The 72089-nt window shown below is 42.5% G+C and overlaps 3 protein-coding genes across 3 annotated transcripts in view; all 3 read right to left on the reverse strand.

Annotated features, from left to right (window-relative positions):
- Positions 1 to 29767: 29767 nt before the first annotated feature.
- On the reverse strand, positions 29768 to 40468 carry LOC130069969 (tripartite motif-containing protein 16-like). The gene is made up of 6 exons (XM_056234191.1): positions 39859 to 40468; positions 35558 to 35653; positions 34383 to 34613; positions 32395 to 32548; positions 32197 to 32244; positions 29768 to 30444 (listed from the first exon to the last, which is right to left on the reverse strand). The coding sequence occupies exons 1-6, from the start codon at positions 40429 to 40431 to the stop codon at positions 29864 to 29866; spliced, it is 1683 nt and encodes a 560-aa protein (XP_056090166.1). The 5' UTR covers positions 40432 to 40468; the 3' UTR covers positions 29768 to 29863.
- Positions 40469 to 62753: 22285 nt separating this feature from the next.
- On the reverse strand, positions 62754 to 63293 carry LOC130070154 (E3 ubiquitin/ISG15 ligase TRIM25-like). Its single transcript, XM_056234452.1, has one exon. The coding sequence runs from the start codon at positions 63291 to 63293 to the stop codon at positions 62754 to 62756; it is 540 nt and encodes a 179-aa protein (XP_056090427.1).
- A 2358-nt stretch (positions 63294 to 65651) lies between these two features.
- arfgap3 (ADP-ribosylation factor GTPase activating protein 3) overlaps positions 65652 to 72089 on the reverse strand; it is an 8863-nt gene continuing 2425 nt past the window's right edge. Inside the window, exons 6-16 of the mRNA XM_056234463.1 lie at positions 71257 to 71343; positions 71107 to 71224; positions 70973 to 71025; positions 70570 to 70706; positions 69760 to 69897; positions 67742 to 67858; positions 67594 to 67662; positions 67378 to 67495; positions 67211 to 67298; positions 66287 to 66417; positions 65652 to 66208 (exon numbers count right to left, since the gene is read on the reverse strand). Coding sequence (XP_056090438.1) covers positions 66191 to 66208; positions 66287 to 66417; positions 67211 to 67298; positions 67378 to 67495; positions 67594 to 67662; positions 67742 to 67858; positions 69760 to 69897; positions 70570 to 70706; positions 70973 to 71025; positions 71107 to 71224; positions 71257 to 71343 — 1074 coding nt within the window. The 3' untranslated portion in view covers positions 65652 to 66190. The remainder of the gene's footprint in view (positions 66209 to 66286; positions 66418 to 67210; positions 67299 to 67377; positions 67496 to 67593; positions 67663 to 67741; positions 67859 to 69759; positions 69898 to 70569; positions 70707 to 70972; positions 71026 to 71106; positions 71225 to 71256; positions 71344 to 72089) is intronic.

Genomic DNA, 72089 nt, shown 5'->3' on the forward strand with positions numbered 1-72089 from the left:
TTGGGACATACTACTTCGTCATCTTTAACGGACAGCTCTGTCCTGTGCATCCTGTCACCGTAAACTGCCCTGTCAATCATCTTGTCACAGTTAAAATCCTCCATTCAATCTAATTTAATTTCTTACTGTTTCGGAGAGAAATGTAGTAGCACATTCATCTGCCAGTCATGAGTCTTTCAGGTGGAGACTCTCCTCATGTGTTTGGAATTTGAATATAATAATGCATTTAAAAGTTAATGGCTAAACGTATCTTTGCAAAAGTTCACAATGCTGCTGCAGATGCAATATAATGTGGACAACATTGAATAAATACATTTTCGTCAGGTTAGATACTGATAATTAATCACTCAAACCCCTTTATCTAAACCTCTCTACATGACCGTCGGACTCGCGCGTCCTCCATGTCTGTAGTTTTTGAACACTTTTCATTCGTGTTTGTAGTTCTAACCGAATCCTCGTCCAACGCGCGATGGGTTGTGGGCAATATCAGCCGTTAGAGTGCGCATCGATCTGCACTTCGGATTCTGACCGGATATAGTAGACCATCCGGGTCTCTTTGGGACACTCATTTCAACATACTACGATTTGGGACGTACTAATTCTATTTTCGAATACTATTTAGGACGGATAGTATGCGAATTGGGACGCAGGGGGTGTCTTTGTTATGTTGGGCCATGTGCTCTTGTCATTGTTTGATCCCTCCCCCTCGTTACCTGATTAGTGTTTGAGTTCTTCCACCTGTTCCCTCTTGATTTGTTCCCTATTTGAGTCTCTTCTTGTTTGCTGTCTTGGTCGGATCTTTGTCTTATGTTACCCCTGTTCCTTGTGATGGTCTTCGTGTTCTTGGTCAGTGTTTGTCATTCTAGTTCAGTTCTGTTTTTGTTTTCATTTGTTAATAAATATCCTTTTACTGCACTTGAGTAGTGATGGCAAGATGAGGCTTCCTGAACCACTGAGACCTCGCAGGCCATTGCTTCACCCAAAGGTTCATTACTCGAAGCTTCATTCAGCATTGCTCACTAGTGACACCTAGCTACTGTGCAAAGAAATAGCAGACAAATTAATTCATTCTGAACCAATGACCCGCCCCCCTCCCGCTCTGTTTTATTTATTTATCTTCTTCTCACTGTTAATTTCTCTGTAACCTTTCATTTGCAATAATAAAGAGATCTGTGCAAACATTTGTCCATTGCCTGGGTATGAAATAAAACGTGTATCTTTCTCTGTCTGCATTTACTTGTACAGAGACAACTGTCACACACACAATTAATTAATTATTCAGAAAAAATTTGGATAGTGACAGTATGAACAACAAAAGTGACTGTGTTGAGTGCAGTGCTTATGGTGGAGGGACTCGAGGGAGTGTAATAAAGTAAACTGCAGTAAACACTGCAGTTTGGGGTGGATGAAGGAAGGATTACAAATTTGTATTGAGAAAATAAATTTTTTGAAGTGTGTTGGGGTTTAGACAATTCCTTTTCTTGGACAAAACCTGTCCAGCCTTGGAAAAATGGAGTTTGGGCCATGCAAATTACGGGAGTTTCCCGGGAGAAATAACAAACCGGGAGGGGTCCGGGAGATAGGGCTAAAAAACGGGAGAAACCCGGGAAAAACGGGAGTGTTGACAGGTATGACTATAACTGCTTCTACTACTCCTGAAACAGCCACAAGGTGGCGCGAGTTTCGAACCCCCTTTATCCGGAAGCGACACTCAGACCGAACCGATGACGTTTTCACACAAACCGAGGCCTCGTTTGTCATCAGTCACGTGATTTTCACGTTAACAACACAAACCGAGGCCTCGTTTGTCATCAGTCACGTGATTTTCACGTTAACAACACAAGCCTCGAATCGCGGCTTCATCTGGCACGCCCATTTTTTCTCGACACAAGCTCCGACGCCTCGGTTCAAATGTCACATCACTACACCTGAGTCCTCTTCTCCACTTTTGGTAAATTGTATCGTGACAGTTTCAACTTGATAAGCATCACTCATGACGTTTAAAAATTACTTTTAAAATACTTGATAATTTAACATCTTATTTCAAATAATATGAACTATTATTCACTAATTTATGTTTTATTTATGTATGTAAGGCGGTATTTCGTGGTGGATTAGATTAAAATGCTTAAACATGATAAATGAACATCTTATTTCAAATAGTATAAACTATTATTCACTATTTTATGTTTTATTTAACTGGTTAAGAAAGTATATTGTGAATAATTTATCATCTTATTTCAAATACTATGAACTATTATTCGCTATTTTATGTTTATTTAACTGTGTAAGATAGTATGGGGTGTCCGCAAGACCCTATATCGCGGATGTATTAGATTAAAATGCTTATACTTGATAATTTCACATCTTATTTCAAATAATATAAACTATTCACTATTTTATATGTTTTATTTAACCGCAATACTATTTCTTTAAAAACTCATTTGTGACATTTCATCTGCTTAGAAAGATTTAACTCTCTGGGGTCTAGGGGTGGCACGGTACATGAAAAAACACCCGAACCGTTCGGTTCGCTTGTCTCGGTCACGGTTCACACGGTTCGACGCATGCGCAATGTAGCCTCGTGCTCAGACAGTTTCGCGCGAACATACAAAGACACAGTAAAAGTGTGCTGCAGAAATGGCAAGTGGAGGAGATAATGAAGGCTGCCCGGAGTTGGCTGATGTGCCCGCGTCGTTCAAATCCGTTGTGTGGGAACATTTTGGATTTCCTATTACTTACGATGACAACGGAAATAAAACAGTGGATAGAACTGCGACTGTGTGCAAGCATTGCGCAAAATACATTCAATATGCTAATGGCAACACTTCTAATATGACAGTTCATTTGAGAAGACATCACGCCAATGTGTCGGTAAGCATAAACAGGAGAGAGCCGGTTAGGAAACAACTTCTACTGTCCACAGCATTTAGGCAACCTCTGAGTGATAAGTCGGACAGGACAATAGCCATAAGTAAAGCATTGGGGATGTTTATAGCAAAAGATATGCAACCGTACAGCGTGATTGAGTGTGAAGGATTTCGTCAGCTGATGAATGTACTCGAGCCGCGGTATAATATTCCCTCCCGCCGACACTTCGGCACCACTATAATTTCAAAACTGTATGACGAGACACGAGGAGAAATTGAAAAAGAATTGTCCGAAACAGCCCACGTAGCTCTCACTACAGATGGATGGACCTCCAGGGCCACTGAAAGTTTCCTCAAGGTGACCGCTCACTATATTACTTCGGAGTGGGAGATGAGAAGCTGCGTTTTGCAAACACGCCCCATTTATGAAAGTCATACCAGTGAGCATCTCTCTGAAATGTTGACAGACGCAGTGGCGGAATGGAAACTGGAGAGGGTAAATAGCATAATTCCTGTTACTACAGATAATGCAAAAAATATAGTGAATGCTATCAATTTAGCAGCGGGACTTGGGCCACAGATCGGGTGCTTCGCACACACAGTTAACCTTGCAGCCAAGAGTGCAATCTCACTAAACCAAGTATCCCGACTCTTGGGAAAGGTTAGGAAGGTGGTTAGCTTCTTTCACCGAAGCACAACAGCTGCCCATGCTCTGAAAACCAAGCAGGATATGCTGGAATTGCCCGTTCACAAACTAATTCACGACGTAACAACTCGTTGGAACTCCACATATGACATGTTAGAACGTTATGTGGAACAACAGGCTGCCATCTACTCTGCCGTGATGGACAAGGATATGAAGAAGAAAGTCAAGGACATTGCCTTGTTAACTGAAAGTGAGACAAAACTGGCAGAGGGTCTCATTAATATTCTCAAACCTCTGAAGAATGTAATCACCCTCATGAGCACAGAAACATCACCCTCAGTTTCAATGATTATCCCACTGCAGAAGATGATACTGAAATCCATGACATCAAGTGCAGAGGACAGTACCACCATCAAAGAAGCTAAGGCAGCCATCACTAAAGACCTTAAAGGCAGATACAATGACCCTGGGGCCTCATGTACAAAGACTTGCGTTGAATTCATACTAAAACATTGCGTACGGACAAAGCTGTAAATGTGCGTACGCACAAAAAAAAGCAGATGTATGAATCTCTGCGTACGAAGGATCCCACGCATATTCTCTTTGTACATCCCAATTAACGTAAAATTGAGCGCACATGCACGAGCACAACGCCCCACCCAGTCTCCTCCCCCAATTAAATTAATTTAAATATGGTAATTAGTCCAATTTGGCAAAATAAACCTGCAAGAACATGGCTAAAGCAAGCAAGAAACGAAATTTCACTGAAAATGTATTCTGTGTGAAAGTGTAATTTATTCCTGTGATCAAAGCTGAATTTTCAGCATCATTTCTCCAGTCTTCAGTGTCACATGATCCTTCAGAAATCACTCTAATATGATGATTTGATGATCAAGAAACATTTTTGAGTATTATCAGTGTTGAAAACAGGTGTGCTTCTGCTTCATATTTTCGTGGAAACCGTGATATAGTATTTTCAGGATTCTTTAATGAATAAAAACTTAAATCAAACAGATATAGAAATCTTATAATCTTTTGTAACATTATAAATGCATTACTCTCACTTTTAAACAAATTCAATGTGTCCTTGCTGAATAAAAATAGGCTATTACTTTCTTTTTTATCTTTACTGAATGAATTAATGAAGTTTATTTTTTATTCCTAGTTAAGCCAACGCTGCCATTGCTAGACGGGTTGTATTAATTTGCACATGCTTTATATATGTTCTTAATTGCATAATATAATATTTTAATAAGACTCGTGTGACAATAATATGTCAAATAATTTATCAATTACAATTTATAAGCAATATCTGACAGCTGGTGGTGCAATAGAACAATTCGTACTGTAATGTTTGCCACTTCACTTTATTGCCTCTATGAGTCGCCAACGGACAAAAATCACGACAAATATACGTACGCCAGACATGAAGTTTACTTGGAGGAACGCACATTATTGACTAGGTGCACGGGCGTGACGTGTTTCTATTTCCGCTTTATTGAGTGTACGCTTGTAAACTTCCGGTCCCGGGCCGAGATACAAGAGACGATAGGAAGGATGGCGCTGTTTTACTCAAGATGCCTCCAAGACCTACCGAAGATTACGATCAGCGATGTACACCGGCTAGTACAAGCGGCAAGCTCAGCCCCGAGGAGCAAGAGGGAAAAAGGGTTCAAGATGTATATATCTAGTTACATCGACAACTATGAAGGTAAGTTATACAACAGCTAGCTGCCTGACTGGAAAGCTAGCTAACGTCAGCTCTAGTTTACATTACTGTCTTACTTTGACAACTTGACAGGCTATTTGATCCAGTGTAGTGTTTTGATGATGTACGATTAATTGTATGCATAACATGAATGATGTCCAATTCCCCACAGTTTCAAACAAAGATTCATCAGGGAGAGTGAGCGTCAGGGCTGCCTGTTACAGGTCGATGAGAAAGAGCGAGAAGCCTCACGACCTCAGAGTAGGGAGTAGAAATAAGAAGTGTTCATCAGTTCAAAGCCTCAATCAGGTTAATGTTCTGTGGTTTTGATGTGGCTAGTGGAGGTAACCAGTGTTTTAGGATAGCTAGCTGATGTGAAAGGGCTAAGTTATATATTTATTTTCGTTTTGCAACCCTGTGTTGAAAATGACAAATTAATTACCTACACCTAGCTTTCATGGAAACCCCAGAAACTGGTTTTGACGGCTGCGGTTCTTTACTGTATGTTCAATGTTCACTGTTTTTCTAACACTATATGAAAGTGAGTAAATTGAGACGGGTGATAAAGGCTTATCTATTTGGATGTCCTTAAATTACAGTTTTGTATATGAAGCCATTGATAACCTGACATTATTTAGCCTATTCCCTATACCTACTACTTACCTGATCAGCCTGTTCTCATCTTTCTCATTTTTTGTGTTGTTTTGAAGTGTCCTAAATGTGAAATGACAGACATTTTGTTTTAATGTGTAGATTGTCTTTGAGGACTGCTCACCAGTGGACATTTCATTGGCAGAGTGTTCCTGTGTAGCTGGAACAGCACTCTGCAACCACAATGTTGCACTGCTGTTCCAGACCGCACACTACTCCACACTGAACCCGGCTGCTGTACCCCTGTCCTGAGCGGCACTGAAACAGAGCAGCGCTGGCACAAGCCAAGAACCATGGTAAGTATGTGTTCACAACCACATGAAAAAATACTATAGTAAATTGTATTATACTGTATATATAATATATATTATAGTTTTTCCAACACTTTGTTAATGAATGCTACAGCATACTGTAGTGTTAGCTATAGTGAACAAATAAACTAATAAATACTGTAGTATACTTTAGTTTTTACTACATTAAACTGTAGTGTATTGTAGTATAATATACCCTATAGTTGTAGAAAACTTAGTACAGTAAAAAAAAAAACTTAGTACAGTATCGGGTAAAGTAATTTTTTTATATTACTATAGTTATATTACCACAACAAATTAATTCAATTACTTTACTATAGTAGTTTTTCATGTGTGAAGAGCTGATCTAGTATGTTGCATCAACAACCATTTAAATTAATTTGATAATTATTTTGTGTACTTAATAGGGTGTGAAACCAGGCAGAGTGAGTGACATGGTGTTCATTTCCACTAAGCCGAAGCAGTTCACGATTGCTGACGGTGTAAGGTAATATCTATTGTCCTATGTAATTGTACAGCCTACTATACAATATAACTTTGTGATTGTTGTTTGAGTGTAAAATTGTTATTAAAGTCCTAATTGTGAAATTAAATTATTCACAGGAGTACAAGTTACAAGGCAGTGCGAGGGGAGCTGCCAGATCCAGATGTCCTCAAAGTTGACGAGGTGTACAAAGACTTCTTGCCAGACATTGCTCCACTCATCACCACCATGGCGATAAATGCGGACGTCCCACTGGTTGACTCTGCTTTTGGTAAAGTCCAGGAAGGTAGTCCCCTGTCCTACCAGCATCCATTACCAGTGAGCCGGGTTGTAGTACGCCACCCAGATGCGCCTCCACCACCACCTTTACCTGTTGATGGCTATAGGCTGGAGCCTACCAGCTGTCAGTTTGTCTGCAGTCACCAACAACACCTCCATCTACAGTCACTTGTCACTACAGTAGACATGGCAAGGAAAATAGAAGTTGCCACCAGGGAGCAGAGCAACACTGTGGAGTGGCACCGTGTCAGGAGGCCAAGAATAACTTCTTCCCGATTCAGGGAAATATGCCATGTCAGAGGTCAGAGTTCTGCTGAAAACTTGGCACAAAGAATAAAAAAGGGAGTGGTTCAAACAGCTGCAATGAAGAGGGGACTGGCACTGGAACCGGTTGCCATCCAGGAGTACTGCAGAGTAAAAAACACAAATTACTGGCCTTGTGGGTTCATCATCCACCCAGACGCCCCCTGGTTAGGGTCATCTCCTGACGGTCTGGTGTTTGACCCAACTGAGAGCCCACCCTTCGGACTACTGGAAATTAAATGCCCCAACGCAAAGAGCTATGTGGACTGTAGCTACTTGAAAATGCAGAGTGGCACATTGAAACTAAAGCAGACTCACAGCTACTACTGGCAGGTGCAAGGCCAGCTTCTACTTTCAGGGATGGAGTGGTGTGATTTTGTTGTTTTTACAGAGGAGGATATTCTCATACAACGCATCTACAGAGACTGCGAGGTGGCTAAAACCATCAGGGAGAAGGGAGATTATTTTTATTTTTACTTTTACATGTAGTTTGAACGGGGTTCTCTGCCACTTTTTTGCATTTAGAGTTGCCTTTGATATGCACTACATTTTTTCTTTGAACAACCACTATACAAATTGCATCATTATTTATACTATTATTTATTAAGGATCACTGCTGTTATGTATAATAATAAATATTACCTTAAATGTGCTTTTATGTGTGGTCTCCTCTTAATGCTATCATGCTGTGAGCCAGGTGTGTAAAACAATGCAGAACTCTAAACTTTCTTTAGTCATAAAGTGTAACTGCCCATCTCATCACACGTTGTGAAGGAGGGGGTTTAAAGAGTTCATATACATATTACAGGTATACAGTATTTATTTTTAAATAATTTCCTTTTTATTAATGTAAAAGCTATGTCAACAAAAGGCTGTTTAATGAATCAATTCTGGTAAGTAAATGTTTAACAAAACTATAAAACATTCATTAGAAATTTTACAAAAAAACTATTAGAATTAAAATACAATCATTAGAAAACTATTAATAAGAAAAAAGTGAGTTATTTATCGTCGAGTCGCCCATGCCTTTACCAGTGGTCCGTACTGGTAGTTGACCAGGAAGCAAGCCACATTGAATAACTCCTCAATGCTTCCACATACAGAAAGTGGTATTTCTCTGTCAAAAAGTTTGTTCTCTTTCACCCTTCTGATGCACCTCTCCACATGGACCCTCAGACGTGGAATGGATTGAGTCTGCATGACATCCTCTCATTTGGGTGTTTCTTGAGAGAAAGGCAGGCCGGTAAACTTTGCACGGAGCCAGATTGTCCACAAGGAATCCTTTGTCAACCATTATTGCCATGTCTGGTGTGAGTAGGTTTGCGATGCCAGACAGCTTGAAGATCTCACGGTCACTCATGGATCCTGCATACAGACCAGACACGAATGTAATGGCACCATGGGGCGCCATACCGATCATGGCCTTGAATGTAGCATGAGACTTGTATGTAGAAAACACCTCACTCTGCAACAGGAGAGAGGATGGAGTCTGGCAGAATATTTCAGTGCAGTCAAGCACCACTTGTGTGTCAGGGAAAGCTGAAAACTCTGGTGGAAGGTGAGCTCTGACAGTTTCACGTGGGATCCACAGACGTTGGCTTCCAAGGAGGTTGTATAGGAAGTGTGTCCAGGTGGTAATAATCCTGCTGGCTGTGGTACGGTGAATGTCAAACCGTTCTGCGAGATCCCTGAGAGGCAGGCCCACTGACAGATGCATGAGGAACAGCAGCAGCTCATCTATGGGTTGAAGTTTCTGTAAAAAAAAAAAAAAAAGTGTTAGGCCTAGATACTGTTATACACAGTGGTGGAATGTAACTCGGTAAATTTACTTCATGGTTAACAGTATTTTTACATTGTGGTATTAGTACTTTTAATAAAGTAAAAGATCTGAATTATAATCATTGTACACATGCATACCGTAGCTGGTTGAGAGAACTCAGAGCTGCTGGCAGATGCAGCCTTGGCGTTGGTGATCCGCACCATCTTGGTGTTGACTGCAGGCTCCACTAGTCTCCAAAAGGCTTGGAAATGTTTGTAGGAGGCAAATCTAAGAATGTAATGTTGTTCAAGTTAGGTTTTTATTTATTTATTTTTATTAGCTTCCTCAAAATTAAACATAACTCATACATGGGTCAAATATGAGACATGTAGATTTGGTGTCCAAATGCCATTCATTTAACATAAAAAGATAAATGTGTAAATATAATATTAAATCACTTAACTCTTACCCTTCTTTTGACCCAGAAATATTTGTGTTGCAAACTATTAAATTAAGGGAGTTACTGAGCTCTAAAGTGTCAACTTGTTATTATCAAATCACAATAAAAATTAATTATTGGCTTTATTCTCGGATATAACTAATATAAGGGCATAAGTGACACTCCAATGAACATTAAAAAAAGCCTTTTAGGGGATAATAATTGCCGTTTTATTTTTTGCTACTTTGAAAACCTTATACTTGACCCACATAACACATTGATTAACAAGTTATAAACCAACCTGGTGTAAAAACGAATGTGATCGTCCGACCCTGCGAAGCGTTGTATGCCGAAACGGGTTCGCAGCTGTAACACTTCCAGTTGGTGTTGGAGATAACTAATTTTCCGATGCAAGGCTTCATTCTCGTTGGCCATCTCATTTGCCATCCCTGCCGTCGCTGGAGTCACACAGTAATCATGATCAGAGGCTGCTGTTTCCATCTCGGACTCCGAGTTTGCAGTCAAGACCGGGGAAAGACTCTCTGCCCTCGGCTTACGCTCCCAAACATTAGGTCTTGGTGTGGGTAGAGCGTACTCATTCCAAGAAAAGAGAACCGGTGTAGCTCCTTTTTGTAATCTCCTTAGCCCCCCTGCTCTCACTACAAAGTTTCGCGGCTGAAAATGCCTGCTACACACACGAGTGGTTTTCTGTCCCTACGGATCTTGATTAGCCACTGAGCCCGTACCTCAGTATCTACGGGAAACGAGTGAAAACTTATCTCCGAGTTATAGCGTGACGAATTACTACAAAGAGGCACACAACAATGTAATGCCGACTTTTTCACCCGTTGGAAGGCCAATCGCCTTTCTTTAATCTTGAATCCACTCATTCTTACTTACTAGTGTCGATGTCAAATCTCTCATTAGCAGTGCGGGAAAGCTTAAACCGGAAGTACTGACGCGTACTCTCATATAGCGGAAGTTGATAGGCGCCATCTTGTGCACGGAGCGAATTAAGTTAATTTCACTGTTAGTACATCTGGCCGTGAACGTGAAAGCTGGCGTACGCCGTGTTTTTGTGCGTACGCAGTGTTGATACATGAGGCCCCAGGTGTTCAGGATTATCTGCACAGAGCCACAGCACTTGATCCAAGATTCAAGTCCCTGCCTTACCTGGAAGAAGCCTGTGTTCAGAAAATCTACGACGATCTAACTATGGACATTGTGGACATTGAAAAGCAGGTATTGTTTTTTTGTGTGTTTTTTTATCTAACTTAATTTTGATTTATTTTATATATTATTTTTTTGTTTTTTATCCTAATGATAATTGCTGTTTTATTTTTATTTTTTACTAAACCAAGCCTATTTAATCTATTTGTGCCTTTGTAATATTTTTCTATTCCCCACTGCCCAGTAGAGAATAACTTTTTGCTGCCATGAGAGCTATTTGTTGTTATTAACATTTCCAAAATGTTTATTTTGTCATATACTCATCAGGGTCAAAGCAGTGAAGGCCAAACGGCCAGTTCATCCTCAGGAGCGGAGCCAGGGCCATCAGAGACCTCTCCTCCCCAGAAAAAATCTGCCATGGCAATGGTATTTGCAGATTTGTTTAAAACAGAGGAAAGAAGAACAAAGCCTTTGTCAGACATCATTCATGAAGAGGTCACCTCATACAAGGCCCCAGGCTGCATCTCTGTGGATGAAGACCCACTCGCATGGTGGAAGAGCAATGAGCACAAGTATCTTCACATTGCTCACAAGTTAGCCCAACGCAACCTCGCTGTCCAAGGTACATCTGTGCCAAGTGAACGTGTTTTCTCAACGGCTGGGGACATAGTCACTGCCAGTAGGTCTCGCCTCTTGGCAGAAAATGTGGACAAACTGATATTCTTGCAGAAGAATATGAAAATTAAGTGAACAGAGGAGTGTTTTTTTATGCAACATTTTATAGCCATTTTGATAGCCAGCATTTTTGTTTTTAATATTTAAATACATACAGTGGCACTTTAATCTCTAGTTTCCAAATACTGCACTTTAATTTCAAGTGAAAGAAATGTATCCTCACTCTCAGGGAATAGAAGCATTGTTTATACTGTTTTTGTGTTAAGCTGGTTAAAATTATGCTTGACTTTATGATTATGGCCTTTGCTAGTTATAGCCTCATTATATTATGTTATTGCATTATATTATATATATTTATGTTTAAAGTATTTTTTGACTTGTTTTAAAGACAGAGCTTTAATAGTTCCTCTCTTTTTCTTTTAAAATATTGTTTTTTGTAAGAGCTACACTGAAGTTGGCAGTTTGATAATTGATAAATGCAAGTTAATCTTTGTGTGCTAAAAAGGCACAAGTTCCTGTAGAGATAACAATACACATTCTCCTATTGTTTTGCCAAATAAACAAAAAGAATGTAATCATCAATGTCTTCTCTTTTGCTGTATCAAAATCTCACCTAGCTGTTACTCAGAGATGGTCCCAATCAGGGGCGCTGCTAAGGATTTTGGGCCCCATGAAAAAAATCTTGACAGGGCCCCCAACACAGCGGAGACTTTTTTCATATTAATTTACATAAAATCATGCGCTTTTATGGTATTTTGACTATCATTCTCATTTATTTAAGTCAATCAGACAATTGAACTCCATGTCCACACCCGTAATTTGTCCTCTGTAATACAAAGCCGTGCACCCTCTGCACCCTGCTCTATCGAAACGTGCTAACTTGTCGAAAAATGCTAGAGACCTAGGGCCTGATGTATAAACGTTGCGTACGCACAAAATGGGCATAGAAATATGCGTACGCATTTAAAAAGGTATGTGTGTATATAACACATAATGGATGCTCTTGCGCTGTTAGAAGACCTTGCTAATGACGCTCTACGGAGGGAGCGTGTTTTCAGAGACCGTGAAGATTTCCTTGCTCATGATGATGATTGGCTCATGAGCCGAATTCGATTCCCAAGAGCCATCCTCTTGGAATTGTGTTCTGAATTACGGCCAGTAACATGAAATCATTACTGAGAAGTTACAACATTTTTATATTCAATAAATATAAATATTTGTTGTGGATGTGATGCTTTTGAACACTTTTCCTCTGGCATGCTGTCTGTGTTTTAATGTGTTAACTACATAGATAATTGCTTATCATGATAGCAGATTGTCTGAGAAAAAGGTTTCGTGCAAATAATGCACAACAAGGTCTATCTGTTTCCATTAAAAATATAAATCAATTAAAATACTATTTGGCCAGTGGTCTGAAATGCATTTTGCACTATTTTATTTAATTTATTTAAAAAACAAGGGAAGGATGGGCTACTAAATTATTTTTATTAATGTAATGTGACGGCACATCCGTATTTCATATTTTCCTAATGTCTTGTAGCGTTAAACATGTTATCATGTGGATGAATAATCATATGCAAATGATATGCAGATGAGGATATGCATAGTAAAACTAGGCGTTGTAAGCTCCATATATGGTTATTTCGGGGAGGAGACGCAAGTGCGCACAATCTTCCGCTGACTGGGATTTGTAAAGTGAATTCTCCGCAGGTTCTGGCGTACGCACGGTTTTATAAGTCAGAATATTTTTTTGCGTACGACATTTTTGGCTTTCGGGCGCACCGCACGTACACTTTTAGTAAGGATTCTACGCACAGTTTTATAAATGAGGCCCCTGGAGCCTCAAAGCGTGCGTAGGCCTACGCCATAGCTGTCAACATTGAACAATGAAAATAAGGGAGATTTCCCGGAATCCAAAAGGGATTTTTTTTTTCACACGATTCTTAACCACAAACTTTACAAATAAAGCACTAATCATTAAAAGTCTAAAGAGTTTATAACTAGCCTACATTTGTGTGAGAGAGAAATAGACAATGTGTGTGTGTGTGTGTGTGTATGTGTATGAGAGAAAGAGACAGTGTGTCATTTTAAAAAAAAATTATCATAGAGAATGTTTAAATACTAATATCAGCTTACGAGGTAAACAGAGGCGAAGTTAGTTGGAGCTTCGATGAGATGATTGGGAGAGGTCCGTGCATCTTTACCGATCAGAGCGCGCGCTGACACTTGTTTATTCTCGAGGCGTCGCACGAGCGCGGCAAAAGTGACAAGTTCGGTGCGCAAGACCTCATTTCGCTTAGCTGTGTGCAGCTTTTTTATAACAGCGCGCGCGGCAACGCATCCGAGGATGAACGACTTCAAGCCGAATCTGTCCGAGCGTGTAACTTACGTCTCACACAATCAGAGCGTAAAAATACGTTGCCTGGATACAATTTGGGCGGACTGAACCATTTTATGATAATCGAGAGGGGGAGAGGGGCCCACGGACGTTTGTGTTTCCCAATAATGTGCTTAAACTAAAGTCAAGTCAAATTCATAGTGCATGATTACATAATGATAATACATATAAAAAAATGTATACTGTATTCTAAATTGTGGATAATTAAGCTAATAAGCTATATATCATATGCTGAAGGAAATTTCTGGAGTGTTAAAGATTAAAAGAAAAAATACCAACAAGAACCGTACAGAACCGAAAACCGTGACCCTAAAACCGTGATACGAACCGAACCGAACCGTGGGTTTTGTGAACCGTGCCACCCCTACTGGGGTCTGAGGTGTTTTCTGGGCCCTGGAGGTGTTCTGACATGCTCTGACATTTGTGTTTATTTCTGTTACTTGTGACATTTTCATGGCTAAAGTCTTATTGCACTGTATTCAGCACAAACTCGAATACAGCAATATGTCAGCAGCATGTATGAAAAAGTTTTTAGTTTTGAGATAATGACGTTTATGCGTGGTTTGTGAAAAAAAAACAAAAAAAAACATTGTCACTGAAATAAGGTCATGAAACCCATACTGATTATTTCTTCAGAAGACTTTTGAAAATTGTATCACATAGCCTAGAATATTTGCTCCAAAACTATGTAAAAATCATCCTGATTACGCATTCATATAAGTCAATAAAGTCTTTTAAAACTTGTATGATGTGTTTTGTGTAAGAAAGCTTAATGCGGGGAGATGTTACCCATCCCTTAATATCGCTGGGTTTGACACCTGAGAAAGACAAAGACCCTCCCCTAATGGGCCTATCAGGCCCTATCATTAGGAGCCTTGCACAAAGAATGAGATTTAAAAAAGAATGGCTTTTAGATTGTTTGGATTTATTTACAACACAACATAATCCAAAGATACACAACAAAGGACAATCTAAAGACAGAGGCTTGAACAGTCACACAACTTTGTGCCATTCCTGAAACATAGTACATACCTGTCATTTCCAAGGTGTTTGATTTTTCACTTAACCATGTTCATGTACAGAGTCTCATGTGTATGTTGACGTCAGCAGGACTCATCAGTGGGGCATCTGGTCCCTGTAAAAAATAAAATAAAAAATAAACACATGTGAACATGCTGATATCAAGAGAAACTATAGGGCTGCACGATTTTGGGAATACATTTTAGATTTTTCTGGTTAAAATTATTATTAAATAAATATATATAAAAACATCCAGTTTATTGTGCATTGTTATAGCCTATGTATAAGGCTGCATAAAATAATAACAGATGGATAGCAGGCAGCCTATATATCGTTAAAAAGGAATACTTCAGTAACACTACACTAGACAAAAATATATGGATTATCATGTTACTTCAAACGTTTACATTCGTTATGAAATGAGAATGGAGTAAAAACATGAAGTCTAATGTTTGGTGCGTTTTGCTTTTCAAACCCACAGCGCGAGTGACTCAAACTCAGCGTGTGCAGAGGACATTATTTACTGAAGCGATCGAGCCGCTCCAAACTAGAGCCCGAAGCCATTTGTTTTGAGAATAATGGCTGGCTGATGAAGTTATTGGCTGGCTAGCCGGCTCAGCCAAAACCTAAATGGCTGCTGCAGCCGCCAAACTTTTCATAGCTGTAGGCTAAATGGCTGAAGCAGGTCATTTTGAGAAAACGGGCTTTAAAGATTTATCATCAGCCAATGAGATCGCGCATTCAGTCTTTTTACTTTCACGATTGGTTGCTGATAAAAAGGAAATGACCATATTTGGATCCAACAGGATTGTACAGAAGAGAGAGAGCTTCCTAATGGTGCGTTCACACCGGACGCGAATAGCGCGTCAGGCGCGAGTGATTTCAATGTTAAGTCAATGCAAAGACGCGTTACGCGCGTAAAAAATTCCTGCGGCGCGAATGAGGCGTAGAGCGCGGCGCGGTAGACGCGAATACGCCTCATTCGCGCGTCAAGTTCGCGCGAATGGCGCGAATTGAGCGTCTGGCGCGTTAAGCGCGTTACGCGCGAATGATTTAGTTAGTGCTATTTGTGCATTCACGCGTTTGACGCGAATTCGCGTCTGCCGCCCGAGTTGAAAAATCTGAACTTCTGCGTCAATTCGCGCCGCGTTAACCAATCAGGAGCCTAGCTGCTTGCTGCTGTCACGTGGTGAAGTATCTGGATGCTTCAATAAATTATTTTGTAATATATGACTGTGGTTCTAATGCACAACAAAGCAAATATTTTATCACATAAAACTTGATTTCAATATATGAGACATATTCATTTTGCATTGAATGCTATTTATTCCATATCTAGATTATATGAAATATTATTATAATGTAAAGACAACCAACATATAAGTTCGTGTCTGGACAGTGATGTGTGAGAGAGAGAGAAAAATCACAGGACAGATTAATCACTTTTGGAGGCTGGCTTCATTTATTATCAAAACAAAAATAAATGACAGATTAGGTGGATGCGGGCGAGGGTGAACCTCGCGCCGGGCTGTAGAGCGAGGGCTCGACAGGCATAGACCACTCGAGGCCGAGGGCTTATACGGCCTACGCTGTCCTCGTCAGCGTCCTCACCATTAGGTCCACCAAACCTAGCTCCTGGAGCAAATTGTGAAACTCCTGAAACCCTCCGGAGGTTCTGGTGGACCCGAGTACAGCGACGATGTCCCCTACGGAGCTGCTTCTGCTCTCCAGAGCATATACGAGCGGTGACTCTCTCGAATAATGCTAATGCTAATGCTCGATAAACATCTAAAAAGATGGCCGCCAACGGGTTTCGAAACTTTCGCCTCCGGATTTCGTCTCTGACGCGCGTAAATTTCGCTTCAAACTTTTGTTTTTACGCGCGTCAATTTCGCCATTGACACGCGAATTAACACAAAGTGGTCAAGCGTCAAACTAGACGCGGTAGACGCGAATTTGACGCGCTATTCGCGTCCGGTGTGAACGCACAGTAACGGTGTATGTGAAGAGACGGTGACGGCAGAGATCGCGGAGAAGTATGTTGATTAAGAACGCAAACTTTTGTTGAATTTATGAGAAATCTACAGACGCAAACAGACGAAGTGTAGTAAAATAAAGACCTAAATGTCTATTTCTGACTTTTTTTCACCACAAGTCTGAAAGAAGACATGTTATTAAAGACAAATATCCAAAAATCTCAAAATTGACCAGTAAAAAAACCCCGATGTTTTTGCCTGCCGTGTCTCGCCTTAATATAAACAGTACACACACTGTTATCAGTATTATTTTGGACAAAGTTTTGCACATTTCACTTCAATACACTGAAGCATGCGTCGTGAATTAGCAATGTGGAAACGGTGGTTTGTTACTGCAGTAATATCACGTTCAGTGCTATGAGTCTGTGTATCGTAGCAACGAGCACAATTCCCAGTGGGAAAATAGATCTCGTGTATTGTTTATATATTTCGTGTGTGTATGTCTCTATGTGATAGAATTATTATTTGATGCAAATAATTCTAGCTGGCTCAGCCAAACTTTATCAGATGGCGGCTCAATTTGGCTTATGAAATTATTGGCTGGCGGCGGCTGAAATTCTAAATGGCGCAAATGGCGCAAATGGCGGCGGCTTCGGGGTCTACTCCGAACTATGAAACATTATTGTTGTTACATTATACATATCTACGTTTGAGCAGATATCCACAAACACAGTATTTAACAGTAAACACGGGTCTAAACATTATAATATTCACCATGAAGAATAAGCATACTTTATATCATGCTGTGTTTAATTATCGAAGATAAAAACATTCTTGTGTGTACATGTATATTCACTCCAATCTCATTTCATAACATTTTAGTCTGGAACCAGTTTAACTAGTAGCTACAATGTAAAGTATATACAAGACGCTTATTAGCCTATGTGTCTTACCTTAAAAATCGTTCTCATAATCAAATCGTGTTCTTCTAATTCTTCTGAGGCAAATCCAAGGTGCACAGACCAAACACTTCCAAACGCGACGAAAAGCAGAACAGGACTGAAGTCGCGATTCTTTGTTTAGAGGTGATGAGGGCGTTGCGTTCCTTCACGTGGATCATTTGAATTTGAACAGCACTCGCACGTGTGTGGGCGTGGTCACATTAGAGTCAATGAGCTCGGGCTGAAGATACTGTACATGTCTTTGCTTTCATACGGATTACTTAAACAGAGAATATTTGTTTTTGGTATTATTTACATAATTTAAAAATGGAGACTTAAAGCTTTGTAAAGACATAACTCTCACGTGTGGGTGGCAAGTATTTGCTGAGTTAAAGATCATTTTCTGTCGTGTTTCAGAATGAACTTCACATTGAGAGAGACGACAGAACGCGCATCATGTTTATTTTCTTTATTTTACGAAAAACACAACATTTTGTTTTCATTATTAGTGTACACAAATAAAAGTAGACATTTAACAGTTTTGAATGATGTATAACACTTGCCTGTATCACAAAAATCGACAGAGTTATTTGAGTCTCTTTTGCACTGATAAGAAAAAAAGAGAGACAATCGCGCCGGCGCGACAGCCGACCCCAGGGGGCTAAGAATCTGTGACTTTAACCAGTACTTAAACTTACTTTAAAATACTTAATTATCATCTTATTTCATATATCTGTTATTTTATATTATTTTATTTGGCTTCAATGCTATTTCTTTAAACTCATTTGTTTCATTCTCACCCGCAGACATTAGGGACTCATCAGTGGAATCTGAAAATCATATCCAATGATCCTCTGTTCATCATTTCATTGTTTTTGTGAACATTATCCTGCTATAAAATAAAATCATCCATGAAAAAACAATCCCCCTAGTCACACAAAGCAGATTGCTGGCAAAATCATCAGAACTGTCCTCCCGGAGATCTCATCTGTGTACTAGGGATGTGCATCTCCATAGCTGAGGCCGATGCGATACGCATCTCGATGCATAGCCAACGATACGATACATTAAAGATACATATAAGCAGCTAACGATGCGATGCAATACGATTCACTACTCTTACGATGCGGTGCGATCCGATTCAACGCGATGCGATTCAATGTAATACCATCCAATGGAGAAAAATATGTTGCTATGCAATTCAATATGGTATAGATAGTTAACTTTTATTTATTTTATTCAGACATACAGCAAATCATAAATTAGCTTAAGTGCCATCTGACTTTTAACGCATATTCTTTAATATTTCTTCACAAAACCAAAAGATTAAATAAAAGCAGGTGCTGTTTTAACAAAGAATAAACATAAATAAATAAAAAACTTTCACAAACAGGTCTTTCATAACTGTATTCAGATGTAAAAATATACATCTATGAAAAACTATTATTTGCAGTCACAGGCTTCTGTAAACCAGATTAACTTAATGTCCTACTTTAAGGTTTAAAGGTGACTCTCAGGACACGCCTCGCACTCCGTAGTGTTGTGAATACGTCATATTCATGTAGCAGCTGCAGCAGTCATGATGAGAGAACGCGCTTGAGAAACAGTTCAGAAAGGAGAAATCAATCTAGTCGAACTGGACGCGCAAATGAGGCGAAATCGTGTCCAGTGCACCGCGCTAAACGCATCTCGCGCCGCAGGACCTCCAGACCCGCGTCAACGCGTCTTTACATTGACTTAACATGGAAATCACTCGCTACAGACGCTCTATCCGCGTTCGGTGTGAACGCAGCAGTTACATAAAAAAATATTGGTCACAAATGATTGGTCACTTTCTAAATAGTAAAAGTATAGCGCATATACTAATAATTATATATGAATAAATCGGTTTTTACCGATGCAGATGTTAGAAACGATGCATCGCGATACAAATGCCAACTTGTATCCGATGCACACTTATTTAAACCGATGCATCGCATCGTTAGCTTTTATGCCGATGCACCGATGCGAATCGGTGAATCTTACCATCCCTACTGTGTATTCCTCCTGCTGTCTGCATAGGGCACACAACATTATGAGAGATCGGTTCCATCCAGCACACGGCTTGTTCTGCCTGCTACCATCGGGCAGGAGGTACAGGTCTCTTCAAGCCAGAACCACCAGAATGGCCAACAGCCTCTACCCCCAGGCAGTTAGACTGCTGAATAAGCACCATTCCTGGCTACCTCCTCCTCTCACTTAATCCACTCAGTTAACACTACTTAACAATACCCAACAACTACAATAACTGTGAACTGGACTTTGCATTGTTGCAGCACACACAATTATACACATTTTCTGGTTAATAGTGATTATTCATCTCATATGCCCTTTCCTTGTTTGCTATATGTCGCTTTGCCCTGTTTCTGTGCTATTGTTGGTCTCACTTAATCTGTCTATTATGCATATTATCCAACAACTACAATAACTGTGACCGGACTTTGCATCGCTGCAGCACATACGACATGAGACGGGGGCGTAGACCACCTTGTCGGTTGATGTACGCAATGGTCGCAGTGTTGTCCGTACGGACCAGCACGTCCCTGCCCTGTAGCGGCCTTTTCAAGCGGCTCAGAGCGAGATGTACTGCTAGCAACTCGAGGCAATTGATGTGCCAATGCAGTTGGGGGTCCATCCACACTTCTGACACTGCATGCCCGCATCTCGGGACTCGGGCGTGAAGCCAGTGCTGAAGCGGTCTCATATGAAGCAGGCCGAGCGGGGTTACCGCTGCTGCCGCTGCCATATGCCCCAGGAGGCTCTGAAAGAACGTGTTCAAGCAGTTCAGAACCAACTGAGCATGCTGCTCTGTGAGGCACGCTGAGCACGCAGGCTTCGACCTGTGGCGATCCGCCTTAACCTTGGTGTGCGCCCCCACCTGGAGCAGAGTCTCACAGGCTCTGTTCCAGGTGTGGCGGCACCTCTGGACGAAGGCGTGAGTGGAGGGGACCGCGACTTCGGATTCCATACTGGGAAAAACTGGTGGCTGGTAGCCTAAACTACATTCAAACGGAGATAGGCCCGTGGTAGATACTGGTAACGAATTGTGGGCGTACTCCACTATCGAGAGTTGTTAACTCCAGGAGGAAGGATTCTTGGACGATTCTTAGCACGTCAATGATGAGTGCCTGGAAGTCCGCTGGGGAGTTGGACAGCCCGAACAACATGACCAAGTATTCAAAGTGCCCACTGGGGGTATTGAACGCGGTCTTCCATTCATCCCCTTTCCTTATGCGAACCAAATGATAAGCGTTACGTAAATCCAATTTTGTGAAGATGGATGCTCCCTGTAATCGCTCGAAGGCTGAAGACATCAACGGCAAAGGATAAGTATTCTTTACCGACGATGCGGAGGAAGAGAAGCAGCACGAGACTTATTGAACACTTCCCTCAGGTCCTGGTACTCCTCGGGCACGTTAGACAAATTCACCGCCTCCTCCTGGAATACAGAAACAGGCACAGACGAACACGCAGACACTAGACATGACTCATGACACGTATTACTCCACATAGATACAGAATTGTGGCCCCAATCAACTCTGGGATTATGTTGTGTGAGCCAAGGGTGACCAAGTACGACAGGTGCGAGTGGTGAGTCCATGAGGAGGAATGTTATTGTCTCAGTGTGATTGGCAGATGTGGTGAGGGTGATGGGTTCAGTAGCGTGTGAAATGTTGGGAAGTTGTTGTCCATTAAGAGCATTAACGGAAATCTTGTGCATGAGAGGGGAGACAGGGATGTGGAGACGTTGAGCCAGTCCTGAGTCCATAAAATTACCTTCTGCCCCCGAATCCATTAAAGCCTTAATGTCGTGCGTGTGGGTTGCCTTAGTCTTACCGGGAAGAGAGTCGATGATGATGATGATGATGAGGTCTTTTCGGCGGAGATCCCACCCGATAGTAACCTCATTGTTACTACCGGGCTTGAACCATGACAGGGTGATGGCTCTAAACACACAAGATTATTGTCTTAAAAAACTGCTTGGACAGTCTAGTAAAAATAAATACAATATATATAAAATGACACACAATAATGTTCACTTGATGTGTTTATTCTTGATATCAGTTTTTAATGATTTATGGTTAGTATTAATATAACATCAATTAAACTACAAAGCTGGCATGGAGGCATGTATAAATACAAACTGAAGTCACTATAACTGTTATCTATTTCTAAAGTAAGCAACATGCAGGATAAATTAAACAGAAACGATTCGATTCCTCTGCTGGAGTCGAGCCCGATCAATGGCTATTCCGAGACCAAGAATCGTCTCTTTTGTAGCCGACTCCCCATCACTATATGACCAGCACAAATACAAGTGTGTTTATTTCAGACTGCTTTAGAACAAATATAAAATCAAAGGATATAAAGCACAACACAGATGTATGGTTGAAGTAACACACACACAGGTTTCTATTGAGATCCTTAGATCCTTCATTTACACAGGAATTGATCAACAAACTGTGCGATTGATTCATTCTCGAGAATTTGTGTCTTAATTCTGTCACGAATCTGGTCCATACACTTCCGGTCAATCACCACCAGAGGTCACCCACTCACAGCATGGACTCTTGCACTTCACTACAATCCCCATCATTCATTGCATTGCATTGCACACAGCTGATTCCACTAATTACGCTCACACCTGAGAACTATCACACACTATCTCACACTCTTTATAAGCTTTGGACTTTCTCTCCCTGTCGCCGAGTATTGTATTGTTATAGCGTTTAACACTCCCCAAGTGGTAGCTTCTTTACTGAGCCATCCAGTGAGCTTTGTCTTGCCTAGTCCTTTGTGTTTTGATTCCTGCCCGTGTCTCTTGGATTCTCCCTCAGCCTAGCCCTTCGGACTCTGTTTGCACCTCGTCGACCCACGCTTGCCCTAAAGGATTTCTCTGTGCCATGCCTCTGCCATACCTGTTTGATGATTACTGACCTTGCCTGTACCATGACTATGTTTTTGGAATAAAGCCTTGCAAATGGATCCGCACGTCTCTCATCTGGTTCGTCCCGTTACAGAATACTCGGCCACACAAGGATCCAGCGGCTTTCCCTGTGGATATCGGCCAGGTATGGAGAACGCACGCATGTTATTAAAGCTCGAGCAGGGCTTGCGATCGCTCGAGGATTATATACAAGAGTATTTAGATCTCGCCTATTTTTCTGATATGCCGGACTGTGTGCTCATAGATTTCTTCTGTGAGGGCATTAATCAACCGCTCAAATCACGTTTAATCCATGAGGGTCCAAAGTTCATCTCAGTCAGTTTATGGACTATGCCTTGTTGAGTGTTGGTTCAGCGTTCACTGTGGGTGTCGCAGAGGAACACGACTCCGCACTCACTCAGGTAATGGCAGTCGTACCAGAGCACGTTTACAAGATGGCGGACACAACAACATCCCGTTCTGTCACAGTTGATCGTCACGAGTCAAGCCCAGTCACAGCTGATCGTCACGAGTCAAGCCAAGTCTCAACTGATCATCACAAGTCTCGTCACATCTCAGCGGATTTTCCAGAGTCTCGTCATGTCACCGCTGACCAGCCAGGGTCTTCTCACGTCCTGTCTGCCACGCCCAGATCTTCAAGGTCAGTGCTTCGATTTCCCAGTCTGGTTTCCAGTGTGAGGGATGCACCGCTGGGGTCGGCACGTGCAGCTGGTATCCCCAAACCTACTGCCTTTAATCATTTTGTTCCTGCACTAGTTACCCTGTCAGAAGCGCTTCCCATGATGGGAATCGCTCTATTTTGCGTTTGGGCTGCGTACACCACCTCAGAACTGCCCCAGGCGATGGCACCCGCTGCAGTTTCACCAGAGGTGGCGGCACGAGCTGCAGAACCTCTCAAAGCGGCGGTGCTCGCTTCAGCCCCTTGTATGGGGGTAGCGCCCAGCAATGTCTTCCCAGCCTGTCATGTCACGGTCAAAGGAACCGTAGATGAGCACTGTACCTGTCCTGTTAAAGAACTTTACCTGATTCTTGATGCTACCCCTGTAGAACCTCCAGAGATGGCGGCGTCTGCTGCAGAACCTTCGGAGGTGTCAGAGGTAACTGTTTATGAATCCTTGTCCTACCTTGTCACGGCGATGGAGGCCGTCTGTAAATCCTCGTCTTGTCCTGTTTCCAAGCCAGAGACTGCTCACGTCAGCCACGTCCAGCCAGAGCTTCACGTCAGCCACGTCCAGCCAGAGCTTCACGTCAGCCACGTCCAGCCAGAGCTTCACGTCAGCCACGTCCAGCCAGAGCTTCACGTCAGCCACGTCCAGCCAGAGCTTCACGTCAGCCACGTCCAGCCAGAGCTTCACGTCAGCCACGTCCAGCCAGAGCTTCACGTCAGCCACGTCCCGTCTGCCCAGCCGGTGTCTGTTCCTGAGCCGGATCCAGTGCCTGGTCCTGCGCTGGTAGTTGTTCCTGTACCGGTGGCTGGTCCTATGCCGGTGTTGATTCCTGAGCCTCCGCCATGGCCGCCCGAGGGAAAGTCTCCGCCCTGGCCGCCCGAGGGAAAGTCTCCGCCGTGGCCGCCCGAAGGGTCTTCACTGCCGTGGCCACCCGAAGGGTCTTCACCGCCCTGGCCGCCCGAAAGGTCTTCACCGCCCTGGCCGCCCGAAGGGTCTTCACCGCCTTCTCCGCCCTGGTCGCCTGCACAGCCTGCTCCGCCCTGGTGGTCTGCTGCCTGGCCGTGGTTGTCTTCTGCTCCGGTCTGGTGGTCTTCTGCTCTGGTCTGGTGGTCTTCTGCTCTGCTGTGGAGATCTGTGTCTCCGTCCTGCCCCGCCCTGTTCCGCCTTCGCTCCATTACCCTCCAGGATGATATTGGAGCGTCTGGAAGCCGCTCATTGGGCGGGGGCGGGGGGGGGGGGGGGGGGCTATGTCACGAATCTGGTCCATACACTTCCGGTCAATCACCACCAGAGGTCACCCACTCACAGCATGGACTCTTGCACTTCACTACAATCCCTATCATTCATTGCATTGCATTGCACACAGCTGATTCCACTAATTACGCTCACACCTGAGAACTATCACACACTATCTCACACTCTTTATAAGCTTTGGACTTTCTCTCTGTAACAAAGTTCGTCTTTATGGAGGAAGAAGGAGACAGGGTCGGCGAGATTGGGACTCGTACGTTGTTTATTTCAACCAAAAATAATAAATGTTGTGCACACAGCACGTTCACCGTAGTTTTACTACAGCAACACAATAACTCAAATAACAACTCATTCCACGCTGGTTCAGCTTCAAGGTCTTCCACAGCTTTGCATAAACTCTTTCCACGCTGCTTTCAGCTGTCCCAGTTTTTCTCTTTGCTCACGCACGAGTCACCAGTCCTCCTCTCTCCCTTCATTCTCTCAGTCTGTGGGTTTTTATGCGTCTCCCCACGCCAATCACTGCAATCAGACACAGGTGTTTATCATTTGCACTTGACCCACTTACTCACCGCCGCGCCCTCTGACTCGTCTCTCACTACAGACGGCGCTAAAACCACGCCCCCCTCATCACATACCCCCACCGCCCGACTCAGGCCGGGGAACCCCCCCCCCTCCCCCCTCCCTCCTGGAGAGAAAGTCGGCCACAGCCATCTGCGTCCCCGGCCTGTGGACCACCTGAAATTTAAACGGTTGTAAAGCCAGATACCAACGGGTGATCCGCGCGTTGGTATCTTTCATGCGGTGGAGCCATTGAAGGGGAGCGTGGTCCGAACACAGGGTAAACTCTCGGCCCAGGAGGTAGTATCGGAGGGTGAGGACAGCCCAACGGATGGCCAAACACTCCTTTTCTATGGTGCTGTACATCGTCTCTCTCTTGGAAAGCTTCCGACTGATGTACAGCACCGGCCGTTCCTCCCCCTCCACCTCCTGGGACAGGACCGCACCCAAACCCCTGTCCGAGGCATCCGTCTGTAGGACAAAAGGGAGAGAAAAGTCAGGAGCATGCAAAAGCGGTCCGCCGCACAGAGCAGCCTTTATGTTGGTAAAAGCCTGCTGGCACTGCTCCGTCCACTGAACCGTATCTGGAGCGCCCTTTTTAGTTAGATCAGTCAGCGGGCTAGCGAGGTCCGAATAATTGGGAACAAACCGTCTATAGTATCCCGCTAGCCCCAGGAACTGTCTAACCTCCTTTTTGGTCTTAGGACTCGGACAGGTCGCAACCGCAGCAGTCTTATCAATTTGGGGACGCACCTGTCCATGTCCTAAGTGGAAGCCCAGATACCTTACTTCAACCCGCCCAATTGCACACTTCTTCGGGTTGGCCGTGAGCCCAGCTCTTCTCAGCGTTTTCAGAACAGCACGCAAACAAATTCCCTCGACTTTGACATTCTGTTCCTGTATTTCTTTTGTTGTTGCTTCTAACTTTAACGTCTTTGTCTATTGAGATTATCTATAAATGTCTTGAATTCAGATTTTGAGTTGAAAGTCTTGAATTTGTTCATATCATCCAGACATGTTTGCAGTGAGTCTCATTGTGTCTCTATTGACACAATTGTTAGTATCCTTGCCTGTTTTTTTCTGGTTTTCTCTTTATTTCACTGACAGCAGGTCAGCTGTGTTATTAATGTAATGAAGAGAAAATAAGAGACTCTATAACATCTCACTTTATTGATTTATCATGCATGAAATGAAGAGGTTTGAATGTAGACTAATTTAGATGGATATGAAACACAGCAAGCAGTCGGTCAGAACTGTATGTGTTGAATCTTAGTTGAAGAGACACACCAAGCAAGGTTTAAGTTTCACTTTGTTTACTGAAGAGCTGGTTGAGTTTACATGTGTGGTTCTATAACAAATTATACAAGAGAAATAAACATTAATATATACATACATATATTCTACAACATAAACATTTAAATAATTAACAGTATTCAGGCTGTATACAACATTCCCATTCATAAAGTACTATTGGACAATGTTAAATAATATTCTGAACATCGCCACAAGAAGGCGCTAGTAACACGTAAATATGCTCAACTGGGCATGTCATATGCATGTGATAAGCAGCTGATCACCGCATGATAATACTCATTTCCAAATTAGCACGTGCATCCAATAATAACATAAAGTCCAATAAATAAACGTCTAACCTAAAAGTAACACATAGAAAAATTCCAAAATACACTGAATAGAGTACACATCTGATTTTAATAACTATAGACCTATTCTGCCCTACAAAGCAAAAAGGCAGTAACTGCATTTTTGGTCAAAAATGAGTTATTATCATTTTCATGACATTCAAGGCTTCCTTTGTTATGTGACAAAACATCTTATCTCAAATGTGTGTCGTTTTGGAGAAAAATGGTAGTCGTTTGTACAGTAACTGCAAAAAGCCCTAGTGAAACAAAGCAAGAGTACAGTAACATCCATTACTGTATTCTTGCTATGTTTTACCTAACAAAAAATAACTGTGTTGCTGCGCAGTGTAGTTACTGTTGCCATGGTGAACACACAGCTGATTTCGCGGCATCCTCACGGGACGGTTTTAACATTTGCGATTTCACGCTTCTAACTTCACACAAATTTTGTTTGAGATGCAGTGTTTCCCCTAATTGTTCCCCTACCAAACTAAAACACACACACGCACGCGCGCGCTGAAGCACGTGTGTGACGCTCGAGCTGTTTTTTTGCCTATATGAGGACACGGTCTTCACGGCAACCCGTCAAAATAAAAGTTCGGTTTAACTTGACAAGAAATATATTACTGCTGTACAGTAGAATTTAGAAACGTCTCAATGTAATAATAATACTAACACTACAAATAAATTAAGATTAAAACTTAATTTTTAAAGGAATAATCACAATTTTTCTTCAATGTTTTAATTTTAACAGTAAAGCTCATTGTGCAGCATGTTGTTTGACCAAAAATGTTTGTTTTTAAAATATTGTATAAGTTTAATAATAGTTTATATTAAAAGTTTCATGATTTCAATTAATTAGTCATGATTTTTGATTACTAAAAATTTACACCACATATCCGTAACACTAGTTTCGCAACACAAATTTTTTGAAAATGTTGTCCAAATGGTTCCAATTATTTCAAACAGTGTATCAGACCTAGAGCCCAAGTTGTGGCAAAATAGTTTTTGGAGAATCTGTAGTTACTGCATTTTCCCTTGGTATGGTGCCACGTTTTTGGTAAGTAATACAAAGCAAGAATACAGTAACTGCAAAATAGGGGTAAAATATCAAATTAAATATGAGGATTGATATGTACAAAGAATAAGCTAATATAATGTAACAAAACAGCCACATGTCCAATAATCTACCTACAACTACTTAGGCTGGATGACAGGATAACTTTAAAGTCATTTTTCTCTGTTCTGCACTCTGCGTAGTTACTGCCTTTTTGCTTTGTAGGGCAGTATTTCGAAACTGCCTTTTTTGTCGAAAGTATTGGAGAAAGCTGTTTTAAATCAGTTATCCCCTTACTTAATTGAGAATAATATACTGGATCCGTTTCAGTCTTGGTTTAGATCCAAGCACAGTACTGAATCAGCCCTGTTAAGAGTGGTAAACGACTTGTTATTTGTGGATTCCGGAAATTGTGCAGTTCTGGTATTGTTGGATCTCAGTGCAGCTTTTGATACAGTGGATCACTGTATTCTTTTAAATAGGTTAAAAACTGAGGCTGGTATTTGTGATTCAGCTGTAGAGTGGTTTGAATCCTACTTCTCTGAGAGGAGTTTCTCTGTTGAGATCGGTCAGTTTCATTCATCGCCTGTTCCTGTCACCGGGGGAGTACCGCAAGGCTCCATTTTGGGACCGATTTTATTTTCATTATATATGCTACCTCTTCGTTATATTTTTGAATCTCATCAGATTCCTTATCATATTTATGCAGATGATACCCAGTTGTACATGCCAATAAAATCTGGGTCTAAGTCCTTATCCGATTTATTAGCCTGCGTAAATGACATTAAAAGTTGGATGGGCGAAAATTTTCTTCAGTTAAATGAAAACAAGACTGAAGTTATTTTATTTGGCGCCCCCCATTTGGTAGATAGTCTGACCTCTGATTTAGGAACTCTGAAAGCTAACATCCGCACTCATGTAAAAAACCTGGGTGTCATTGTCGACTCAGAGTTAAAATTCGACAAGCAAATAAACTCTGTTGTCAGAAGCAGTTTTTTTCAGCTCAGGAGCTTACGAAAATTAAAATCTATTTTATCTTTTGGTGACCTAGAGACAGTTATTCATGCTTTCATTTCAACAAGGCTAGATTATTGTAACGCTTTGTATGCCGGTATCAACCATTTTTCATTAATGCGCTTGCAACTGGTACAAAATGCTGCAGCTCGTTTTTTAATGGGTAAGAAAAAACGTGAGCATATCACCCCTATTTTATCACATTTGCATTGGTTACCGGTCAAGTTCAGAATTGAGTACAAGGTTTTGACTTTTGTATTTAAAGCCTTGCATGGTCTTGCTCCAGTTTATATCACAGACCTCATTTGTCCATACTCTCCACTAAGAACTCTTAGATCATCTTCTGAAAAATTATTAACTATCCCTCGCTCTCGCTTAAAGTCGAAAGGTGATAGAGCTTTTTCCGTTTTGGGTCCGAGGCTGTGGAATTCGTTACCTCAATCTGTTAGGTTAGCTTCCTCTTTATATGCTTTCAAGTCAGCTTTTAAAACACATCTTTTTTCTCTGGCGTACTCATAACTGTGGATATGTAGCCTTAGTGAGTTAAAATTTTATACTATGAAATTTGTACGATGTTTGTTTTTATTGTGTTTTTATTTTGTGTTTTTGTGAAGCACCTTGGTCAGCAGAAATGCTGTTTTAAGGTGCTATATAAATAAAAGTGACCTTGACCTTGACCTTGAGAGTAATTCAGGCAGAGTGATGCTAATCGGCTACTTTTTAAACTAATAAATATAAACTACTAGTTTCTTGGTATCAACAGGAAATATTTGGAAATATAAACTTACTTGACATGTACGCACATAGCAACTCAATATATACATCGAACAACTATGGATGAACTATAATGAAGCTGCCCAGAATTTTACACTCTAACATATGCACTGCATCTTCTCTCTATACCAACGTGGTTCCAATTCCACTTTACAGGTGCCGTTATGGTAACATTCTGTGCTGTGATTGGTCAGGATCATCCGGGACATTTAATGGCATCCGGGCCTTTTGTACAATGCAGCCCAAACCATTATGGGTAGAATCTCTCTAAAGTCTATTCTGATTCACCAACACAGTTTCACTGATGATTTATAATAAACATAAAACCCAGGATAGAGCGGTTGAGTGAATGTGGTCTGGAATGTGTGTATGAGGATCATTGTGTCAGAGACGCTGTAGAAGGACAGAGTCCCTGCACTGTGATCCACATACACTCCTATTCTCCTGTCACACACACACACTCCTGTTCTCCTGTGACACACACACACTCCTGATCTACAGCTGATGGGCTTTACAGGGAGTTCAGTCTCTTTGTTATTGTGTATGAATGAGTAACTGGAGGAAGAGCAGATCAAACACCAGGACTGATCTTTACGTCCAAACATACAGTCAAAACCCCCACCCTTCCTGCTGATGCTCTTATATGAAACTGATATATACACACCTCTCCCACTCCACTCAATCTCCCAGTAACAGCGTCCACACACACTCTCTCTACACAACACCTGAGGACACACATCATAAAATCTGTCTGGATGATCAGGATACGGCTGCTCTGTAATAGTGTTGGTAATCACTCTGTTCCTCTCTGACAAACGGAGGTATTTATTCACTGTGTTCAGATCCAGAGTGAACTGATGGGAATCTGATGGAGATAAAACACAACAGAATCAGAAATTATGACTTATGAATTTAATGTACACTGTAAAAAAAAAAAAAAAATACAACCACACAATTGCTGAACATTTTGTCTTTACTTAATTTTATTATGTAAAATCCACTTAAAATATACTTAATCCATTTGTGTTGGAACTATCTGAAAATTTTGTGTTGCATTAACTGAAACTGGGCAGTGGATTTTTGGTTCCAAGCATGCTTTCAGGGGTCTCATTTATAAAACGGTGCGTAGGATCCTTACTAAAAGTGTGCGTGTGCCCGAAAGCAGAATTCACTTTATAAATCCCAGTCAGCGGAAGATTGTGCGCACATGCGTCTACACCCCGAGATAACCATATATGGAGCTTACAACGCCTAGTTTTACTATGCATATCCTCATCTATATATAATTTGCATATGATTATTCATCCATTCATCCACACAATTAGATTAAGTTCATTGAACAAACCATTTTTGAGTGTACAGAATAATTTAAAATGATTTCATCTCAAAAATATCTTGCCTGTTCAATCGGGGGGAAAAGCTTGCTCCAACTGTTTCAAAAAATGATTTACCTTGACAAGGAAATTTTACCAAATTTGCTGATTTATGGTGACTTAAAGGATTAGTTCACGTCAAAATGAAAATTTCCTGATAATTTACTCACCCCAATGCCATCCAAGATGTTCATGTCTTTCTTTCTTCAGTGGAAAAGAAATTAAGTTTTTTGAGGAAAACATTTCAGGATTTTCCCCCACACAATGTACTTTAATTGCAACCAACGTTTTGAAGTCCAAATCAATGCAGTTTCAAAGGGCTCTGAAGTGCTTCAAACGGCTCAGCACGAAATAGGGTCTTATCTTGCCAAACGATCAGTCATTTTCTAAAAAAAAATAAACATTTATATACTTTTTAACCACAATTGTTCGTCTCATGACGTTGGAAACTTCACGATTTTTAAATATTTTTTTTATAATAATAATAAATTAAAACAAAGATGTCAGACCGAAGTTGGAGGAGAAAACGGGAGAAAATGAGATGGAATTTTTCACCCTTCCCTGACTTTTTTAACCGGATTACACAGACAAATAACTTAGATAGATGACGTGAAGCGTGACGTTTCCAACGTGATGACGTAATCCCTGGCACGTCGCAGACCAGCACAAGACGAACTATTGTGGTTAAAAAGTATATAAATGTTTATTTTTTTTTAGAAAATGACCGATCGTTTCACTAGATAAGACCCTGTTCCTCAGCTGGGAACGTGCAGAGCCGTTTGAAGCACTTAAGAGCTTTGAAACTGCATTGATTTGGACTTCAAAACGTTGGTTGCAATTAAAGTCCATTGTGTGGAGAAAAATCCTGAAATGTTTTCCTCAAAAAACTTAATTTCTTTTCCACTAAAGAGAGAAAGACATGAACATATTGGATGGCATTGGGGTGAGTAAATTATCAGGAAATTTTCACTTTGAGGTGAACTAATCCTTTAAGTTAAAATACTTTGTGTGAATTATTACCTCCAATTTTTCAGTTTGAATCAATGCTATATTTTTTTCAGTGTACCTGAACTCTTCATGTTCAACATATTAGCAATGTCTCGGTACGGTTTATCAGATATCCTGTGCAAATCATCATTTATATGATCAACACTAAAACTCTTCTGTCATGTTTTCTTTCACCCTCTACAGGAAGAACATGAACACACTCAGTGAGTTTTCTGCTTGCTTTCTTAGTGACTTACATTGTAGGAAGTCGTTCCTGGTTCTGGGAGCAATGTTGGTGAAAGTGACTGTGGAAATCAACAGATGTAAAGAGTGTGATTATCATGTCAAGAGAAAATGATCCCTGCATATGTTCCTAAGACATTTCTAATATGATCTTCTACAGGATATGAGATGATGGAGGATCATTTCTGAGAGCAGAATCTCCAGGACTTTACCTCTGTCAGAGATCTTATTCTCTTTGCAGAAATCATCCAGTTTGTCTCTCAGCAGACGGACAGATTCTCTCATGCCATCAAAAGAGGAGAGAGAACTGAAGGGATTGTCATTTACGTCTGTAGATTCAGGAGGAGCTGAGAGAGACTGGAAACTCTACAGAAAACAGAAATCAAAGCTCATCACCTCCTCAATTCAGCCAATAATCTGCACTACTGTCAGATTCTCTCTCATTTGCCATTTACAATATCATCCAAATGTTTAGGTTTGCAAAATTGCATCTGAACAAACCACAAGACTTCTGGAACAATGTCCTTTGGACAGATGAGACCATAGTGGAGATTTTTGTCATAATGCACAGCGCCACGTTTGGCAAAAACCAAGCACAGCATATCAGCTAAAGCACCTTATCTCAAAATTCAAGCACGATGGAGGAGGGGTGGTGATTTTTGGCTTGTTTTGCAGCCACACGAGCTGGATTCTTGCAGTCATAAGCCCTATTCGGACGGGACTAGTTTAACATGGAGAGGTGGGGTAAAGCAATTATTACCAGAGCTCCTCTGTGATTTTAGTCCCATCCGAATGTGCCATCTCAGTAATCATTACATACAATGAGAGTAAACAATACGTTGAATTTTACCTTGTGTAAGAAGGTTCGGAAAAATTACCTCAGGTAATACTAAGCCCATGCGAATAGACCCGCTGTAAATATGTACGTAAAATTTCTGTAATTTCCTGTTTAAAAATAGTTTCCCGCGGTTTTTCAAGTATGGAGGTGCTTGAAAACAGCATTTAATTGAGTTCTAGATGGTAGGACGTCAAATGTATGGCAAACCCAAGTGTTTTCCTTTACCTCTTTGTGCATGTGCGTATAGCAACGCAATACGCACATGACACCGGCAAGGTGACGGTGGTGCGTATATCGAGTTACCTCTCCCATTTCTGCTTGTTTTACTGAGATTTCTTATCCCGTGCGAATTGGCCATTATTATTACAGATGTCCTGTGGTAAAATTACATTACTCCATCTAGCCTTGAAAAGCTAATCCCATCCGAATAGGGCTATTGAGTCGACCATGAACTCCTCTGTATATCAAACTATTCTAGAGTCAAATATGAGGTCATCCGTCTGATGGCTAAAATTTGGTCGAAATTGGGTCATGCAACAGGACAATAAATCTACAAAAGAATGGCTGAAAAAGAAAAGAATCAAGGTGTTGCACTGGCCCAGTCAAAGTCCAAACCGCAACCCAATTGAAATGTTGTGGCAGGACCTTCAGAGAGCTGTGCATGAACAAATGCCTGCAAACCTCAATGAGCTGAAGCTATGTTGTAAAGAAGAGTGGACCAAAATTCCTCCACAAGCATGTGAGAGACATAAGCAAACAATAAAGTCACACAGCAAACAATTAGTTATTCCCGCTACATATGTTTCTACAAGCTATTGAATAATGGGGTGTAAATAGTTTTTCACACATGGCTTCACCATTTTGGCTTTATTTTTGTTAAATAAATAACGAGTGTAATATGTCATGTGTTGTTATTTATCTGAGGTAGTATTCACCGAATAATCACCAGAAGATTTTCATTATGTCCTGATATGTAAAGCCATAGAATTTAAAGAGAGCGTGCTTTCTTTTTACATGACTGTAAGTTGCACAGGGAGTCATCTGGGTAGTGCCCTATGCAATCTAGAGTGAGATCTTTTTTAACTGTTCATGGCACTAGTGTAGTTTGGCAGCTAAATATATCTCCCAGAAGAAAAAGTTCAGAAAATTGTTTTCTGAGAGATTTCCAGAGCTGAAATGCATTTCTAAGTGTCGTCTTTTTTAAAACAATACGATCAGATGAGAGTCTGACTGATGATTATAAAATAACCAAACACACAGATCAACACTTCAGTCAACAGCTCATTCTGCTCTCATGAAAGGTTTCTCTGTGAGTCTCTTGCTCAAGTCCACTATGACCCTGTTCTTCTAGATCTCTGTTACCTGCAGGAAATGGATGTGATCCTGTGTGTGTGAAAGCTGCTCCAGCTCAGCGTCTCTCCTCCTCAGATCATTGATCTCCTGCTCCAGTCGCTCCAGTCGTCCTTCAGCTCGACTCACTGCAGTCTTTTCCTGATCTCTGATCCGCTGTGTCGCCTCAGAGCGGCTTCTCTTAATGGAGCGGATGAGCTCAGCGACCCTCTCATTGTCCTCCACTGCTGTCTGTGCAGAGCGCTGTTAGGACACACATCACAATCACACAGTGAGCTTCAGTGAGTCCTTACCAGGGCCGGTGGAAGCGCTGGGCAAACTGGGCAATTGCCCAGGGCGGCAGACACTAGAGGCTGTCGAACCATGACAAGCACGAGTATCTCAAACTTGTGAAGAACTATCTGCGATCGACATTGTGTTTAATGCAACCAAATGATGCAGAACGAGCTGTTCTTCCAGTTGAATAAAGTGTCATATAAATTAATGTCTCGTCATTCAAAAATTCTCCTTTCACTCCTCAACGTCTGCGAAGTGAAGCAGGACAACGGCCCACCAATCCGAGTTTCAGATTCTCATCCACAAACGGCTGGTTTTGGGCGCGGGGAGAGACATTTTTTACAGTGTTGTAAATATAAGTAGAAAGGTACAACGGTTCATATGCTCATTGTCTCCAAATTATGACCAGAAATGGATAAATATTGATAAATAAATGCATGTCAAAAAATGTATTCCGATTTGAAGCTTGTGACATATAAACATGCACACTGACCCGATCACTTAATTTAGTGTTCATGTAAACATTATGTTCGGATTCATCAATCAGAATGAATTCAGTCTGATTGAAACAAAAGTTGTGCATGTAAACGTTGTCACAAGATCGCTTAAATAGATTGGCCAAAATTTCAATTGAGCACCAAATCTGTCGCAAATTGGATTACTCCAAGAACAGTTTGCAGCAGCCAAAGCAAGATAGGTCCTCTTTTAAATGGTGAGTCAACTGTATTATTTCATTACACCTGTCTTAAGTCAACCGTAGGAGTCAATATGTGAGTTGGCATTTTTTTTTCTCTTAAAAATTTTAACGTAGGGGGGGGCATATTCCTATTTTGCCCAGAGCGCTGGATTGTCTTTCCCCGGCCCTGGTCCTGACTGACACTTCTTAAACTTTTCTTCTTCTCCAGACTCACCTTATGAGACGCCACAGCCTCTCTTAGCTGCTGAAGATCTTTCTCTCTCTGCTGGATTCTCTGCTGGAACGACCTCTGCGTCTCCTTCAGCTGCTTCTGCACCACAAATCAATAACAGAGATGTCAGTTTATAATGCTGTCACATGTCTGTCAAGTTTCTGCCACTTTGGTCTAGATTATTCTTGGTTTCACGAGTTCACACTTACGTTCAATTAGAAGCCCGAACCCAGAGTACTCCCCCCAAAAGGCTAAAGATCAGAGGACAGCCGCCGGACTAAAGACCCTCCCCCCCTCAAAGGAGCGCCGAGTTTGGCGGGCTGGCATCTCGAGAAGGGGCCTGGATGCTTGACCAGGAGGGCCCTCGATGGCAGCTCACTGCCCTGCTGGCCCCGAAGCAGTTGTAATTTAGAATGACCAATATGTGCATACATGAGCAGTTCGTGGCAGATAATGGACCCGCCTACCCGCCGACGGTGGAGTGACACTTCCGATCTATGCTTACGGGAAAGTTCTCGTTGCGTCCTCTGAGACCAATGCTTGCTGGACAGAAAGAGAAAACTGGAAAGAGGCAGATGAGTACTCGACCGGGAGATTTTCTCACAGCATCCGCTGTGAGACCAAATGCTCGCTGGATGGAAGTGAAACGTAAGTGCTCTACCGGGAAAGTTCTCGCTGTGTCCGCTGTGAGACCAAATGCTCGCTGGCCGGAAGAGAAAACGTAAGTGCAACTCTACCGAGAAAGTTCTCGCTGCATCCACTGTGAGACCAAATGCTCGCTGGACAAAAAGAGGAAACAGGAAAGAGGAACATGATTACTCGACCGGGAGATTTTCTCACTGCGTCCACTGTGAGACCAAATGCTCGCTGGACGGAAGAGTGCTCTACCGAGAAAGTTCTCGCTGCGTCCACTGTGAGACCAAATGCTCGCTGAACAAAACGAGAAAACAGGAAAAAGGAACATGAGTGCTCGACCGGGAGATTCTCACTGCGTCCGCTGTGAGACCAAATGCTCGCTGGACGGAAAGAGAGAGACCCCAGGTGGACGACCCAGGGGGTTTTAATCAATGAGGGTTTGGTGGGCTTTTTTAATGTGGAAACGGTTGGTCCTGATATAGCTTTGGAAAGCATCTGAGGACCATCTCCCTAGAGCTTGGATCTGCTGTTGGGAGAGGCCTTTTTGGGCTGCTGAAGTTGCTGCCCCTTTGCTGGAATGCCTGACTGTTGTAGAACAGATTTTAGGTGTTTCTGGAACCAAAAGCGTATCACGGGTTTATTGGATTCGTCTATGAACAGGGGTTCCAGAGTAGATTTAACCTGAGAGCTTCTCCATTACAGATATGCCAGAATGGACTGGTATGGTTGGATTGGCGATGAGAGGTTAAAAATGTAGATGAAATGACCTTTTTTGGTTTGGTCGGTCTTACTTTGCTTAATCAAATATGAGATTGTTTCACCATCTAGTACTGACAAGCCTGAAATGGTGGGATAGATTTTTGGGTCGAATTTGGAAGTGATAGCGAGTTCCGAGCATTTAAGAAAACCAAAAAAGTCTAGGATAAAAATAGCATTGAGTGTGCGGGCGGTATTGAGGGGGCTGGTAGCCTGTGCGGAGGGCGTAAATACATGAGAATGTCTAGCGTTATGGGTTGTCTGGCGTCGGGACGAGCTGGGATCTTTGAATACCTTTGATCAGGAGGGAGGTTTGTGAATGGTTTATCTCGGGGGAGGGAGCGCCGTACATCAATTTATGGAAAAACTGGATGCCGCTCAAGTAACCTTTGATGGATCCGACTTGTAGGCCCTTAACAGTATTAAGGTAAGAAAATAAAAGAGGTGATTGAAAGAAGAGCAAAGTCGGGGAACGACATGTTATGAGACATGAAATGCTTTAAAACATCTCCAAGCGGTCTTGTAGGATTGGAGGGTCCTGGGAGAAACTGCTTGGAGGAAAGTGTCGAGCGATACGTCGAGGAGGGGTTTTAACGGGTGGGTTACGGGAATATCAGTTCCGAATAGCGAGGTACTGGAGTTGGGAATTGATCCGCATCTGGAGCCAGCATCCTGAATTTCAGAAACAGAAAACGAGACAGGGAGTCAGCGATTTCATTTTCTGACCCAGGGAAGTGTTTAGCAATTATGAATTGGTCGCAAGCTAAAATCCAGTTGAGGCGCCTTAGGAGTGGCATCAGACCAGGTGAATGGGAATGGCCTTTGTTAATGCAATGCACTGTTGCGTCGTTTTCGCAATGAACTAAAATGCTACTAGCGGCCTATTCTTTCCCCCACAGAAAAGCTGCTACTACGAGAGGGTAAAGCTTGAATAGAGCTGAGGATTGAGATATATCCTGGAGCTGTGGTGGCCACGGAGACGCGAACCAACGACCTTGAAAAAATCCCCTGAAACCGGGGGCGGTGTCTGTGAGCAGTTGGATATTGGTGGGGGACGAAACTAGATTGTTATAGAAAAAGCATAGGCCGTTCCACTGGTTTAGAAATGTTAACCATAGCCTGAGTTCGTCGCGACATGCTTGAGTTAAGGAAATGAGGTCCTCTAGCGAGTGGACGGAGGACGCGAGTGAGAGGAGATGCAATATGAAGGGGCGGCCCTGCAGAATGATGTGCATTGCGAAGTTTAAATGGCCGAGCAGGGATAGGAGTTCGCGTTTTGAACAATTCGATTTTTAAGGAGAGTAGATGAGACGTGGAATTATTCAGTCGATTTTCTCTTTGGGAAGGGATGCTTGGAATTTGACTGAATCCAAATTAATTCCTAGGAACTCGATGGATGTTGCAGGGCCCATGATATTTTCCTGTACGATGGGAATTCTGAGCTCAGAAAAAACTTTTTAGACTGTGAGGATGCGGGTGGCTGGGATAGCATTGGGAGGCGAGATTATTAAAAAATCATCTAGCAGGTGAATGAGGTGGGGAATGCCGTAGTTGTTCGACAAAATCCAGCAAATGGCTTCTGATAGCATGTCGAATATTTCAGAGCTGCTTTTGTATCCGAAAGTTAAACGCACTGTGAAATAATATTTTCTGAGCCAGCGAACTCCGAATAGGCGCCATGAATCTGGATGGATAGGCATGGATGGATAGACTCTAATTTACATGAAGACAGGCATCCCATTTCCATCAAAAATGATGGAAAAATGATGGGAAAATGATTTACGGGAGTCGCCAAAAATGATGGCAAGCCAAGCGCCCCGACCTGCGATTTTGATCATGTCGATTGCCTGATCTGTGTCATGGTATTTAAGCGAGAATTCGTCGAGAGGTTATCAAGCTTTTTATGCTTGGGAACAGGGAATTGTGCGGGGCTGACAGGTCGATTATTAGGCGTTTTTTACCAGAGAATTTTCTTGTAGCCACTCCAATGGGGCTGATACGAAACAGATTAAATAGAGGATTGTCAAATGGGCCGATCATTAAGCCTAGCTCGACTTCTTTTTTGATCAGGTTGTCTACAACTTCAGGTTCTATGAGGGCGGATTGAAGATTATTACATATGATATTTTGGGAGAGCGGGCATTCTAGGCCGGGTTTAACACCGTTTTTTACGCCTGACAGCAGGTAATGAGTAAATTCAGCGTCCGGGTGATGAGCTAGTTCAAAGTGCATGCGCGAAATATTTACGGGAGTCGCCAAATATATATATATTTTTTATTCACAGATTTGTACACTGGACATACGATGCGGAAATGAACGCTGCCACAGAAGCTACAGATGTGCATGAACCGGCAGCGCGATCTGTTACATTTACTCGAGTTAAAATGGTTACAGGGCTGTCTGCTTTCGTCGAAAGAGGAGACTTTCCTTTTGAAGTCAGTCACTCTAATTTACATGAAGACAGGCATCCCATTTCCATCAAAAATTAATTTTGAAGACCCAGAACAAAAGCCAAAGCCTGAAATGAAGCTATAAACGACTGAGTTTATATGGACTGAGACAGATTTACTGAAAAGAAAGTTTTTTTGTCTGTCGCTGCATTTAACTTGTGTTATTCTTGACAGAGATATATTTTGTCAAACAATTGGTGAATATTTTCTATTATTTTATGTTGCTTCTTCAAAGCCTGTTTTACAAAAGTTTGTGTTGATAAATATGTTTACGGTTCATTTTCACCATATTTTCTCTTAAGTTCAGTGTGAAGCACAAATACACTCAGCAGTGAAAGTCCATTTGCAGCTTCTGTTCACTTCTGCTGAAGTCTGCAGTGTGAATGATGTTACCTGATCATATGGGTGCCAATATAAATAGTGTCAACATTATTTCATCAGTGTCTAGATTAAAGTTCATACCTGATTCTCTGTCCTCTGCGCTGCAGCTGATACAGTGTCGTGGTTTTTATGTTCATCCATCGTACACAGCAGACATATAAACTTCTGATCAGTGCGGCAGAAAACCTCAAGGAGTTTATCATGTGTTTGGCAGATCATCTCCTGCAGTCGTCCAGTGGCATCAGTCAGATTGTGTCTCTTTCTTTTAAAGAAACTCTCATGTTGTTCAAGGTGATTCTGACAGTAAGACTCCAGACACCCCAGACAGGACTTGACGGCTTTGCGTTTTCTTCCATCACAGACGTCACACTGCACATCTCCAGCTCCAGCGTTACAGTCATCAGGAAGTTTAGTCTTCTTCAGTTTCTCCACCACTTCAGTCAGCATGGTGTTTTTAGCTAAAGCAGGCCTTGGACTGAAGGTCTGTCTGCACTGAGGGCAGCTGTAGACTCTCTTCTCATCCTCCTGATCCCAGCAGCCTGTAATACAGATCTTACAGAAACTGTGTCCACAGGAAGTGGTCACTGGATCCTTCAGGAGATCCAGACACACTGAACACTGGAACTCATGCTGAGAAATTCTGGCCTGTGCCATTTTTCTGCATGAGACACACAAACACACAACAGCCCAACTGCACTTCAGTTTCAGTTTCTCTGAACTAAAGAGTTTCCTGTTTCCTGTTTCCTGGTTCTGTGTTTGAGTGATGTTTGAAAAACGTGTCTGCAAATCTGCCATGAAATCCCAATTCCAAATGTATGAAATTCATATATATATATATATATATAGAGAGAGAGAGAAATGGAAATAACAACATATTTTCCTTATGGTCACATGACCATAGATTACTTGATAGTAATTTCTTCCAAAACAAATTATTTCAAAATAAAATGCCCTTAAATTAATAACATTAGTTAACAATTCTTCCAATAATCTAGTGTAATAACAACATATGTAACAGGTACATAAAGTGTACTGTTAAATGTATGTAAAGTTTATTAGAGTTCTCACAAAATTGTTCGTTTACATGTACCTGATATGACTGCCAAACTGAAGTGAGTACCTTTCCCTTTAATTGATGTGATGTCATGAGTCAATATAATTTCCTGTTCTGTACCCTCCTCTTCCTCTTTGCATTGGTAATGCAGTGAGAGGTGAGGTTATTTTGGGCTCCCGATAATCTTATTTAATCTTAATTTGAATTGTTGCAATTATGTCTATATTGTCACTCTAATCTATGTATATAATATTATTTTACCTATCTGTTTGGTTATTTTTGTCATTTCATCCTGACTAAGTGATAGTTTTGCATCTGGGCCTAAATGTGAAATGAGAGCACACGTGATAAGTGTACATCACATTTGTTTTATAGAGTAAATGAGGGCGACTCTCACACTAAGAGGCTGATTATGTCACCGGGTGAACAAACCGGGAACCAAAATATTGTTGACTCGTTTCCAAGGGGAAGAAATGCCGGTGTAACACCGGGCCGGCTCTGGGTTTACCTGTCATGGCCGCCGACCATAACAAGCGCCAGCTGAAGCCAGTGAGTAGCGCTTCATTGAAGCATATGTCCGGGAAAAAGGAGTATAAAGAGACGGGTATGAAGCTCAAATCGGTGCTCGTTCACGCGAGTGACAATCACGCAGTGTGAATGAGCAAAGACGCGATCTGAGAGAATCGCCGACGAGTCGCCGACGCCCGTGAGATATTTGGCATGCTAAATATCTGGACCTGTCGGCGATTCACAATCCTGCTGTGTGAATGTGTTCTGACTGAAAACTACATCGGCGATGACCGACAGCCAATGAGAGAGCAAGATACAGAGAGGAGGAGGAGTTATAGACCAGAATATCAGTATTTTAATAGATAGGCCTATATTTACAATTATATCAAACAGAAACAAAGCACAAACATTTGCATGACCAGCAGCAACAGCAGGACATTTGCAAAATTATTTATTTACCCCAACTCTCTTTGCAAAACACAGTCCTTGCTCCCCTCGTCTTCCCGAATCCCAACCATTTCCTGCATAAACTGTTTTTTTGTTTTTGTTTTTTTTCGCTACAAATCAGTGCACAGACAATTTGTAGGCTATCATTTTTAATAACAAATTCAGTGTCGCGCGAGAACTCCGGTCTCACGCACGCGTGATCTTCCGTTATTTCCTATCACTTCTCCCGTTTGTTTGGTTGTGAAACGTAGTTTGCGGACCAGGCAGAAGTTGTCGGCGATTCTTTCTTTTGTAAAGTCATGCAGTGTGAAACCTCCTGTCGCCGATCCATCGTGCAGTGTGAACACCGCAGCAACTGAACGTTACCCCAGATAGTCATGCAGTGTGAAAACAACAGTGACCCGATTATTTTGAAAATCGTGCAGTCTGAACTCGGCATAAGTCTTTCCTGGGCCATTGATGATCTCAAGTATGTTTTTATCAATTTGAGCTTGGAAAAGCTCCTCTCTGCTGAGGCAACGGTCACAGGCAGAGTGCAGGCTATCCTGAGAGCTACCCAAAGATTTGGGTAAAGCTCACACATCTCATTTTGTGAGAGGTTTGTGAGAAGCTCAAAGGCAGTCATCATAGTTTGGGGAAGTTCAGGAAGACTCTCTATCTCTAATGCCAATGCGCTACCATCAATATCAGCCTCCTCTCCACAAGAGAGTTTTTCCCCAAGAAGCTCACATTGTTCCCTCCGGACCTTTTGATCTAGCTCCCTAAAATTGAGCAGCACTCCAAAGTTGTCTTTAACCTCGCTTAGAGACTTAAATCTATCCTCCAATGACTGAATGCTACAGTCCACTACAGCATTAAAAAATGACACTTCCAGCCTCTTCATAGCATCCACTATCGGCTCATCTGCAGACTCATAGGCAAAGTGCCTTTTTGTAGAACGCAATCGCTTCTCTTTCAGCACTGCTTCTGTGTTCATCCGCTCACATGTCTGTGCATCACAGAAGCCTGTTTTTCTGTAACTGATAAGTTTGCCTTTGTTCTTTTTTACAAGGTTAACCGCTACATCAAGCTGCATGTTGGTTGACTGTAGAAGCTTGCTTGTGATGTTCATTTTAGACAAAATGTCACACCAGACAACACAACAAATCTGAAACCTAAATGAACCTATCTCTTCCGCAAGGGAGTTGGCTTCAACAGCCACTACAGGGTCAGTCGCTTTACTTCTCACTTCTAGCAGGGTAGCGCAAAGCTTCAAGTCACCTTCTCTGACTGGTAGCGCAAAGCTTCAATACTTTTTTTTTTTTTTTTTTTTTTTTGTCATTTAGCTGACGCTTTTATCCAAAGCGACTTACAATTGCTATGTATGTCAGAGGTCGCACGCCTCTGGAGCAACTAGGGGTTAAGTGTCTTGCTCAGGGACACATTGGTGTCTCACAGTGGATTCGAACCTGGGTCTCTCACACCAAAGGCATGTCTCTTATCCACTGCGCCATCACCACCTCAGAAGTAGGCTACAGGTAGTTTCATTTGGAGGAGCAACGGATCCAGCCGAGGAAATAGGTACATTCTTTATTTTCAAGTGCTTTGTGCTAATCGCGATATGGAATAGTGTCTGTAAACAAAAAGACTGTTTGAATCGCGTGTTTGTGTGTGAATGAATGAACAGCTTTTACCTAACTATATTCCAATACTGAGATGAGTAAAAATCGACTGAAATATGTTGAAATAAAATATTTTTGTATAAGCAACGTATTAAACTGCAAATTAACATTTATATGTCCTAATCATAAAAACGATATGTTACATATGAAAGACAAGATGTCGTTTTTACTGTAAAATACTGCCACATCAAATAAGCTTATTTGCTAAGATGTTATTATAGTGTTTGTTCGATTGTAAGCTATATTCAAACTAATTAATCCGCAACTGTGAAATATGTATGATAAAATGTATACTTTAGTATATAATACAAAGAAAGATTACATTTGAAATATAGTTAAAATTTTAATTGTTGTTGTAATTGTAACCTTTTTATTAAAATAGCAAAAATATATGTAGGCTAGATATAAATATATATAAAGTTTGGGATACATTCCCAAACTTTCTGTAAAAACAGTATGATAATTAACTGCACAATTACTATAAATTTTTACATTTGATATTATACAATTTGCTAGCACAATTTGAAAAATAAATAAATAATTGGAACTGTGAACCAATTTTGTATTATATAGGCATATATATATATATATATATTGTCATTGCATTCTTGTGGCTCAGTGACACACCTGAATGAAAGGGTCATTAGTATGCAGCCCCATTATGCGCTCATTATGCGGGCCCATTGTCTTCTCAGGTGTGAATCACAGCAGGTCACACCCCTGCGCATATTGCCTTTCCAAACAAAAAGTGTCATTTTTAAATTTAAACCAATCTATTGTTTTATGTGAATGATAAGGCAGGATGATTTTCAGATCATTTTGAGGAAAAAACTCTAGGCGACAACATCCATTAGTCAAAAGTCTTGTGGACAGATATTTAGTATGTGTTTTGTGGCCTTATTTCAGAAACTTTAAGTTTGAGTTTTTTCAATAACCACGCATAAACAATGTTCTCTCAAAAATACAAAAATGTACATACATGTTGATAACACATTATGGTAGCCCTGTGTGTGCTAAATAGAGTGTAATTACACCTTTGCCAGTAATATGTTTATAAGCAACTGTAAAAAGCACAAATGTCAGAGTATGTCAAAACATCTCAAGGACCCCGAAAACACCTTGGACCCCAGAGGGTTAAGGAAGTTCCCATTGTTGGCCTGATGCAAAGTATCGACAGACCCCCTGAGTGCAAGATTCCTCTCTGCCAAAGACTGAATGATACTAATCAAACGGATGAGAACATCTCTCCAACGATTTCTTTCTGCCTCCAAAAGGGCTATTTCTGTTGCATCAATAGTCTTCTGCTTAGAAAGACGGAAGGCAAAGTCTTTCCACTTCACCATATTATTGCAATGATCTTGACTATTCTCATGCTGTTTCAGCAAAGCACCTACATTTACCCAATCACGCTGTCCCTCTGTTGACAGTTTTGTGGACTTTCTCGAGAATAATTTGCAACAGAAGCAGTAAACCGCATAATTTTTCTTTTAATAAATTAGCCAGCTTCGCTTGATTTTTTTCCCCATTAACTAATTGTCTGTATGTATAGTGGTAGTGAAAGCTTCGTCCATCTGATTTCTTGGGGAAGGTAAAGGTGTCACTTATTGGCACTGGCCCTCTTCTTACCAGATCAGTCCTTTCTGAGTCTGACAGGAATGCTGACCATTCAACTGGGTCAATTGGAGGACCTGTTGATCTATCTTGATAGCTGGAGCTTGTTGAGGGAGTGGATGGGAAATCTATAGCAGTGGGTGCAGATGTAGAAGGACCTGTAGGGACATTAGATTAAAAAAAATAGAATAATAAAATAACATAACAGAATATTTTATAGTAAAGCCAACACAAAACAAAAACTTTTAAATTAACTGACCTGTCATGCCGGCTGAGGTTGAAACCGATGTATCAGTGAATGTAAGTGCTTGTAACTGCTCCTCGCTTTCAGTCGCTTGTAACCGCTCCTCGCTTTCAGCCGCTTGTGCAGTGGATGAACCTGCAATGATAAAATAAACAAACAAATAAATAAAAAGCTAAATGTGTCATGTAATATTAACAGGCTATGTAACCATTTGCCATCAAGAAAACCCTCACCTGCTGTATCATCAGCTGTGGAGGCACTGACACTCGATGAAACATTAGGGGCAGGTAGAGTTGGTTGTGCTCCAAAGTACTTCAACAGTGTTCCTGGAAAAAAAAAATAGCATTGCATAAGTGCATAGTTGATTGAGCAGAATGAGTTATATTTTGCCATCATTACTTGCTCAACAAGCAATTCCACGCCACACCTAACAATTCATATTCTATTGGCAAATGAGGCATAATTGCAGTATGGTGAAAACGTAACATGGTGATCAACTGCAGCCTATAAATATGAATATAGCACTGCTACATCACTCACCACCATATTAATAAAATTGAAGTCTATTTTCATCACAGAAGTCTCCCCACCCAACATGGTTTTGGTATATTTTCTCATAAAGATCAATATCATCTCTCACCAAAGATCTTAGAGCAGAGAGCGCACATGCTTTGCCTATGAAGCTAGTACATTCACTTCAACACAAACAGCAATGCTAGCTAAGCTGGCATCGCTGTTTTCTCCAAATTAAACCGATATCTATCAATACGTGAAATACACCTACCTAGATAAATGTATATAATATTAATAATGGGATATATTTCACTGTTGATGGCGGGGATTTAGCTCTGGTGATGGATGGCTGATAAATATCATGACATGAGTCATGACTAGCTAGCTGCTACCTCAAGTGACATGAGCAGAATTTGTGCTGCTGCTGCTGCTGCTGCACAAAACACACTGTAAATAATCATGCAAACATACCTTTATCTCGCTCTTTTTTTCTCCTCCTCGGTCCTTTTCTCTTTTCTTTTTTCGGGCACCAGAGGGATACATCCTTTTTTGTGACATGGCTTAGGCTTATTTATTATCGTGACGTGTGCGCGCCCGCGCGAATTGTCAATGCACGCACGTGACGCGAGCCGTGACAGCCGTCGCGAGGTGTCTAGTGTATGCGCATGACTCAAAAGCTGGCAGACACAGCAGCAGTTGTCGACAAATCAGAATTTTCTTGTCTTGAATTATTAATTAATTAATTCATATTCATTCATTCATTCATTCATTTATATCACTTGTTTAAGTTGTTTAATTGTTTAAAAAAAAAAAACAAAAAAAAGGGGGCCCCAAGCAGCCGCTTAGTTCGCTTATGCCTCGGGCCGGCCCTGCCATCACCAGTATACAACTAACCTGTGTTTGTGGGCAGTGTGTGTTATCCTGTTGACAGTAACAGTAGCGGCTGGGAAGACCGCTGAATCCATGTTCATCTTCTGAGTCCACTATTCTTTGGTTCATCCATCCTATGAAGAGAAGAGAAACGAGTTGATTAATCGCTGTGAAGATAGAGTGAGTCTGCAGTGTCTGAAAGAGTGAACTAAACACGTGTGGAGATTTACAAGAGTGATTTATACACGAGTGTGGTGAGATCAAACAACTGTTCTCTCTTAGTTTCTGACGGATGAAATTGATCCATAACTTTGAAGATTCTTTCGAATTGATCTGTCCCCTCAGCTGTGTCCAGGTCCCTGAGATTGTGTGCATGGTGCGGAGGAGAAAAGCTCAACGCACCTTTATTGCCACTGTTCACGAGCACTGTATCCCACGCCAAAGAAAGTCCAGCCTCACTAATTCTTCCAACGACGCCGTTCAACGGATCCAAGCCTGGAAACTGTCTGTCCCACGAGTTTATTCGACGAGTCTGACGACGAGAAAAGCCACTGCCTGTCCCACGAGCTGATTCAACGAGTCTGACGACGAGAAGAGCCACTGCCTGTCCCACGAGCCACTAAGAGAGGGATATACTTACCTGAAGAACGGAAGAGTGCCTACCAGCACTCCCCTCCCCGTATCGCACCAAAGCCACAGCCACGAACGTCCCTGTCCCTGCTTTTATCCCTTTTTAATTTGAATAAAAACTTACTTTTTAAACTTACCTTGGTTGTCTGCCTCTGGTGTCTTCTCCTCCGGAGTGTGGTAAATAACCCCTGGCCTTAACATCGGTGACAATTACATTTGTTTGTATATCAGGTATGTTTTCTGTTATATGTGAACTCTTTGCATTGGTGATGCAGTGAGAGAGTAAATGAGGGCGACTCTCACACTAAGAGGCTGATTACATTTGTTTGTATATCAGACAGGAATAAAAGATCAGTAAAACTGCCGAATGCTGTCCTGTTCTTCTCATACCCACCAAAAACACAATGCAGAAAAGAGACCAGTTACGCATACACTCCACATCCACCCCCACTGTTTTATATTAGATTGTCGGACAGACCAACATCTTGACATATCAGTGATGCCATTTCATATAAACCACCTTTTATACAGCCTTTTATTCATATAAACCTTTTATATGACCCTAACCCACCTTTTATTCATATAAACCACCTTTTATACAGCTTTAAAGCCATCTTGTTAAATATTCAGATAAATCAAGGGTAGCTAATCCCCAATCTGTCAAGGAGCTCAGATAAATTACTCAGACTCAATTGCAGTGACAAACATGATTAAAGTTTTTTAGAAAACTTTTGGGAACAATAGAAACAGTTCATGTGACAATGCAAAATAGTTGATTCTCTGTCTGGTGGTTCCCATGCATACCGCACACACACCAGCGGACACACAGACAGAAGATGGTGCGCACAGTGCTACAAGGCAGCGCTGATTACATCACATCGTGTTGTTGCTGCCGTGCGGTTTGAGTTTGGAGTTCTGTCAGCACCACTATCGTCAAATACGATTGACAATTGGCATACAGTTTGGATTAGCGGTATGGTTCTGTTCTGGGTGAGAACTCCCTGCGCATCCATGGAGAGCAGGGAGAGCAGCAATAACCCCCCTAAGGGTAAACAGAACAGAACCAACATGAATGTATGCAGATATAATTAATTCAAGATTTTAAAGTACAACATAATTCGAGAATTTATTCTGATTCAAGGGGAATCAGAATGCCAAACGCTGACTGGGCGAGAGGAGGAGCTGGGGAGGGAGGAGGGTAATCAGCTCCTGAGAAACACAACAGCTATTTCGGTCTTAATGAGTCTACTCCAGCAGGATACTGTTATAAGCACGAGCCCCGTCTGATTGGCCATGGCGGCGGTGTTGTAACAATCTATAGAGATATTCTGTCAGGGTTCTTTGGCTACCGTCAACCGCAAAGTGATATCACATCACTGATCACTACCTTGTAACGTGCATAATCAGGGCCGGCTCTGTAAATCTGGGGGCCCTAAGCAGGATAATTTTGGGGCCCTGCCTTGCAGTAAATATTGCCACCGCAAACCAGCAACTGTATACAATCTAACCCCAATCTAAGAAATCTTTAATAAAGTTGTTGCATACTACAGGTGTTGCTGCAGTCTCGATCTTTGAACTTATTTTTCCTTTTCCACACTTAAAAAAGAGGGAGGAAGTTGGACCAGTAATTTCTTTGATTCCTTCTAAAGTGATTTAAACATTCTTCTTTTTTCTTTTTTCGCACCAAATGGATAGACTCGTTTCATTTTTGCGGTCAAATTTCCAAGTCCAGGGAAGACAACGATCTGACACTGTTGGTTGACTTAACGCAGTGGTTCTCAAACTTTTTCGGTCATTCTCCACTTTGGACAAGGGGGAATTTTCAAGCCCCACTGCCCCCATCGCCCCAACACAATGCTAATGAAATACGCAACAAGCTTGAAATGTTCCAATTTATTGAAGTAACAAGTCTAAATACAAATTAACTTTCCACATCAAATAACATAACAGCAAGTTCAAAAATAAAGAAAATAAAAGTGCAGCTGTGTCATAACTTGCATGGAATTAAAAAATAGAGAAAATAAAAGTGCAGCTGTGTCAAAATATGTATCAAGTTAAAAAATAGAAAATAAATAAAAGTGCCACTTTGCAATCTGTTAAAAAAAGAAAAGAAGAGAAATCCATTTGGCAAGACAGGTCTATTTAAAAAAAAAAAAAATAGACAACATAGGCTACTGTGTTTGATATGGGATTAGAATGATGGGCAGTGTATGAGATATAAACTAATGATTTATTATTTTAATATTCCTTTGTTCCGAACAGACCATGTGAGCGGAGAGCGCATTTCTGAATATTCCTCGGCTCGCTCATTCCGCTCAGGGTCGCGCGCTCAACCCTGCTGGTTCGAAAATATGTGGAATAAGGGCTGCCTCCGACTAAAGTTTTTTTCTAGTCGACTAGTAGTTGTTTATTTAAGCCATTAGTGGACAAATCGCCCCTTTATATTGATTTAATAACTTAAATAGGCTATAGCCGCACTCAAGCGCACGAACCGACAAAAGTAGGCTAATGATTATGAATGTGTAAAAAATAGCAAGGGGACATTTAATTGTTTATTAATAAACTGGTGTTTTCTGCGTCGCTGCAAAGATGAAGTTGACGATGCGGACTCGCCATGAACGAATAAAGATATAAAGGCATAAAAAGGAAAATTTCCTCCCGTTGGTGCGCCCCACCTGTCACGTCTCTATTCCCCACCAGTGGGGCGCGCCCCACACTTTGAGCGGCGACGCCGGCGACTACCATCTGTAGTAGTGCCCCTACCTAGTGGCGGCGGGGCCCTTAGCAGCCGCTTAGTTCGCTTATAGGGAGAGCCGGCTCTGTGCATAATGCGACCTGCTGAAATTTGCCATGTCGTGCCGCGTTATTGGCCAGGTAGAACAACTCTCCCAAATACTATCGATAGATTCACAAAAAACCTGCCTGATCTGTCTCAGCTTCTTAGTGCACCCAAACACACAAATGAACTACAGGAAATTACTAGCAGTATTTGCACCATTTTCTCTAGTCAAGTCAAGTCACCTTTATTTATATAGCGCTTGTGTCAATGCAGTGTTGACAGAACCGGGCTAATATGGTCATATTTCCTGGTTCTGGTAAGAAATCGAGCTGCTGCGTTTTGAACTAGCTGTAGTTTGTTTATTAAGCGTGCAGGGCAACCACGCCTAGAAGCGCACGCCTAGAACGGCTGTAATATAGACCTAAACAACGAACGATTGAGTGAGACATTTCAAATATGGCCAGGCCCAGGCAGGCTAGCCTTAAAGGAACACTCCACCGTTTTTTTTTAAAATTGGGGTTATTCACGGTCTTCCCTACATTTAGATAGGTGGGCAAATGCATGTTTGGAAGCACAGGCGAAGCACTGCTACTTGGGCGCAGAGATATCACACAACACCTGAAATAAAGCTTGCCACAAATAACCGGCGAAAGTAATGATTATGCATGAAACATTTGAATTGTTGATAAAGTTGATAAATTAATAAAGTTGACGATGCAGAGAAATGCACACTTCATATGAAGTGTGCACGCGCCGGCGCCTCCGTGTCCTGATTATATTGTCCACTATATTTGCTTCTTATTTATGAATCCAGGCAAATTTGTTGGTATAACATTTAATAAAATGAAGATACAATTTATACAAAACGAAATTTTCGAGCAAAAATAATATTTGAAGATCGCTGGGTTGATTATTATTCGAAAATCGCACCCCTCCACCACATGCACGCACACATGCATTAGGCTACACACCAGAGCATGAGCAAAGCGGAGCGGTGTGACGCTTATTATAAGTTAAAAAACTTAAACATACGTTTCATATTTATAAATAATTTAATGTTATTTTTTTTATTTAATCTATGTTGATTATATGAAAAGGGAACCGCATGAGATAAGTAAGATAGGATCATAAGATGACCAATATATCGGAAAACATTTGTAATGGGTCTGTACTGGTCTCACTAAACGTATGCGTATTTAGCTATCCAGTGCGTATAAACAGCCAGGTGAGGTGAACAAAGAAATGAGATGATGCTTTATCCTGATATCCTTTTTCTCCTCTCCTTTATTTAACACAGCAGTGCAAAAAACAAGCTGTAAAACTGTAAACACAAATAAAAGTATCTATTAACTCAAGTTGCCTTTTTAAATCATTTCCAAAACCAAATGCAAAACATACATAGTTTTCTAATACGCATGAGCCGCCATTACACGAGAAACAAACGTAATCTACACTTGGTGACAACACGTTAATTTTCCTCTTATACATCTACGAAAACGACTAATATAAAACGTCTTATATTACACACACAGTGCTACTCACCAGCATTGCCCTCGCTAGAAACACAACTGAGTGGAGATTTGCAGAAACTTGTCAGCAGAATTTACACAACACGGAGTACAACTTGCTCAATAAGCGTCGAGTATTAACTAAACTCAGATCTCGTTCCAAACGAGACTACAAACGAGAATACCACAGGAAATAGAAACAGGACACCGAACCTGCCGTTACCACAAGTGTTCGCTAGATGTCGTTAACGTACTGTAAATAACTAAAGAAACACAAAATGAATGAATGATCATTAAAACCAACACAGGGTCAGATTTTGACCACTTTTTTGTAGAAAGTCTTTCTTTAAAGTTTATTTCGTTTTGTATAAATTGTATCTTGATTTTAATCAATGTTTCATCAACAAATTTGCCTGGATTAATAAATAAGAAGCAAATATAGTCGACAATATAATCAGGACACGGAGGCGCCGGCGCGTGCACATTTCATATGAAGTGTGCATTTCTCTCTATAGGCGCGTTCACTACTGCGAAGATGACGAGTCTGCATCGTCAACTTTATCAATTTATCAACTTTATCAACAATTCAAATGTTTCATGCATAATCATTACTTTTGCCGGTTCTTTGTGGCAAGCTTTATTTCAGGTGTTGCGTGATATCTCTGCGCCCAAGTAGCAGTGCTTCACCTGTGCTTCCCCCCCACATAGTACCAAATCAGTCTCTGCATAGGAAATCACCTAGTCTTAGGGCCCTTTCACACCTACCTTGTTTGGTCCGGACTTTCAGACTTTTCAGTTTGGTCTGAATCAAAATTACAGGTGTGAAACCTCCCCCGGACCACGGTCCAGACCAAACAGACGAAATTTGGTCAGACGAAAAGAGGTAGTCTCGGTCCGGATCAAACTGAACAAAGGTTTGGTTCGTTTTTAGTGTGAAAGCATTTATGTATGGTTCGGACTTTCAGACCTTTTACAGGAAGTTCCGGTAGTTCCCGCATAGCCGGAAAAAAAACAGAAAAATGAGCCGTGGTAGCACATGGGGAGAGGAGGAGACAAGGTTTTTAATTGAAATATGGTCTGATAACATAATAAGAAGTCAACTGGAAAAAACGCACAAAAATGCAGACACTTTCCAAATATTTTCGGAGAGGATGAGAGAGAGAGGGTATGAGCGGACGGGAGAGCAATGCCACCTGAAGATAAAAAAACTGCGGCAGCAATATACAAAGGCGCGCGATGCCATGAGAAAAAGTGGTGCATCGATAAATGCGAAGGACACATGTCCTTTTTATGACGACCTGGACAGCATTCTGGGCACTCGCCCAACAAGCTCACCCATTAAGGTGGTGGAGTCTTCCCCATCAGCTTCAACTTCAAGTGCTACTGATGAGTCCAATACTACAGTAAACACTTCCGAAATTGGTGAGTAAGGGCCTATTCACATATCGCGTCTTTTGCGCGCTCAAGTTCGTTATTTCAAATGTAGGCGCGCAGTATGTGCGCGCATAATGAAAGCAACGCGGTGGCGATGCGACGCGCTCATTTTTTCCAAGCGCGTCTGCGCCGCATCGAGATAAAAATCTTTTCAATGTTATTCAGAGTGTTTGTCCTAACTAACTGTAATGTGACTTTGAATATCATTTAGTTCTCCCAGCTTTGTATATGTTAAAGCAATGAATGAACTATTCATTAAGATGGCATGTTTTCTATTGTCCACAAAGACACTTCTATTCAGACAAGCTTTCAGTTGACTGAGCTATTATGTTTTATGTTTTGTATAATGTTTCTTAATTGTTAAATTGTTAACTTGCTACATGTAAAGCACTTTGTGATTTTATCTGTGATAGGTGCTATATAAATAAAGCTTACTATTGTAACGTTAAATTAGTGCCAGACCAGTAGGCTGGTATCATACGTGTGCATGCATTTTTAATTAACATAACTAGATATCATTTTACAGGAGGAAATGCCAGCCACGAAGAGGAAGCTAGCCCAAACACTGCAACTTCTTACTGTAGCAGAAAGAGGAGGGCCAATAGCCGCGTTTCCACTGCCGGGCCAGGGCTAACAGTGAGCCGAGCCGAGCCAGTGGCCTCGGGCCTCAAGTACCGGGCTTGCGTTTCCACTGCCGGGCTAGTAGCCCCGCAGCGCTGCCCTAAACCCCGCCCCTAACACGCCTTTCTGGATCAAACGTCATACAACCCAACCCATTTCAGCGGGTATTATGAATTTATATATTTTAAGTTAGGAAGATAGCATGTATATTAACTCACCGGCTGTGGCTGCAGCCTGCAATAGTGTCCAGATTGTCTCGCGAGTCGCCACTAACAGAGGGACGGTGACCCAGCACACCGTCCATCAAGTCAAACCATGGAATTTGGAAAGTTCCTTCTCTGAGCTCCGCTTTGTCCATTGTGCGTTTGAATCGCCTTGTACAATACTGCGGCCGCTACTTTTTTTCTTCCTGAACTTGAAGCGTTGCTCGCTGAATGCTTAGCTTAGAAAGTTCAGCATCAATGTATTTTATAAAGTCTTCGTTTCTTCACACGCCGTCAAATTGACGTTGTACCCTTTCTTCTGCCCAAATGCTCAGAAGAGCTTTGGTATCTTCGACAGACCAGTACAGGCGATTCACCATTTCGAGCAGCGATTTTTTTGCGCGATATAAAAAAGTGAAATGTGCATCTTGCTTCAGATCATAACGTTCCCTAACACCCATAAACTCCGCCTTTTACCTTGACCACACCTCTAGCCCAAGCTGGCCCGCTTTGGCCCAAGGTATTTGACGGGCCAGAAATCCTGGCCGTTGGCCCGAGTAAGCCCCGGAAGTGACAATGGAAACGCGACTGGCTCTGGCACGCACTAGCACGGCTCGGCCCTGGCCCGGCAGTGGAAACGCGGCTAATGATGCTGGAAGAATTCAGGAGTACAAGAGGCTGTAGGATGAGTTCAACAACGCAGAAGACAAGAGACCGGAGAGGGAGAATGCCACTCTGGAAAAGTGGATGAAAATGCAGCAGGAAACTGAGGAGAGGCGCTTCAGGATGCTGCAGGAGGAGCATGCAGCCACAAATACTGTGTTCATCAATTTGATGCAGACCTTAATGCAAAGCATGCCTCACCAAAACCAAGCTCTACACCATTCAGCATCCTGTGCTCTCCAAAATCCTCAATACCATCCACCACCTCCAGCTCCCGGTGACTGGGTTGCACAGCGGTCTCCACAACCACCAAATATGCAGGCCCAACCCATAAACCCCTTTGATCTGACCCCAAGCTCCCTGTATCAAAAAAAGAACTGCTTCGCCTTCAACATTGTGAAAGTTATTTCATTTTTCTATAATAAATGTTGACCAAATTTAACAGTGTGTCATCTCTCTCTTAGATACTGAAGTGTGACGTAATTATAAACAGAACAAGATCAACACAGCTATTTTCAGCAATAAACTTTAGTAAAATATTTATACATTTACTGTCGCTGATTGCAGAACATAACAGGCAATCAGAATTGTGTTTCTTTACAGAACAAGCAATAATGCAATGCGAAGGCTGGGAGTGCCAAAACAATGTCCATACCTACAGATTTGAAAAATGAGCACATAATGCATTCCTAATATTTGCCCCACTGTCACCACCAATGACACAGTCTGCAGGGTCTGGTCTTGCATCATAATTTTCATCTTTATTGCCAATGTATTCTTCATTGTGACTCTCACAAAAATTGTGAAGGACACAGCAGGCGGAGATGAAGTCACTGATTAAGGTGACATGACAATCACATTGCTTTAGTAGGCACCTCCATCTTCCTTTCAAGCGTCCAAAAGCCCTCTCCACAGTCATTCTGGCTTGACTCAAGCGGTGATTGAAAACAGATGGTTCCGGTGTTATCCCTCTGCCCTCCGGGTATGGCTTCATTAGCCATGTTAGCAGTGGATACGCGGCATCTCCTAGTATCACAAGAGGTACCTCAACACCCTGAATGGTTTCTTGCCATCCCGGCAATAGCGTTCCATTCTGCCCTCGTTCATAAAGAGACGAGTTTGAGAACACGCGGGCTTCATGAACCCTCCCAGGCCAGCCGATGTTGACATCCCAAAACTTCATATTTTGGTCCACAACACCTTGCAGGATTACTGAATAGAAGCCTTTGCGGTTGTAGGAGTCAGCTGGGTTGTGAGGTGGTGCCATGATGCAAATATGAGTGCCATCCACAGCTCCTGCACACTGTGGAAACCCCCACCTGTCACTGAATCCTCTGACAATTTCTCTGACTTCTGCAGCTGATGGTATGTGTAGGTATTGTGGCTTTAGGATGTCGTTGATGGCAGTGACAACTTGTTGGGTGAAGACACAAGCACTTGACATTCCCACACCAAAGAGGTGAGAGATAGATCGGAGCTCAAGATTGGTGGCCAGCCCCCACAAGCATATCGCCACACGCAACTCCACCGGCACTGCCAGGCGGTATCTTGTATCCTGTCGAGTCAGCCTTTGACGAAGACTCTCACAGAGATGATTGAAGGTGGTTCTTCTCATTCTCAAGTTGAGCAGCCAATCTCTCTCTGTCCAGTTGTCACATAGATGCTGCCACCAAGCAATACATCGTGGCTGGACCCAGATGTTCCTGTTAAAGATAAAAAATAAAAATAATAAATAAGTACAAATGCCATAATATTCACCAATTTTTTGGCCCTATTAACTCATGCTAAATATATCACATGCAAAAAGGTTGTGTAAAATAAGCAGGTAAATGTCTAATTTATTTAATCTGCAACTGTTGACATATGTTGACATTCTGCAGACCTAGAGCTGTCAGTAGGCTATCATGAATATTTAATTTTAAATCTTAAATATTGTTGTTCCATTTCTATGCACGGAGAAATGCATTGAAATAAGGACACAAATATAAATCACCTGTGACAACTTGTCTTTTGAAACAGACGGCCAGTTTGGAAATGTCACAGGTCGGGGCGGCAACCAGGCCTTAAACGCCGCCCCTTTCAAGTGTACCACCCTGAGGAGCCTGACCAGAGGAACACCACAGACAGAACAACGTGATAAGATACAAAGTTGTGTTACTTTATTAGATTAAAATAGTCTCTCAAAAAAGGCATCAACTCATCGTTCTCTTCTTTGTCTTCCAAGGTCTCGAGGGTTTTAGCGGCTGTGGAAGGGAAAGCTCTCACTGGCGTTGACAATGGTAAGGTATCGCTCAGCGGATCTTCCAGACAGGCCGTGGCCAGCACTCAGGTAAGAAACTTCCCAATGAATCTGCAGGACGGACGGTGAGCGGCGCTCAGGTGAGGGACTCCACAACGGATCTCAAAGACAGGCGGTCGGTAGCACTCGGGTAAGAACTTCGCAACAGATCCTCAAGACAGGTTCCAATGGTGGAGAAGTAAGAGACGCTCTTTGGTAAGGGATCCCACAGCAGTCCTCCCGACAGTCGGTGCACAGCACTCAGGTCAGAACTTCACAACGGTGAACAGCACTCAAGTAAGGAGCTCCACAGCGGATCTTCAAGACAGACGGTAGGTAACACTCAGATAGGAACTTCACAACAGATCCTCAAGACAGGTTACGATGGCGGAGAAGTAAGAGGCACTCTTTGACGCGGGCAGCGGCAAGGGATCCCACAGCAGTCCTACAGACAGACGGTGCACAGCACTTCAGGCGAGAACTTCACAACGGTGAACAGCAATCAGGTGAGGACCTCACAGCGATCCGGCAGGACAAACGGTGACCAGCACTCAGGTAAGGAACTTCTCAGTGAACCTGCAGAACAGACGGTGGACAGCACTCGGGTGAGGAACCTCTCAACGAATCTGCAGGGCAGACGGTGACCAGCACTCAGGTAAGGAACTTTCCAGTGAACCTGCAGGACAGACGATGGACAACACTCGGGTGAGGAACCTCTCAACGAATCTGCAGGGCAGACGGTGACCAGCACTCAGGTAAGGAACTTTCTAGTGAACCTGCAGGACAGACGATGGACAACACTCGGGTGAGGAACCTCTCAATGAATCTGCAGGACAGACGGTGACCAGCACTCAGGTAAGGAACTTCCCAGTGAACCCGCAGGACAGACGATGGGCAGCACTCGGGTGAGGAACCTCTCAACGAATCTGCAGGGCAGACGGTGACCAGCACTCAGGTAAGGAACTTCTCAGTGAACCTGCAGGACAGACGGCAGTCAGCGTACCGGTACAGACCCTCCTCAGAACAGACAAAGCATACCACATGGGTAGGAAATCCTCTTCAGGTCAAACAGTGCTCCACATGCTGGTGCGAAGCCCTCTCCAGAACAGGCAAAGCACCACACGGATGTAAACTCCTCTTCAAATCACACCAGCACGTCGGGAAGAATAATGGCTCTTTCCTGCTTGATACACACTCCACACATCACAGTTAATACGGCCCAGCGTCCCACGGGGATAACAAGTCAGCTGGCCGAAGTTACGGTTAAAGACAGAACTGTTCTTCCCACACTCTTGTATTTAGATCAAATGCACATGATTATTTTTGCTTAATGTTATGAACAGCAGCTACGCTAATTATTTTCTATTTGATACTCTGTTTTATCTTTGGATGCCCATCTTGAGGTAACTAGAGAGTATGTCAGCTCCAGTTTGGATCCAGCCTATTATGAAAACTTCAAATGCCCAACACCTATAAAGAGACTGTGCCAACTACTGCGAGAGTTTCAGATGACGCAAACTCTGAATCAACATTCACCAATGCTACATTTTTTTAAAATGTCATACATTTGTGCTTTTTCAGTTGCTTATAAACATATTAATGGCAAAGGTACAATTACACTTTTGTATTTTTGAGAGAATATTGTTTATGCATGGTTATTAAAAAAACTAATAACTTAAAATTTCTGAAATAAGGCCACAAAACACATACTAAATATACTTTTGACTAATGGATGTTGTCGCCCAGAGTTTTCGCTTCAAAATGATCTGAAAATCATCCTGCCTAATCATTTACACAAAACAATACATTGATTTAAATTTTGTAAGACACTTTTTGTTTGGAAAGGCAATATGCGTGGGGGCGTGAATGATCATGAATAATGCTCTGATTCACACCTGAGAAGACAATGACCTGCATAATGAGCCTTTCACACAGGTGAAACACTGGGCACCAAAGAATGCGAGGACAAAAGAATATATATATATATATATATACACTCACCTAAAGGATTATTAGGAACACCTGTTCAGTTTCTCATTCGTGCAATTATCTAATCAACCAATCACATGGCAGTTGCTTCAATGCATTTAGGGGTGTGGTCCTGGTCAAAACAATCTCCTGAACTCCAAACTGAATGTCAGAATGGGAAAGAAAGGTGATTTAAGGAATTGTGAGCGTGGCATGGTTGTTGGTGCCAGACGGGCCGGTCTGAGTATTTCACAATCTGCTCAGTTACTGGGATTTCCATGCACAACCATTTCTAGGGTTTACAAAGAATGGTGTGAAAAGGGAAAAACATCCAGTATGCGGCAGTCCTGTGGGTGAAAATGCCTTGTTGATGCTAGAGGTCAGAGGAGAATGGGCCGACTGATTCAAGCTGATAGAAGAGCAACTTTGACTGAAATAATCACTCATTACAACCGAGGTATGCAGCAAAGCATTTGTGAAGCCACAACACGCACAACCTTGAGGCGGATGGGCTACAACAGCAGAAGACCCCACCGGGTACCACTCATCTCCACTACAAATAGGAAAAAGAGGCTACAATTTGCCAGAGCTCACCAAAATTGGACAGTTGAAGACTGGAAAAATGTTGCCTGGTCTGATGAGTCTCGATTTCTGTTGAGACATTCAGATGGTAGAGTCAGAATTTGGCGTAAACAGAATGAGAACATGGATCCATCATGCCTTGTTACCGCTGTGCAGGCTGGTGGTGGTGGTGGTGTAATGGTGTGGGGGATGTTTTCTTGGCACACTTTAGGCCCCTTAGTGCCAATTGGGCATCGTTTAAATGCCACGGCCTACCTGAGCATTGTTTCTGACCATGTCCATCCCTTTATGGCCACCATGTACCCATCCTCTGATGGCTATTTCCAGCAGGATAATGCATCATGTCACAAAGCTCGAATCATTTCATCAGTTTACTGTAATAAAATGGCCCCCACAGTCACCAGATCTCAACCCAATAGAGCATCTTTGGGATGTGGTGGAACGGGAGCTTCGTGCCCTGGATGTGCATCCCACAAATCTCCATCAACTGCAAGATGCTATCCTATCAATATGGACCAACATTTCTAAAGAATGCTTTCAGCACCTTGTTGAATCAATGCCACGTAGAATTAAGGCAGTTCTGAAGGCGAAAGGGGGTCAAACACAGTATTAGTATGGTGTTCCTAATAATCCTTTAGGTGAGTGTATATATATACAGTCGTGCTCAGAATCTGCAGGAACCAGAGAGGTTCTGTATGGAGGAATGGTCTCTGATCTCTTGTCAGTTGTTCTACAAACTCATCAGGCATTATAGGAGAAGACTCAGAGCTGTTATCTTGGCAAAAGGAGATTGCAAAAAGTATTGGTGCCAATAATTGTGGCAAATGTGTTTTTGGAGAAAAACATTTATTTCATAATGTGATTTTCCCCACACTTTCAATTCTTTTACTCCAATGAAAGGTTAGATATTTGGCAATTTTTTGAATGAAAGATCAAAAGGATAAACAATGCAGATTTATTTTTTACAGGCAGTTTTGATCATAGTTACCAGGGGTGCCATCAATTCTGAGCATGACTGTATATATATATATATATATATATATATATAAATGGGGAAAAAGACACATTTTTTCAAGATGTTTCCAAATCTAACTTTGAACCAATTCTGTAATATATATATATATATATATATATATATATCCAAATTTGTCACTAATAAAACACAATAAAAAAGGTTAAAATTACAACAACAATTACAATTTTAATAATATTTCAAGTGTAATCTTTCTTTGTAAAAAGTATACATTTTATCATACATATTTCAAAGGTATGGATTCATTAGTTTGAATATTGGAGCAAACACTATAATAACATCTTAGTTGATAATTCAATATACCTACTTTATTTTTGACAAAACATTCCATACTATATATTTAACATATGAGCAGAAATTGGCAAACAAAAGCTTATTTCATGTGGCTGTAGTCTTTTTTTACAGTAAAAACTTTATAATCCATCCAAAACTAATGGTATGGGTTTCATCAGAAACGATCTTAAAACAGGGCTTTAAGTGTAAAATACCAAACTTGTCCTTTAATGAGCTATAATGAGCTTTAAAACGATGGACATCTCTCTGTTTTCATACAGATTACATAAACTGAGAATATTTGTTTTTTATATAAATTATTTTATTTAAAAGAAGAGAATTCAAGCTTCATGCTTGTGTGCCTGTATTCCTGTGTGACTGAGTATTCGCTGAGTTAGAGTTCATTTTCAGACGGGTTTCAGAATGGACTTCACTGATAGAGAGAACGCAGAACTCACATCATGTTTATTTTTCTTTATTTGGCGAAAAGCACAACACTTTATTTTTTTGTGGATACTCACAATAAAAACAGACACTTAACAGGATCTAATGATGTACAACACTTATATGTAAGATCAAAATCAACAGTAAGAAACAATGATCTTGACAATGATAAGAAAAAAAGCAAGCTCGTCGCGCCGGCGCAATAGCTGACCAACTCTGGGGCTCTACCCCTAAAGCTCTACCCTTTCTTTGGCAGTTGACAGTTGAAAAAACAATTTCCATAAAGAAACTTCAAATGATCATACAGAATGATTTTCATATCAGCCTGTCAGAACTGGTCAAACTGTGTCAACTTCTGATAGGTCGAAGCAAGTCGATCACAGACATGCCGGAATAATGGCAGGGTGATGCAACATCTCTTTCCCTCTTCAGGGAAACGAGGTCACAGTCGTAACCGAGGTGTCCCTTTCAAGGGAACTCGCGTTGCATCAAGATGACCCAGTGGGAACGTCTATTCCAACGCCACTATAGTGACCAGTGTCTGTCTTGTGTGAAACCAGGCAAGCACAACAAAGATAGAAACCCCTGGGACCCAGGAGTGAAGCCCAAAACTAGCTTGTAAACCCGACAAGTGTGTGCAGAAAGGAAAAGCCTGGCGCATCACACACTTCTTGTAGGGATACCCCTAATACAAGGCTACACAGCCGCCATACTCCTCTTGCTCCAACGCACCATGAAGGAAAACGGTTTGTTTCCTGTGCAGGGAGTTCTAGATTGATCGTGGCCTCAACAACCTCAGTTGAGAGACCTGAGTCTATGAGTTAGGCCCCCTTAGAGGCCAAACCCACACTTCCATAACTCTGTTCTACAGAACTCCCGGGAGAAGAGCAAACAGGAAAACCATGTACAGACGCAGTACAGTCACGTCTGCAACTCCATATGAGCTCCACCACCTCAGGATGGAGTCTCCCTTCCATGGGCCTCAGCCGCTGCCTCGACAGGATGTCTGCTCCCTGAATCTGGTGACCAGGGATGTAGAGCCTGAGTTCTAGGTGAGATGGTGACCCGTCCACGGGCACCAAGCAACCATCCATGATCGATCCCCAGCCCGTGAGGGAAGCATCCGTCGTAAGCGTTAAGCAACGACAATGAGCTCTCAGCACAGGACCCTGGGACGAGAACAAGGCTTCTTCCACATAACTAGGGCATGTAAGCATCGCCGCGTGACCCTGATCATGCGAAAGGGGTTGCCCCTCAGGGAAAACCCTTTGGTCCTGAGCCACCACTGGAAGGGTTTCATAAACAACAGGCCAAAAGGTATCATGTTCGGACGCTGCTGCCATCAGACCCCACAGTCTCTGAAACTGTTTCACAGTGAGTGACTGGCCTAGCTTTATTCTTTTTACAGCCGACAGGATGGACTCTATGCGTGCCGCTGAGAGGTATGTCTGCATCGACATTGAGTCCCAAACCACGCCTAGAAAAGTGGTCCTCTGTAGTGAAGAAAGCAAACTCTTTTTGGCGTTTAGCCGTAACCCAAACTCTTTCATGTAGGCTGCAAAAACTGCATGCATCTTTAGTAACAGAGGCATTTTATCTTAAAGTGAGCAGACAGGGCATGTTTAAACAAACCAAGTCAAGAAATTGATCTTATTTCCACAGATAGATTATTACAATCTGCTGGAGCCTTAAACTTAAAAGTTCTTTTGCCAATTTTTTTTTTAGCTCGCGGGAAAGAGAAGTAAAGTTGAGTAGAGTTGAGTAGAGCCTATTAGTCAGATTGTGTCTCTCTCCTTTAAACCAACTCTCATGTTGTTCAAGGTGATTCTGACAGTAAGAGTTCAGACACACCAGACAGGACTTGACGGCTTTGCGTTTTCTTCTTGTACAGACGTCACACTGCACATCTCCAGCTCCAGCGTAACAGTCATCAGGAAGTTTAGTCTTTTTCAGTTTCTCCACCACTTCAGCCAGCATGGTGTTTTTAGCTAAAGCAGGTCTTGGACTGAAGGTCTGTCTGCACTGAGGGCAGCTGTAGACTGTCTTCTCATCCTCCTGATCCCAGCAGCTTGTAATACCGATCTTACAGAAACTGTGTCCACAGGGAATGGCCACCGGATCCTTCAGGAGATCCAGACACACTGGACACAGGAACTCATCCTGATCCACTGAAATTCTGGCATCTGACATTTTACTGCATGAGACACACAAGCAAACAACAGTATATCTTTCCCTGAACTGAAGAGTGTCCAATTTCCTGGTTCTGTGTTTGAGTGACGTGTGCAAAACAGGCGTGTGTGCAAGTCTGTAAAGCAGTTTCCTCATTCCTTCTGAGTTCAGTTTCGACCAAACTCTCACACACCTGGATGTTATTTTAAATGCAAAAACCTTTTGTTGATTCAGGTGTGTTCAGTAAGAGCTGGACTCTGCCAAACTCTGTTGTGTCTCTCCAGGAATAGAAAGAGGAACCCTGCTGTAAAGTCATCCTAAATCATCCACTAGATGTCATTCTCAGACAGTCACTCTAAGAACACAAGTTATTGAGAATCAGGACAACACCTTTACAAACTGCAGTAATAATGCATTTTAATTACTACACTTGTACTGCAGGACTGAAAAAGTTCAAAGCAAAGCAATGGCTCCCTGTGATCGATTGCTCCTGTCTGCCTTGCAGCCTGCTGTGAGTTTGCTGTGAGTTTGTTTGCTTCGAGGCTGCAAGCTCCGTCTAAACCTTGTATTAGCTTCGTATTTCTTTCTGTTTTGAACCATCATTTACTATCATTTCTAGTTGTTTATATACTACTAAATACAGCGTACCCAACATTTCAGATTAACCTGATATCGCTAGCTTCCGTTATTGTTAGCACAACATGCTAGTAACTCGCTAGCCTGATAACGCGCCACCCATGCGCTCAGTTATTTATTTATTTTTTCTCTCTCGCGCGCCCACGCCTTTGAGTTCATAAAAAGCCCAGGGGAGTAAGAATCAGTCAACAAACACGGTGAGTAATGTCTTGTCCTGTTATTGTCCCCTGCACTTCATGTCACATGTTTAGCATAGCCTTCTCTGTTGGCAATATAGGATATATATGTGATAAATGCAAGGAGACAGTCAGGCTGACGGAGATGATTTCAGAACTAGAGGCATGCATCCAAACTTTAATTGAGGATAGACTAGAATAGAATAGAATATTTATTTGTCATTGTAACAAGTACAAGGAAATTAAGTGCAGTCCTTGTCAGGTGCCAAACATTAAAAAATACAAAAAAATACGAAAATATACTACTATTGCATACCTATTAATACTAAAAACACATAAGATACACACCCATGCAGACATCCACATTTAAAAATTGCACATGACCCTTTTGACACAGATCAGTGGTGGGCACTATAATTTAGCAGCATTATTTAATGCACTTTTGGCTGTTGGATAAAAACTGTTTTGTAGTCTATTTGTTCTTGTTTTCATGGACCTATATCTCCTGCCTGATGGCAATAGTCTGAACAGTGTGTGACCGGGGTGTGATGAGTCCTGTATGATGGTTTTGGCCTTTTTGATGCAGCGGGAGCTGTGAAGTTCCTCCAGAGTGGGGAGGGGGCAACCAGTGATTTTTTGTGCTGCCTTTATGACACCCTGGAGATTTTTCCTCTGTGCCACAGTGCAGCTTGAAAACCACACACAGAGACAGTATGTCAGGATGTTCTCAATCGAGCAGCGATAGAAGGACACCAGCAGTTTTTTGGGGATGTGGTTCCTCCTGAGAACTCTTAGAAAGTAGAGTCTCCGCTGGGCCTTCTTCACTACCTCTGTGGTGTGGATGGCGCAGGTCAGGTCCTCCATGATGTTGACTCCCAGAAAACAGAAGTCAGAGACCCTCTCTACACAGGTTCCGCCTATGAACAGCGGCTGGATAACCGTTTTCTTTCTCCTGAAGTCCACAATGAGCTCCTTAGTCTTTGATGTATTGAGGAGCAAGTTGTTAACTCTGCACCACCCCATTAGTTTCGCCACCTCGTCTCTGTAATTGGACTCATCCCCCCCATGTGATGAGCCCCACTACCGTGGTATCATCAGCAAATTTGACAAAGGTGTTGCTCTGATGAGCAGGGGTGCAGTCGTGGGTGTAGAGGGTATAGAGCAGGAGTAATAGTAATTGTGCTGGAGTTTTAGATACTATTTTGGATGCGCCTAGCATAGTGAACTCTTTACATGATTCGGTTCCGGCTGAATTATTGCTTGTGCAGTAGAGCAGATGGGTGACAGTTAGGGACCGTTCTAGTCACGGATCAAAAAACCACTCTTCCGTTCCGAATACCATAACAAATCGATTTGCCCCGCTCAGTGAAACACCCACTGAGAAATCTGTTGATTGTGCCCTGGTAATTGGTGATTCGATCACACGGAACGTGAAAATAGAGACACACACATGGTTCTGTATTATTTAAAAAAAAAAGTAAAAATACATCTTTTAGAAAAATAATTTGTTTAATTCTCTTTCTAAAATGAAAATTGAATGACTAGAAAGAACACGAAGCAGTTAATAATCAAATCAGTTCTTTATTGAATTAAACAATTTTACCAGATAAATCAACCACCTTCATGTTTGATAAATGTTCATAAATGACAAAAAAAAAAAAAAAACATATATATGGCAATGAGATTAATAAGGCTTCAGGTAAACGATTGTCACATCAGATCATTGGTAGTGTGTCATCATCATCAACTCTATATTATCCACACATAAAGCCCTTCTATGAGCAGAACATCATCGCATCCGCCGCTCCAATATCCTCCTCGTGATCAGTCAACAGTTACACCTGCATTACTGTAGGAAACAGCTGAAGAACTGCAAGTTTATATCTCAGAATAGTGCAAAAGTAAACGAGTGCAAATATTTCACTTCAATTGCAGATGATATTTGGTCCCCAAAGCACACATCTCCCAAATGACAAACAGAATCCTCATCAAACGCACCAAATGCCGCCCGACTAAATAAGAAACAGAAGAAAACAGACCAAAGCGATGGTTGATAATAAGCTCCTTCACTCAGTATCGTAGTGTCTGTGGCAGCTCCAGCAAAGCTCATGTGCCGTAGCGATCCTGCGGGAACACACAGAGTTTAGTCGCGCGCATCCACACGGATGAACGGCTTCAGCAGAAGCAGAAGCAGAAGCTGACCTGTATAGAGGACACGACTCCGCTGGCCATGCCTGACAGCTTTCCCGCCACCGACCGAACACCACTCTTCAGCTGCATCATGTCCGGCACAGAGGGCATCATGTTACTCAAGCGGGACGAGCCGCCGGACACTGGGACACATCACATATATGAAGATTTACAATCGTTTCAACCGGAGCTCACTGTGTACAACAATAACCAATCATAATTGGTGTTTTGCCAGCTGAGAAGCGTATCTGTGTACTATCTATTATACATTGTATTCAACATTATATATAGCAGTTAAATGTAGTACTGACACTAAACCTCTGAAAAATGTTTCTCACACAGTAATTTTTATTTTTGGTGAACTATCCACGATCCATATTGTTGCATTTTTGTATCGGCGATATATTGAGCTTATATGTGATGGAGAAAGGGAAAAGAAAGAGTTTGTAAAGTCACGTCAAACGTTAACATAAACCCCCCTGCTCTCCACGCCACTGCTACTGTTATCAGACAGGTTTCTTCTGTCATTTCTCCGGCTCAATCACACATTGGTGGGCGGAGTCAGCGTAAATAAGGAGAGATATTTGGACTTAGTGTAAATAGACACTCCGTACTTTCATTTATTTTTCCCGAATACGAGTCACGGTTTTTAATGATCTTTAACGTGCTGCGACATATTCCAACGCAACTCACACAATGAAATTAACATCAAGTGTCAATTATGACAGAAACAAATGATTGGAATACAGATTGGAATCTCACTGAAGATGGAGAAATACCCTTCGCTTTATACTTGAGCAGGATATCAAGTTACTTTGATTAAAGTTTACAAGGCACACGAATTTAACGAAATAAAGATGTGCGCCGATAAATCATTTATAGGAAACACTGCAATATTGCATAAAAAACAAGAATGTAGAGTAGAGTAGTACGCACCTGTGGATTTCTTCTGCTCATCAAACAGATCTGCGGAGCTGATGGCCGAACTGCCCGAGTAATTCTCCAGTCGCGCCCGTACTTCATACTGAAACACGAGAAACACAAGCGTTCAACACCACAGAGCTCATCACACGGCATCTCACGCGCTCGTTCGCTGGCGTCACCTCAGAGTAGTCCTGCTTGCCGAAGAACATGTCGGATGAAATGGCCTTGGCGTTGGCGAACTTCCTCTGGGCGTCATCAGAGACACACTGCGGCTCCGTCGTCCTCCTCACCACGGCCCTGTGGGAGAACACAACACTGCGTTCAGCGCACGGCATGCTGGGACTGAGGCCGAGCACAGGAACGGCACAGGACTGTTTAAGAGCACAGGAACTGACCTCTCTGTGTCCTGGTCCATGTCAGCCTGCTGAAAGAAGAACGGATCTGTGAACTCCTCGTCCGGGAGCCTACGGGAAGAGGCAGGACACACTCATGAACAAGAGCACACACACACACCGCTCTCAGAGATCAGCAGCGAGCCGTCACCTGCAGGAGAAGCGCTTGTCCTCCTCCTCGTCGTGAGATCTTCTGCTGGAGGAGCTCAGAGCCGGAGCATCTTGCTGGATGATCCGCAGGTCCTCCGTCACCGAGTGAGACAGGCCGCTGGAACACAGGGAGACACTGTGACTTAGCCCCGCCCACACTGACATCTCACCGGCCAAACACACCGACATCTCGTCGGCCAAACACAGCCCTGCCCACACTGACATCTCACCGGCCAAACACACCGACATCTCGTCGGCCAAACACAGCCCCGCCCACACTGACATCTCGTCGGCCAAACACAGCCCCGCTCACACTGACATCTCACCGGCCAAACACAGCCCCGCCCACACTGACATCTCATCGGCCAAACACAGCCCCGCCCACACTGACATCTCATCGGCCAAACACAGCCCCGCCCACACTGACATCTCACCGGCCAAACACAGCCCCGCCCACACTGACATCTCATCGGCCAAACACAGCTCCGCCCACACTGACATCTCGTCGGCCAAACACAGCCCCGCTCACACTGACATCTCACCGGCCAAACACAGCCCCGCCCACACTGACATCTCGTCGGCCAAACACAGGCCCGCCCACACCTACATCTCGTCGGCCAAACACAGCCCCGCCCACACTGACATCTCGACGGCCAAACACAGCCCCGCCCACACTGACATCTCATCGGCCAAACACAGCCCCGCCCACACTGACATCTCGTCGGCCAAACACAGCCCCGCTCACACTGACATCTCACCGGCCAAACACAGCCCCGCCCACACTGACATCTCGTCGGCCAAACACAGGCCCGCCCACACCTACATCTCGTCGGCCAAACACAGCCCCGCCCACACTGACATCTCGTCGGCCAAACACAGCCCCGCCCACACTGACATCTCATCGGCCAAACACAGCCCCGCCCACACTGACATCTCGTCGGCCAAACACAGCCCCGCCCACACCTACATCTCATCGGCCAAACACAGCCCCGCCCACACTGACATCTCATCGGCCAAACACAGCCCCGCCCACACTGACATCTCATCGGCCAAACACAGCCCCGCCCACACTGACATCTCGCCGGCCAAACACAGCCCCGCCCACACTGACATCTCATCGGCCAAACACAGCCCCGCCCACACTGACATCTCGTCGGCCAAACACAGCCCTGCCCACACTGACATCTCATCGGCCAAACACAGCCCCGCCCACACTGACATCTCATCGGCCAAACACAGCCCCGCCCACACTGACATCTCATCGGCCAAACACAACCCCGCCCACACTGACATCTCATCGGCCAAACACAGCCCCGCCCACACTGACATCTCGTCGGCCAAACACAGCCCCGCCCACACTGACATCTCATCGGCCAAACACAACCCCGCCCACACTGACATCTCATCGGCCAAACACAGCCCCGCCCACACTGACATCTCGTCGGCCAAACACAGCCCCGCCCACACTGACATCTCATCGGCCAAACACTGCCCCGCCCACACTGACATCTCATCGGCCAAACACAACCCCGCCCACACTGACATCTCGTCGGCCAAACACAGCCCCGCCCACACTGACATCTCGTCGGCCAAACACAGCCCCGCCCACACTGACATCTCATCGGCCAAACACAGCCCCGCCCACACTGACATCTCACCGGCCAAACACAGCCCCGCCCACACTGACATCTCATCGGCCAAACACAGCCCCGCCCACACTGACATCTCGTCGGCCAAACACAGCCCCGCCCACACTGACATCTCACCGGCCAAACACAGCCCCGCCCACACTGACATCTCATCGGCCAAACACAGCCCCGCCCACACTGACACAGCCCCGCCCACACTGACATCTCATCGGCCAAACACAGCCCCGCCCACACTGACATCTCATCGGCCAAACACAGCCCCGCCCACACTGACACAGCCCCCCCCACACTGACATCTCATCATGAAGTGTATTTGACACACACTGGTATCTCAGCAGTGACACACTGACACACACACACACACACACACCTGCGGGCACCGAAGCCCATGCCGAGTCGCTCCGCCTGCTCCTTCCTCTTGCCGTCCATGCGACTCATCTGCTGCTCATTCCTCCTCGCGCTCCTCTGCAGCTCCAGACTGTCAAACGAGTGGCTCAGGGATGATCCTCTGAGAGACCATACACACACACACACACAGAGAGAAGGGTGAGCACACGCTCCCCATCACCACTGTCAAATACACTTCTTCAAAAATTCAGATTTTTTTAGATTTCTGGATTCTGTTGTTTTCACTTTCATTTTTCTGGAGTGTGATTTGAAATTATTTAAATTAAATATTAATAATCAAAAAGCATGTCAAGCAACTAATTGAAAACTCAAAACGTATACAATTCAACAATTTACTAAAAGTAAAAAATTAAAATAAAAAAAAACTTAAGGCCCTATGAAATCCCCTTTTTTTCCCCCACAAATTCAAATTTTTCCGCATAGATTTTTCTTTTTCATTTAAATTTATCTGGACTCTAAATTAAATATTAGCAATCAAAAAGCATGTCCAATTAATTCAAATCATTAAACATATACAATTTAACACAAAATTGTATACATTTTACCCCAAATTCCATGTTTCTTTCCATTAAAATTTTCTGGATTCCACTTTAATGGCTTAATTAAAAGTGAATTATGAAAAAGCATGTTTAACCAATGTAATTCATAAAACTTTACCTACTTCCCTACGAAAGAAATTCTGTAGTGTTCCTTTAATTTTTTCTGGATTTCTAATTTAACACAAACGCATTATCAATGACTCTTTTGACATGTAATCAGCTGAGATGCTCACGTCTGGTGTTGAGGCTCGGCGTCGCTGCTCTTCATCTCCTCCTGGAGTCTGTCCACGGCCTGAGCTCGTTTCTGCTGCGTGCTGAAGCTCTGGCTGCTGACCTTCTGTGCGCCCAGACCGGCCTTCCTGCCGCCCACCTGACACACACACACACACACACACGAGGATGAACGTCGTCTGAAACTGGGCATTACCAGCTCTTCTCCTGATTACTGCCTCTTCATGATCAATCACTTGTTGTGTTTCCAAATATTTGTCATGGTGAAAATGCCTGTATTTAACATAAGCTCAACACCCTGAACTTATGTCACGCCATGACATCACTTCCTGCTCTACGTCACGGGGCTCGCTGCTGTGAGGAATATTACCAGTAAAGGATCACGTCTGTCTGTGAGAAACTCACGGTTTTCCTGCCGGAGGTGGCGGTGGGTTTCTTCTTGGTCAGAGAGGGCAGCTCTGTAAGGGAGGGTTAGGAGTTATGAATATGATGATGATGATTTCAGCGGTACGTGTCTGTCTGAGGGGTGAGAGCGTCACCTGATGAAGATGATGAAGGAGATGTGCTGAGCTGCTCCATACTGGGACCCTCCTCACCAGCACCAGCACCGGCACCTGCACCCATCAAACACCAACAGCGTCCAGACACACCACACAACTGAACATATCTGAAACACCAGCACACACTATCATCATCATACCGTTATTATTCCTGTCCTGGACGGAGTCATGCTGTTGGCTAGTGTTCAGCTGGTGTCCCTCCTTCAGCATGGGCAGCTAAACACACACACACATATAAAGAGATCCATGAGAGCAGCATCACACATTCATACAGAGACATCCTGTTCACTACAGAAGAGTTCTGGATGGCTGATAGGGTGTTGCTAGCGTGTTCTGGGAGGTTTATAGGGTATTGCTAGGAAGTTGCTAGTTCTCACAAATGGTTATTATGGAGTTTTTAACATTTTCTTAACATGTTTTATCACATAGCTAGACCATCCTAACATGATATTGCATGATGCTAGCACATTTAGAGTTGTTTTTATCATGTAGTTAGTATTTTAGCACTTAGCTAATTGCTTTTAGCATGTAGCTATTCACTGCTAGCATATGTTGCATGTTGGAAGTCCTGTTTGCTAGCATTAGTCAAAAGTTCAAAACCCCATGTCTCTACGATGTTCTGATGCAGAGATATAGGTCTACCTAAACAGTTGCTAGGGTACTCTGTTTAGTTGCTAGGAAATGGCTTAGCAGCTGCCAGTGATAATGATACTCCAAAGGCTGCGTGTCAGTATGAAAGATACAAACCAACCGCAATCCCTCTATGCCATTCAGATGTGAAGATATCGCTCTTTGATTTTGGGTTGCCAGGGAGCTCGCCAATGGTTGCTAGGGCGTGGCTAGGAAGTGTTGAAGGTGATTGGCTGCCGCGAGTCAAACAAGCCCACCCTCATGTTTATATACCACTTCTATCTAAAGATAACTCTCTGATCTCTTTAAAAAAGGAAGTCTATGGGATCAGT

The sequence above is a fragment of the Rhinichthys klamathensis genome, unplaced genomic scaffold (assembly GCF_029890125.1).
Source record: "Rhinichthys klamathensis goyatoka isolate OS25496 unplaced genomic scaffold, OSU_Roscu_1.1 h1tg000018l_1, whole genome shotgun sequence".
Taxonomy (NCBI): domain Eukaryota; kingdom Metazoa; phylum Chordata; class Actinopteri; order Cypriniformes; family Leuciscidae; genus Rhinichthys; species Rhinichthys klamathensis.

Bases quoted from the DNA above. Each gene is read 5' to 3' on its own strand.
- LOC130070154 (XM_056234452.1), bottom strand. From the start codon at position 63,293: ATGTCAGATGCCAGAATTTCAGTGGATCAGGATGAGTTCCTGTGTCCA.
- LOC130069969 (XM_056234191.1), bottom strand. From the start codon at position 40,431: ATGGCACAGGCCAGAATTTCTCAGCATGAGTTCCAGTGTTCAGTGTGT. The intron at 32,245-32,394 runs GTAAAGTCCTGG...TGATTTCCACAG, and splicing joins GAATAAGATCTCTGACAGAG to TCACTTTCACCAACATTGCT. The intron at 30,445-32,196 runs GTAAGTCACTAA...TATCTCCATCAG, and splicing joins CAGGAACGACTTCCTACAAT to ATTCCCATCAGTTCACTCTG.